The sequence below is a fragment of the Balaenoptera borealis genome, assembly GCF_965194805.1.
Source record: "Balaenoptera borealis genome assembly, chromosome: 9".
In the NCBI taxonomy this organism is placed as follows: Eukaryota; Metazoa; Chordata; class Mammalia; order Artiodactyla; family Balaenopteridae; genus Balaenoptera; species Balaenoptera borealis.
In genome coordinates this window covers 109419279-109491367 of record NC_138873.1, presented here as the reverse complement: position 1 = coordinate 109491367, position 72089 = coordinate 109419279, and the positions used below count along the sequence as shown (strand labels likewise).

General features: G+C 39.8%; 1 pseudogene across 1 annotated transcript; it reads right to left on the bottom strand.

The window, feature by feature from the left end:
* Positions 1 to 12123: 12123 nt before the first annotated feature.
* Positions 12124 to 66719, bottom strand: LOC309635180 (coiled-coil domain-containing protein 112 pseudogene; annotated as a pseudogene). Its single transcript has 3 exons — positions 66638 to 66719; positions 57668 to 57747; positions 12124 to 14724 (listed from the first exon to the last, which is right to left on the bottom strand). The product of its transcript is annotated as a coiled-coil domain-containing protein 112 pseudogene (transcript).
* Between the last annotated feature and the right edge of the window lie 5370 nt (positions 66720 to 72089).

Genomic DNA, 72089 nt, shown 5'->3' with positions numbered 1-72089 from the left:
GAGTTGGAAACTTGTGTCCACACCAACACCTCTCCTATCTGTATTCATAATCACCCCAAATAATTTCCAGCCCATGAACAGAAGAACAAGGCGTGGTACACCCACGTTCCGGAAACCTGCTCAGCAATTAAAAGGACTGAACTATTCACATTGGCAACAACACCAATGACTCTCACATATATGTGCCAAGTGAAAGTAACCAGACCCCAAAGGCCATACAGTATATGACTAATTAAGTAACTGGAAATAGCCCAAATAGAGAAAGAAAATAGAAGCATGGCTTCCAGGGACTGGAGTAGTTGTCTGCAAATAGGTAGCCCGAGGGGACTTTGCGGAAGAGAATTCCGCTGTCTCACGGCTGCGGTGGTGGGTACATGGATCGAACCATTTGCCAAAACCCAGAGAGTTCTACACCACAACAAGTGAATTTTACTCTAAACCAAAAGAGACCAGGATGTGGGAGGGCACCCCCAAATGGAATACAAACTCTAACAAATGCTGCTCACCTAACCTATGAATATGTCACATCACCACCTAACACAGGTGAGGAAGGAAAGACCCAACCCAATAACTTTGGAAAGCAGTATTTTGATTGATGGTATTAAGGCTAAAGACAAAAGCTGTTGTACAGATTTGCCGTACTCTAGTTAGTAAATGTGCTCCTCACAGAGATAGGAGTTAGCAATTCTGCACATACTTGTGTGAGCTAGAGTGAACAAAAAAGTAAATATGCTGTAAACCCTGAGATCCAGGTTTCCAAATGTCAGAGAAAGAATAAACCCGGTCGTATTGGTATTGGATTGAAATTGGATTGGAAAGGTAGAAAGATAGATAGATAGATAGACTGATATATTATATACAGGCCAATAAAGATATAAACATAAATGTGTTTATTTCCACATGCATAAATGTGTATCTTCATTATAAGTGTGCATGTGGGGTTAATATTATACATATTACGTATATACACATGTATATATGTACATACATATTATCTATTTTTTGTTGATTCAAATTCATGTGTCTCTTTAACTCCAGCTCAGTGCCACCTCCTCCATGAAGCTTCTCAGTTATAACTTTGTAGATTCCATGTCACTTTATAGCTCTTATAGCACTGATCAGATATGTCTTGTACTTTTGTTCATACCTTACATGTCCTTCCAGAGAGCAAACACTGAAAGGTCTTGCTGGACTTTTATCTTTCATGACACCCATGATCTCTTAAATGATACAGGTCCTCAGAAAATTTCCTGAATAGAATTCAACGCAGAGATGTCTATACGCCAATCTGAATGTCTAGGAATCAACGTGCCCTTGGGGTAATAGTTCTCTTTGAGCTAGACTGCCCAGGGCCTTAGAAAGTCCAAAGATATTCTCTAGGCTTCAGTCCTGGGCCCTCAATTCTTCCCATTCTCTTCAATACCATCTGGTGCCGATGGCCATGGAATGAAAAGGCAATCCTGATGACCCTGAATGTACACATGCAGCCTTAACTTCTCCCCATCCTCCTGTGCCCCCTCTCCACCCCTCGCTCCTCACCCACCTCCACTGCACCAGGAGGGCCTTGCCAGCTCTCTTCCAGTTCTCCCCAGTGACCCCCTCTTGTCCACCACTGCCAGAGTCTTTCCCTGAAACTTCTGAAGGCTTTGGGGCTGATCATCCTGTTTTACACTCTTTATTTCATTTCAACTCATTCTGCATGAAGCAGTTACAAGGATTATTTAAAATCTAAATCGTATGATGCATCGGTTGAAAATTCTTCAGTAGCTTCCCATCGTGCTTAGAACAAAATCCAGTCACTTTATTTACTTATTTGCTTATTTATTTATTTTTTGTCCTCAAGTTTCTGCACACAACTACATGCCCAGTCCTGAGCCTCCTGTCGGTTCTCAAACTCAGCTGCCTCTTCCCTTCTTTAGGGCTTCTGCATCCTCAGTACTTCTGCTAGAGCACAGCTTCTTAAATTGTCTGCAGTGAAAGATCAGATCTCTTCCCCCCCTCAGTCTATCACGGAATTATACTTTGTAAAATATGGTAAAAATCAAATACCAGAAAAAAATTTTAAAGACATGTTTTATTTTTAGGTTGAACAGACATCAAGGTAGTCTATCAAATTTCTATAAATGTTTTCGAATGGTTATTCTCAATTTCTGTACAGATCTCATTAGGGTTCAAGAACAGTTTGCTGACGTGGGCTACTGAGTCACTCTGTGTATGACTGGTCCCATCTGCTCTTTAAGGTCATGGCTTAAATGTCACTTCCTCCAAGAATCTGCCCTGACCATGCTGTCTAACTAGGTCCACCTCCCTCTATAACATTTTCTATTACTGCATCCTATTTGTTTCATTCATAACACTTATCTAAATTACACACACACACACACACACACACACACACACACACACACATTTCTCTGCTTACTTTGTCCCCTGCCTCTTCCTCGTAAACTCCATATGGCAGGGACTGTGGCCATTCTTTTTTCACTAATGCATACCAATTGCAAAGTCAAAAATGTCAAATTCTATTGGAGACTAATGAATTTCTCGGAGACTTTACTGTGCTAATATGAACTGTGCAATTCCAAGGGAGGGTTATAAAGTACAGAGTTTCCCAAACTCATTTGACCAATAGACCCTTTCTTAAGATGTATTCTGTAGAGTACATTGTACAAAACAATGACCTAAAGAAACACCCAGAAATGTTGTATATGCTGACACTACTTTCACCAGGTTATAAAGTTTAAGTTGCACTGATATTTAAACTTAATCTGCCATCATTATTTCATGGGTGGAGAAAGTAGAGAATTGCAATCATGCCACAGACTTGGGGGGATAGGGGTGTGTGACCCTCATTTGCCCATTTTGCTCTCAGCTTCCCTTCTACCTTTTCGTATTCTGGGGCTGAAACACTTACAATTAAATTTCCCTGACTTCTCAGCCAGATGACTTCTCTGGATGGGCTCTTCCAAAAAGAGGGGCTAGAAGGAGACTGGGAAAGCTGAAGGAAAAGGAAACTTCTTTTAATTCTGTTTCTGACAGCAGTGAGTGGCCTCGGGCTTCCCTTGCCTTGTGAATGATGGCTGGGGGCTGCAGCTCTGGTACCGTCCACAGGTCCAACAGCACAAATCAGCCGGCCAGCTGTGCCCTCCACAGCCTTCCACAGCCACAGCAGCTGCGGCAGCAGCAACAACGGGCTTTGCCGTGGCGTGGCTTCTGGCCTTCAGCAGTGTCCGCTGCGAGCATCCTGCCAGGTCTGGCAGCACTGCCCCCTCCCTTGTGTCCCCCCAGCCAGGGCCGGGAGTGACTTGTGTCGCCACTGACTCTTCATTAGCCTGCCTTCGGCCTCTGCTCCATCAGACCTTCCAACGCTGTTGACACCGATACCCTGTGTGAAATCCCCTCCATTTGAAACACCTAGAATGAGCTGTAACACTGATTGATACGGGGTCAGAATGGGAAAAGGTGATTCTATCTTCCAAACTGTTGGGAAGCAAATATATTGAATAATATCCCCCAAGTTTAGAAAGAACTTTAAGTCTGAAAATGAAGCAGGCAACCCCATAAAGTGCAATTATGAAGTTTATCATGGAGAACTACATAGGGGCAGGATCGGGCGGACGATGACCCAGAGGCATTTGCAGCTGCAGTCCCTGCACCTTCAAAAAGGGGTACAGGGGGACTTGGACCAAAGCTAAAATCAGAATCTGTCTACTATGGAGAAGTTCCCGTGTCTGCACCAACGGGAAGAGGGGCTTTTCCTCTTCCTGGGGGTTCTCATGATTATTAACTATCTGAGTCAGCAAAAGGCACTCTTCCAGTTTTCATATCAGATGAGGGCAGAGGTAAAGGTTGATGGGGAACTTACCTGGCTTTGGTTCATCCCTTGCGAGTTAGGCTAAAGCTCAGTCATGCAGAGGGGGCGCAGGTGTGACTGGGGGCTAAGATGGAGCTGACAAAATGCAGTCAGTGTGGCTCAGCCACACACAAACAGATGGCATGAGGGTAGAGGAGTGTCACCTGTTCTGCCTGATGTCAGTATGAGTCAGGAAGTAAACATTATGAGAAACTTCCAGAGCAAAACTGAACAATGAATCATGGGAACAAAACCGTAAGTGGAAACGGGAGCCCAGGATTCTAATCCCCATCAATCACAGAGTGACTTTTGCAGTCACTTCACCATTCTCCCTGCTTGTTCCAACACCAAGGGGTGCACAGAGGCCCATAGCCACCCGCCCACCATCTCTGTCAAGCCCCCCAGAGCCACCCCAGATAAGCGATCTAAGTAAGTGCCACGTGTTCACCCTGCCAATGCAGCTTCAGGACAGGGCTCCTAGTTCCCAACTCTCTCTCCAACTGGACTATCGCCCAAAAGCGCAAGTAGAAAAGCTGGAGTTGCCTCTACTCAACATCTATTAAGTCCTTCTTTTGTGAAGCACTGGGCAGGGATACAACAAGCTCACTTAATGATATGTGGGAGACAACGATGTGTACAAACAACAGGGAAGCTCTGAGTGAAACAAGACCTATCACTATCATAGAGGGAAGAATAAAGGCAACAAGGACTGGCAAGAGGGAGCAATGAATTCTGTGGGGATCCTTCCAAAGGCTTCACAGACAATTCATTGCTTGCAGTGGAGCACAGGGTTCACGGGCCAGAAGGGAGGAGGGGGAGTCCGACTGAGTGGGACCACCAGAGGCCAGACCCACAGTACTATCCTTTATGGCACTAGGAAGCTACGTGAGGCTTCTAAACTAAAAGGGAAAAGAAAAAAAAAAAAAAGACACTAAAAAGGGATGTGAAAGAGTTTTAAAACTTGAAATATATAAATATAGGAATAATGTTACTTAAAGAAGAAAACACTGAGCATTTAATGCGATTCTTATGCATCTGCTACACTTAAGAGTATATGTACGGTATCCCACCAGTAGGATGCCCGAGACATAATCAGCAAAAGGACTGTCCCATGACAATGACACAACCAGGTCAACTGAAATATTGTTGGAAAGAAATCATTATGCTGAAAGACTAAAAATGCAGTTGCAAGAATTTAATGTCTCTTTGAACAATCTAGAGTGAAAACAATATTTTTTAAGCTTCCAGATGTTACTGATTTCGAAGGACACTGAGAAATGATAATAGTTTATGGATATAAAGAAGCTGGAAATGTGATTCAATATTGCATAATAAGAAGTAAATTACAGAAATATATTCTGAACTGATTGAATTCCTGCATGTTCCATGATCAGGTAAGAAACGGTAATGGTACAGAGACTTAGAATGCCATTACATGGGAAATTAGTTATGAGCTTTCAAAGGGAAATGGTAGAAACACTGATAAAGTCAGCACTCTTCTGAGCTATATATAAATGAGGATGTAAATGAGGAACTCTAATCTAGGTGAGGAAATTCTAAACCCTCTCAAACAACCTTAGAATAAACTGCGCCCAAAATAACTCATTTACCTTTGATTAGCACTTTATCAAAAAGATGGAGACAAGCTGAATGGGGAACTAAGAAAAGCAGCTTAGTATTGAGGAAATTGATTTATGAAAAATATTATAGGAACAAAATAGGTGCAACTTTGCAAAGAGATGACTAAGGAATTATGACAGTCTATAAATATTTGAAAAGTATAAACATCTAGTAGGGGAGGGATTATTTAGCATGTTATAAAGAGCTATAATTACGGTTTATGGAATGAAATTAGACAACCAAGATTTAAAGCATTTGAAGCCAGTTTCCTTGGGATACTGGAGAAGTGTATTTGAAAAGGTAAATAGTGTGGCCTTTTGGGACATCTGAATGCTTTTGTCTGCTTCGGTTGTTTGTTTTTTTAAAAATATAATCAATGTCATTTAGAGAGATAGGCATAAATCTCTTCATAAGTATATTTCATTATTTTATTTATTTTGCACTCTCCCTTATTCTAAAAGAAGATCAGGTGGCTCACTCAATTGTTTGGCAATAGAATACAGAAGACATAAACAGAATCCATTAACTTCTTCCCCAATCAAATGTTAATCCTTTTCACTAGACCTACTTACTAGCAATGAACAATACTCACTAACTGGAATTTTGCCTAAACATTACTAAGGGATTGTAAAATCACTGATCTCGACTAATTGGAGTTATGTACCTAACTGAGGTAAAGACAAATGCCGGCTGCTTTACGTTGAAAAGAATGAAGACTTGATTCGTGCTTGACACTGATTACCGCCTCTTTCTTGAATTGTTCCCGTCCCTGTGAAAGACCTAAATATGCAGCCACAACGACTTTGCAGTGTCAGGTTCCATATCTTACCCTGGACGTCCTGCGGTCTCCTCCCACTCAACAGGCTCCAGATCAAATTCATTTGACAAACAAAATTAAGTGTGCTGCTCACTTTGTGTGTGCTGGCCCTGTGGTACCCAGCGAGAGATAAAACCATGACCGTGAAAGAATCCCTAGGGGAGGAGCCCTGGATCTTATTCCCCCCATCATGAGCCATTTCCCAATTTTAACCTACATCATTCTGTTATAAACACTATCTAAGGCTGGGTTCCCAAAAAGTACATGATTTGCTGAGACCGTGGTTCATGATTTATTGAGATAGCATCTTTGGATAAAAGGAGTAAGCGAGATATGGCGGATGAAGGAGCTATGCGATAAGGCTGTGGTACCAGGTGGAGCCCAGCTGCGGCCTGATCTGTAGGGAGCTCTGGAGCATTAATTGTACCAGTGAGTTGATCCCACCCTGAGGCCACAAGGACTGAGTTTTGGATGTGCACATCAGTTATCACTGACCATGGGCTGCTGTCTCCCCGAGAGCACAGCATGCCCCCTCTCAACGTTTATGCTCCCTTTCTTTTAGCAGATGGCAATCTTCTGGAGAAGAAGGCAACTGCGAGTAGTTATAGCCAGCTCTCAGAGCAACTGGGCACGGATGTATTGATATTATCTGATGTAGGGGACCTGACTGGCCACCAGCCATGCCCGCTATAAACATCACCACTGCCCAGCCACTTAGGGTCACAACTCCTATTCCTATCAAGCCATACTGGAGTAGTCACTGAATCTTGAAAAGTCTTCCTGTGCACTTTGTTTCCTGTGTTCTTCCCTTCTTGTTTTTTCCCAGCCACCACTCAAAGCCATCCGAGTTCTTATGGACTCACACTTAAGCTTCAATCACATTTTCCCAGTAGTCTCTAGATTTGCAGAGGCAAAAAGTTATCATTGGTGGGCAGAGCCATGAGGTGGGGATGAAGTGTCCTGGAAAGCACAAGCTCTCATGAAATCACAGCCATCAGTCAGATCCAGCCGTGGGAAACTGCACCCAGCACTGCAGATCTTCTGATATTTTAAGTCAGAAACCCAAAATTTTCGTGAAGTCTTCTAAATTTCATATGGGGTAAGTGATCTCAAGTTGTTTTGTTTTTACATTGTATGTGAGGTAAAAAAAGAAAAAACGTATCTGCAGGTCAAATGGACCCACCATAGCCATTTTGCAAATTCTGGCCAAAAGCCCAGGAGAAGAGATGACATTTAAATTGACAACTATACTTCAAAGTGAAGGGAGATAAACATTTCAAAGGAGACCCAGGTAAAGTACTGTAGAGGTTCAGGAGAAAGGAACCAGACCCTGAGCCTTCCTGAATAAGGATCTTGTCTTTATTAGGGTTTCCATCTCCGGTTTCCAGCACAGTGCATGGAAAAAATCCTAAACAAATGTTGAGATGAATAAATGAACGAAGGAGCACACAAGGGAACGTATACCTCTGTATGTCCTTGAGAGGGAAAGGAGCGATGCTACAGTCCACGACCAAGCGGCCATCCCAGCACCCGCCAGGCACCATGCTGACACTGTCACACAGTCCTCTGGCAGTTCTGTCATCCGGGGTCACTTAGAAGCCCCCCAAACTCTCCTCCTCCTCTCAGCCTCACTTCTAGTACAGAAAGCACGGGTCAGTGCAGTGTTGCTGGATGCTGCTCCGAGCCTGCCAGCAACAGCAGCAAACAAAGAAGACACTGGAATTCGTCTCCAATCGCAGACTTGGGTCAGGTCCATTTGTGGCGCACGGCAGAGGCACCCACCACTGCTCACCTCCGTCTCCACAGAAGTGCCCTGCATCTCCCAGCACACCCCAGCGTGGGGAGCCCTTGGTTTTCCTGCCTGAGAATCCTGACTCCAGACCTTCTTAGAGGACCTGAGTCAACAGCTGCTCTTGGAGCCACTGCAAACGGATGGTGACTTTGGACCGAAGTTCAGCATCACCTCTCCTCCTGAGTCAGCACCATCCTCCAAGTCCCCCAGATGCCTGTAGAAGGGACCTGAGCAGCCAAACGCCCTCCTAGAAAAGCTGAGCGGAGCTGAGGCCAGGAAAGCACCGTGCCCAGTTGGCCGCTTCCAGTAATCTCAAGCCCTTTTCCAGAACAATCCACGTTCTCATGCATCTTTCCCATCACAGTGGAGCAGTTCCACAGCAGTGTGCGGTCCAATGTTTCTCTGTCCGCATTGGCATCTATGCACGAGGCTTCTTCACCCAGTGGGCCCATCTCTCTGTTGTCTGGACCTACTTCCCTAGAATGCTTCTCTACTGCCTGCTAAGACTGAGTTTAAATAGGAGAGAATCCCTACATTCTGGAATCCTCAATTGCCCCAGCTTTAGAAGGGGGCATTCGGGGCTTTCCTCTAGCCCCGAGTGAGATGAATAAATCCTGAAGGATTATTCAAAATGCAGCTTACAACCCTCTTGCCTCTTGCTTTGCATTAAAAAAATAATAGGTTTAGTTCATTATATAATTGAAATTCTTTTCACTATTTACAGAAGTAGCTTTTGACGAATTAGTCTTCTACTAATTGGCCTGCCTCTGCCTTCCTCCCCTTGCGCTCCCAGAAAATACCTATTCACCTTTTGCACCACCTGGCAAAACCCCATCTTGGGGAAAAGAATTTGAAAAAGAATAGATACATGTATATGTATAACTGAATCACTTTGCTGTACACCTGAAACTAATACAACATTGTTAATCAATTATACTCCAATATAAAATAAAAATTAAAAAAAAAAACAACCCATCTTGGATGAAGCCAACCCTCCACCTGCGTGGCCTCTGCCCTGGATTGCTGAGCGCTGAAAAAAAAAGTCACGCAACGGAAACAAACCGAGTGCCAGAGCGCTTGCTTCTTCTCTTTCCAGAGACAGGGGCAGGCCTCTTCCTTCCTTCACAGGAATGAGAAGCCGTGGGTCAGGCACTTCCCCAAATTCCTGCCCCAACGCATCCAACCGTAAGTACATCACCTGCCCCCTGCCCCCTCCTTCGTCCTGCTGTGTCGGGGGAAGTGCCGTCTTCTGCGGAATCGCTCCCTGCTCTCTGGAGTCTTCCCTTCCACATCCTTCCTCTCCAACTGTTCCCTCGTCACGGCCACCTTCCCATCAGTCTTTGAAGACGAACACGTCCTCCTCGCTCTATACCTGAGCACCTGAGGGACCTTTGATCTGGTGTCACTGTTGGGTTGCTACCCACCTACTTTCCTCTCCTTCACCCCCAGCTTCGGCACCCCCCAAGCCTGCCGCCACTGTGCCCCACCTTCCTAGGCCACACGCCGCTCTCTGGCTCCAGCCCCCATCAACCTCTGTGTCACCGGACCCAGTGGGATCATCCATCCCCACCGGGCTTGCTTGACCTCTGCAGCATCGGATACAGCTGCTCTCATGCTGGCCCTGCGGCTTCCCGGTGACAGACGCCTTCCTCTTTTGCCCTCCCGTGCCCCTTTTTGCGCCTTCCTTTTAACTTTTGACTTGCCTTGGGATCCTATCCTGGTATCTCTCTTCACTTCTCACTGCACTTTATCTCAAAGTAACTTAATGAGTTCTTGTGATTTAATTTGCCATCTGTATGCTGATAGCTTTTGAAATACTTTTTTTTTTAATTTTATTTATTTATTTATTTATTTATGGCTGTGTTGGGTCTTTGTTTCTGTGCGAGGGCTTTCTCTAGTTGCGGCGAGCGGGGGCCACTCTTCATCGCGGTGCGCGGGCCTCTCACTATCGCGGCCTCTCTTGTTGCGGAGCACAGGCTCCAGACGCGCAGGCTCAGTAGTTGTGGCTCACGGGCCTAGTCGCTCCGCGGTATGTGGGATCTTCCCAGACCAGGGCTCGAACCCGTGTCCCCTGCATTGGCAGGCAGATTCTCAACCACTGCGCCACCAGGGAAGCCCCTGAAATACTTTTGTATTTATTTTTTCTAACAATGAGACATGCACAGGAAATCAAACAGTTCTGAAAGTTTAAGAAAATTATATGCCCTCTTTCATGACTCTCACCCAGAACCCCACAGATCAGAAGCACCCTCTTTATTTATGTTGGTTATCTCCATCACTCTAAATAGTATCACTTTATTCCTACGTCATGATTTATCACATTTAGACAAGTTCCCAATGTGAAAGGCGAAAATAAGGCTCACTGAACCCTCATTTCTTTCTCCTCTTCACTTCTGTATCCATCATTTTTAATCACTTTTTTCAATCGGTTATCCTTGTAGCTTTAAGTAATAAGAATTAAATCTCTAAATTTTTTCCATCAAACTTCAACAGTATTTCTTAACTCCCCATTCTGTAAGATAAGAAGATGAGTGGTCCTATCTTCCCTTCCCCTCCCCTTCCACCTCCCATCTTGCACCAACTACACTGGACTACACGTTTTAACCTTTCCACCATAACCAAATCTCTTGCTTCATTTATAGCTTCACGCTAAAGGATGGAGACCAAAAAACAAACATTATATTACCATTACTCTGTAAATATTGTTCACAGTGGAGCCAAATAGTGGGCTGGAATTTTACTTCCTTCTCCAATTTCATAACCCCTATGCCACTGCTGGACAATCCCAAACGTCAAGGTCAGATGGATTACTGACCCCAATTACTTAAAATTATGCAACATTAGGTGACTAGTCCTTTGGGGTGATCACTTTGTAGTGTATACTGATGTCGAATTAACATTGTACACCTGAAATTTATATAATATTACCTACCAATTTTACCTCAATTGAAAAAAGTATGCAACATTCTAATTTCCTTCATTTTTAAATAATGACTTTCCTATATATCTTTGCCTAAAATTTTGAATTGCTTTCTTGATTCCTTGCATCACTTGCCTTGATCGTCTCCTTCACATTTTCAGACTCGACCTCCTATTAGTCCAGGCACTCCGTTTGTCCCCAGACCTCCACTCTCCTGTTCAGATCTGGCCGGCTTTGTCTTTAGTCTCTTGCATACCTGTTATCCCAGAACTTCGCTTTCTTGTCCTCCCGTGAAATCAGTCTCCCGAGTCTGTCTTCCTTTTTCTTGGTTATGCCTTTGTTTTCCGGAAGTATACATTCTCAGGTAACTTCTTTCAAAAAGGTATGTATGGGGCAAATGATCTGATTCTCTCCGTGTCGGAATGTCTGGTTTGGTTTGCTTTGCTTTCGCCCTTGCCTGGGAGTGTGGCCGAGTGTCATCTTCGAAGGCATCCCTCCTCTGCCTTCTAGCCTCCGGGGCTGCGGATGTCAGACCGATTCTCGCTCCTTTCAAAATGAATTTTTCCCAAATGAAGCTCTTATAATCTTTCTTTATCTGGTGCTTCGAAGTTTCATGCTGATATGTCTAAAGAACCGTCTTCTTCGTTCATTTTCCAGCAGGTCCTGGAAGGCTCCTGGGGCTGCAGATGGCTCAGTTCACTCCCGGCGCTGGCCCGGTGGGCCAGAGCCATTCCCCCACACCAGTCTGATCCTCCTCCCAAGGGGCGCCGCCCCACTGTGATTCGGCAGAGGAGCGAGCCACGGCATCTGGGAGCACTGCGGTGTGCCTGATGGGGGGGTGTGACCACGCTCCTGACAGTGGTGCTGGAACCGGGAATCCCGCCGGCAGCACGTGTACTTCTCATTCTGGGCGCCACCTCGCCCCGCGATCCCGCGAGAACTCCCGCCATCCCGCGAGAACTCCCGCCATCCCGTGAGAACTCCCACGATCCCGCGAGATTTGGCTTCTCTCGGGGAGAGTGGTCCTGCTGACGCCACAGGGCTGACGCCAGTATCCTCTGAAGCCTACTGTCTTGGACTGGATTTTCCAGGACACGGCACCTGGGGAAAAGCTTACTGCTGAGGAGTGTTTTGCCACAGAAGCAGGGAAAGAAGACGGCGTGTGGCGAGCAAGTTGGGGGAGCATGACTGAGAAGGCCGCAGCCACTCGCAAAGCTGACGGCTGGGACCTACGGGACATCTGCACCGAAGAAGCGTGAAGCTGTGCATCTCCACAGGGTCCCTCTGGAGGGGGCGTGTATTGCCCAATCCCAGCTCCTCTTGGTCAAGGATGGTCCCATGGGGTAGCTCCTCCACCATGGCAGGTCACGTATTTATTGGTGCCGAGGAGTTCCTTGGCAACTACAAGGAATCCCTGGGGTCGGGGGCACGGTGCTGCCAGCTGTGCCCATGGGGGACCTGAGGGGCCTGGGTGACAGCGGGCCCTTTTTTGGAGTAGCAGCAGCAGCAGCGACCTGATTCCATAACCATGGGACAGCACCAGTCGCCCTGGGGGTGGTGCATAAGCCAGTTTCCGTGCAACTACTATTTTGGTAACTCTAGGATATTGTGGTCTGGTCCTTTTATTGTTTTGTTTTTCTCATTCAAATTTTTAACAGCTAAGAGCGCTTTCCTGGTCTCTGTTTATACTTTTCTCAGAGCATCCTTTTCTTGTTTTAAGGCAGTAATACTTTCTCAATATCCGTGAGAATATTCGTTAGATCTTTAAAGTTTTCTGCTCTGGGGAGCAGTCTGCATAGTGGTTAAGAGGATGGACTCTAGAACCAGACACACTGGGTTTGAATCTCAGCTCTGTTATGACTTTGTGGACTTGGGGAACTTTCTGTGTCTTAGGTTTTTTTCTTTTTCCTTTTATTTCTTTTTCTTTTTTTTTCTCTTCAAACAAATATATAATGCTTGTTATACAAAAGTTCACTAATTGCTAAGCTACCAGTTTGTTAAACTTAGAAAAAGGGTTAACTTATTTTATAACTCTAAAAAGAGAACTTTACATTTCTATGACTCAAGCTAACTGACATCCGGGTTCTAAAAGTTGTGAATCGGGGGTTTAAAAAACGTCACTCTAACATTGTCCCAATTAATTTTGATATGCCATAAAAAAATCTTCTAAATGTGTTGTACATTAAGTGAAATAATGTTTCTAACATAAACTTATTTAAATAGCTTTGACATCAGTAATAGTCCAACCTGTAAACTAACTGCCCTCTTACTATAAACAGGAAATACGGCAGTGTCAGTGTGGAATGTAATATCTGTCAATTCACATGCAATGTAATGAATAATCAATCAATTAGGCTAGTGATATTTAAAGAACATAGTTGTCACTGTGTTTCCCAGAATAACTGAATATTAACATTCTCATCAACTATATGCCAAGTTCATTATCTCATATTCTTCTCTAGTCTCTTTGTCTGCAGATTGGAATAGCCCCATGTGGAATATGAAGCAGTGGCCCAGAACTTGATGATCCTACATCTTTGGGCCATTCTTTCCAAACTTTGGTAAGTTTTGTAAAGCCTAGAAGGATCTACTAACATTTTTTCACTCTTTTCTTGCTTTTCTTGTAATTTTTCCAGTCTTTTTTGTTCTACCTTTACATTTTCCTTTGCCTGTCTATCTAGAATTTTCAATTCAAGTTTATGTAAATCTCTTTCTTGAAACCTGAAAATTTCATCGGCAGCAGTTTTCCTTTTTCTGCCTTGTCTAACTTTTCATGTATTTCTTTTTCAAGCCTCACAAGTTCTTCCTCTTTTTAATTCTTCTTCTCAATGTAACATAATAATAGTAATCTTAGTCTAAACTGGCATTGGTGCTCTTCTGCTACTTTTGCTTTTCCTTTTCTTCTTCTTTTAACTTCTTTTAAATATGAGAAACATATCTCATTGACATTTAGATACTTTTCTATTCTTCCCAACCTTCAACTGACAATTTATGATTCTTCTTTGTTCCTGTTTTTCCTTTCATCATCTTCTTGTTTATTGTGAAAAAACATAGTTAGTTATATTCTCTGTCTTTAACTTGACCATTTCCTCTTTTTTATTGCTGCTTTTAGTGTTCCAATTCTGAATAGATTTTTTCTTTTTTCTACAGTCAGAAATTTTTGTATAATTTCTCATGTTGTTGCACTTAATCCTGTGTTCTTTCAGGATAAGGTTCTAGAATTTCTCCCATAAATATTGTCTTCTCTTTATGTTTGTTTCTCACTTTTACAAAGGTCTGATGATCAAAGTCATCCAGTGCCCTTGTTGCCCTCCTGTTTGCTGAAAGAATTTTTCAAAATCTACCATTTCTGCTAGAAGAGTATGTGATGGTACTTTGTCTACATGAACCTTACTTGACATTGTTCTGAAAGCTCTCTGCATTTCTGAGTGACCCAAAGTCCACATGTCAATTTTTCTGGATATGGCAGTCAACTCAGTTTTAGTTGTTTTCTTTAATAAGCTCTTCATATATCAGTCTCTGCTCTTACCGAAAGGTGCTTATTGCATTTTCCATTTTTTCTATTATTTCTCTGAGCTTTCAGCAAAATCAGGTCTAAGTGTCACTTGTTTTAACTGATGCTGAAGTCTCTTTACATCATTATGTATTTTGGCCAGTTGTTGCTGGATTCTTGCTTTTTCAATTTTTCCTGTTGATAATTTATTTAAAATTCTTCCACCACACTATGCTCAATAATGAAGTCTTTTTTTTTTTTTTGGTGGTAGAAATAACCGTTTACCTTTTTCTATTAATAACTTGATCTTTTAAATTTTCTGCTGCATGTATGGTTTTTGCTTTTTAGTCCAACTAGATTGCTGCTTTCAGATTTGAAGCTGAAAAGGTTGAATTCCATCCAAAGTACTAAAACATCCATCATTCTGTGTCATGACTACCGTGAGTGTGGCCATCTTTCTGGTAGAGTAACTGGGGCCCCACAGGGCCCACAGCCTAGGGTGTCATACAAGGGGCAGTACAGAACCAGCAAATAGTTCCCTGCATGCAGACGTGGGACTGCGGATGTGCCAGAGGGAGAGGCAGAGCTGTGCCTTAGTTTCTTCATCCATAAAGAGGAGCAGGAAGACACTGAGCCCACCTCCTCCCACAGGCACAGAAAAACTGCAATGACATACAGAGCAACTGTTGATGAGAATGACCTGAAGACTTTCCATGACTAAAGGTTTAAAGAAGGCACCCCAGCGAGATGGCTAAGAGAGGCGGAGACACTATATATGGTCAAGACCCACACTCCCAGGTAGGTGATTCACAAATGAGGGGATAACCACAATTTCAGAGGTTCTCCCCAAGGAGCAAGGGGTACAGACCCCACCACAGGCTCCCCAGGACGTCTGGCTTTGAAGACCAGAAGGACTTGTATATGGGAGAGCCAGAGGGCTGTGAGAAACTGACTCCTCTCTCAAAGGGCGCACACAAAATCTCACATGCTTTCAGGGAAGACGCAGTAATTTTAAATTAAGTAGGTGGCCTGGGTCAGACCCACTTGCTGTTTTTGGAAAGCGTCACAGAGAAGCAGGAGACAACTGTGACCCCCCCTGGGGATATAGACATGGCCGCAGCCATATTTGGGAGCTTATTCTACCATGAGGAAGCTGGTACTGCCAAGTAACATTTGGAGTCCTCTCTTAGCCTATTAACGCTAGGGACTTGCCCACCCACCAGTAGGTGACAATAGCTCTGGCATGCCCCAGGCCACACAGCCCACGGCACCAGGACCTGGCACCACCAACCAGCAAGCTGGCATCAACCCTGGGGGCGATACACCAGGACCTGGTTGTACCTACCAGTGGGCTGTCACCAGCCCTGGGGCCCCCTGATCCTTGCAGCCAGCTTCTCCAGGACCTGGCCCTGCCTATCAGTGGCTTGGAAGCCACTGCACAAGGCAGAACCTGGTAGCAAACTGGGCAAGAGGCCAGCCGTGCATTACCAGCACATCCAAAATAGTTGGCTCCACTGCAACCGAAGGGCCCACACAGCCCACAAAGGGGCACCCTAGAGCACATAGCTCTGGTGACCAGAGGGAAGTGTGCTGCCAGGTATCATAAGATGACTCACACCTAAGGACATTTCTCAAGGATTGGAAACATAACCAATATATGTAATACACAGAAATAAACAGAGAATTAGGCAAAATGACAGGACAAAGGAATATGTTCCAAACAAAGGAACAAGACAGAATCTGAGAAAAAGAACTAAATGAAGTTGAGATAAGCAATCTACCAATAAAGAGTTCAAGGTAAGAATCATAAAGATGCTCAATGAACCTGGGACACAGAAGTTTAACAAAGGGTTGGATACATAAAGAACCAAATAGAGCTGAAGAATATAATAACTGAAATAAAAACTACACTGCAAGGAATCAACAGTAGATTAGATGATACAAAAGAACAGATAAGCAGTCTGGAACACAGAGTAGTGGAAATCTACCAGGCAGAACAGAAAAAAGAATTTAAAAAAATGAAGATGGTTTAAGGAACCTCTGGGATAACATCAAGCATACAAACATTTGCATATAGGAGTTCCAGAAGGAAAACCGAGATAGAAGAGCAGAGAAATTATTTCAAGACATAGTAGGTGAAAACTTCCCTAACCTGGGAAAGGAAACAGACATCCAGGTCCAGGACGCACAGAGAGTCCCAAACAAAATGAATTCAAAGACATCCACACCAAGACATACTATAATTAAAATGGCAAAAATTAAAGGTACAGAATCGTAAAAGAAGCAAAAGAAAAGCAACTAGTCACTTGAAAGGCGAATCCCATAATACAGTCAGCTGACATTTCAGCAGAAACTCTGTAGGCCAGAAGGAGTAGCACAATAATTTTAAGGTGATGAAAGGAAAAAAAATAATAGAACCAAGAATATTCTACCTGGCAAGCTGTTATTCAGATTTGAAGGGACAGATAAAGAGTTCTATAGACAAGGAAAAGCTAAGAGTTCAGCACCACTAAACTGACTTTATAAGAAATATTAAAGGGACTTCTCTAAGTGGAAAAGAAAAGACTACAACTAGAAATACTAAAATTACAAAAGGAAAATCTCATTGGTAAAGGTGAACATACAGCAAAGGAGTAGTACAACCACTTGTAAAGCTAGTAGGAAGGTTAAAAGACCTTTATAGGTGAAATAGTGAATAGTGAAATGATCTGAATTTGTATCCCAAATAAATAGTTAAGGGATAATACAAAACAAAAAGACATAAAATATGATATAAAATACATTAAACATGGCTGGAGGGGGCAGGGAGTAAACGTGCAGGGTTGTTAGAATATGTTTGAAGTTAAGAGCTCATCAATTGAAAATAATCATTCATATTTATACAGTAAGTCCCCTACATATGAGTTGCGAACTTTCAAAGATGCAAACCTGTGTTCACAAATCCAATCACATAAGCTAGTTGACATGTCTGGTGTACGTTGTCACGTGTGTGCATCCTGTACAAGTGGTTGTGCTTTTGTGTACTTTATAGTACTGTACAGAGTACAGTAGTACAGTATCTTTATTTCAAGCCCAGGATGTCTGGAAGCAAGTGTAAAAGCAGCAGAGATGTCACTGGTACTGAACATCAGTCATGAGTGAAAGTGCAGCTTGCCCTCCATCTGCTATTGCTGACGATCCTTCAGCTCTACCATCTCCCACCTCCTCTCCCTCCTCCAGTCAGTAACTCTTCTTGCCTGTTCACTTGATGCCAGCCCCTGTATGCCAGCTGTTGTACTGTACTACTGTAGTTTTCAAGGTACTCTAAGATTAAAAATATTTTCTTTATTTTTTGTGTTTGTTTTTTATGTATTATTTGTGTGAAAAGTATTATAAATCTATTACAGTACAGTACTACATAGCAGATTGTGTTAGTTGGGTACCTAGGCTAACCTTTTTGGACTTATGAACAAATTGGACTTACGAATGTAGTCTTAGAGCAGAAATCATTCGTATGTAGGGGGCTTATTGTATATGAACCTCATGGTAATCACAAATCAAAAACCTATAATCAATACAAACAAAACAAAGAGAAAGGACTCCAAACATAACACTAAAGATACTCATCAAGTCAGGAGGAAAGAGCAAAAGAAGGAACAAAACACTACCCAAACAACCAAAAACAATTAACATTTTGGCAATAAGTACATACCTATCAGTGATTACTTTAAATACAAATGGGCTAAATGCTCTGATCAAAAGACATACAGTGGCTGAATGGATACAAAAACAAGACCCATATATATGCTGCCTATAAGAGACTCACTTCACATCTAAAGGCATACACAGACTGAAAATGTGGGGATGGGAAAAGGTATTCCAGGCAAATGGAAATGAGAAGAAAGCTGGAATAGCAACACTTATATTTGATAAGTTAAACTTTAAAACAAAGACTGTAATAAGAGACAAGGATATTACATAATAAAGGGATCAATCCAACAAAACATAACAATTGTAAATATGTATGCACCCAACATTGGATCACCTATGTAGATAAAGCAAATATTAACAGACGTGAAGGGAGAAATTGACAGTAACAAAATATTAGGAGGCTTTAACACTCTATTTACATCAATGGACAGATATCTGGAAAATCAAAAAGGAAACACTGGCCTTAAATGACACATTAGACCACATTGAATTAATATATATAGAACATTTCACCCCAAAACAGAATAATACATTCTTTTAAAGTGCACATGGAACATTCTCCAGGATAAATCACATGCTAGGCCACAAAACAAGCTTCAGTAAATTTAAGAAAATTGAAATTATATAGGCGTCTTTTCCAACCACAACTCTAAGAGACTAGAAATCAACTACAAGAAAAAAACTGCAAAGAACACAAACGTGGAGGCTAAACAATATGCTACTACAATGGGTCACTGAGGAAATTTTTTTAAATACCTGGAGACAAATGAAAACACAATGATCCAAAATCTGGGACAGAGTAAAAGGAGTTCTAAGAAGTTTACAGTGATAAAAACCTACCTCAGGAAACAAGAAAAATCTCAAATAAACAACCTAACCTTACATTTGAAGGAACTAGAAAAATAAAACCCAAAGTTAGTAGAAGGAAAGAAATAAAGATTAGAGCAGAAATAAATGAAAGAGACTAAAAAGACAATAGAAAAAATGAAAGTATGAGCTGATTCTTTGAAAAGATAAAGTATTGATCATTGATAAAACTTTAGCCAGGTTCATGAAGAAAAGAAATGAGAGGACTCAAATAAATAAATTCAGGAATGAAAGAGAAGGCATTACAACTGACACCACAGAAATACAAAGGATTATAAGAGATTACCATAAAAAATGGTATACCAGTAAAATGGACACTCTAGAAGAAATGGACAAATTCCTAGAAGTGTACAAACTCCTAAGACTGAATCAGGAACAATTAGAAAATATGAGCAGACCGATTTCTAGTGATGAAATTGAATCAGTAATGAAAAACAAAAAACAAAAAAAAACTTCCAACAAACAAAAGTCCAGGACCAGATAGCTTCACAGGTAAATTCTACCAAACATTTAAAGTATTCCAAATTATTAAAGTGAAAGGAACACTTTCAAACTCATCCTACAAGGCCAGCATTACCCTGGTACCAAAACCAGACAAAGACACCACAAAAAAAGAAAATTATAGGTCAATATCCCTGATGAACATAGATGCAAAAATTCTCAACAAAATATTAGCAAGCTAATTTCAATAATACATTAAAAGGATCATACTCCATGATCAAGTGAAATTTATCTCAGGGATGCAAGGATTTTTCATATCCACAAGTCAATGAGATACATCACATTAACAAATTGAAGAATAAAAATCATATGATCATCTCAATAGATGCAGAAAAAGCTTTTCACAAAATTCAACATCCATTTATGTTTAATAACAAACCTACAGCCAACATCGTACTCAGTGGCGAAAAGCTGAAAGCATTTCCTCTAAGATCAGGAACAAGAGAAAGATGCCTACTTTCACCACTTTTATTCAACACAGTATTGGAAGTCCTAGCCACAGAAATTAGTCAAGAAAAAGAAAAGGAATCCAAATTGAAAAGGAAGAAATAAAACTGTCACTGTTTGCAGAGTGACATGATATTATATATAGAAAATTCCTAAAATGCCACCAAAAAACTATTAGAACTATTAATAAATCAATTCAGTAAAGTTGCTTTATACAAAATTAATATACTTAAATCTGTTGCAATTCTTTACAGTAACAATGAATCAGAAAGAGAAATTTTTAAAATTCCCACTTAAAATTGTATCAGAAAGAATAAAATACCTGGGAATATACCTAACCAAAGCAGTAAAAGACTTGTACTTGGAAAACTGTGAGACTCTGATGAAAGAAATTGAAGACAGCACAAATAAATGGAAAGATATACCGTGTTCATGGACTGGGAGAATTAATATTGTTAAAATGACCATACTACCCAAGGCAATCTACATTCAATGCAATCCCTATCAAAGTACCAATGGCATTTTTCATAGAACTAGAACAAATAATTCTAAAATTTGTATAGAAACACAAAAGACTCCAAATAGGCAAAACAATCTTAAGAAAGGACAGAGCTGGAGGTATCATACTCCCTAATTTCAAACTATACTACAAAGCTACAGTAATCAAAAATGAATGGTACTGGCACAAAAACAGACACATAGGTCAATGGAACAGAATAGAGATCCCAGAAATAAACTCATGCTGATATGGGCAATTAATCTATGACAAAGGAGGCAAGAATATACAGTGGAGAACAGACAGTCTCTTCAATAAGTGGTGTTGGGAAAACTGGAGAGCTATATGCAAAAGAATTAAACTACACTACTTTCTCACACCATATACAAATATAAACTCAAAATGGATTAAAGATTTTAAATGTAAGACCTGAAACCATAAAACTCCTAGAAGAAAATATAGGCAGTACGCTCTTTGACATCAGCCTTAGCAGTATATTTTTTGGATATGTCTCTTCAGGCAGGGGAAACAAAAGCAAAAATTAACAGATGGTACTACATTAAATCTAAAAGCTTTTGTACAGCAAAGAAAACTATCAACAAAACAAAAAAGCAGCCTGTGAATGGGAGAAGATATTTGTAAATGATATATCCAGTAAGGGGTTAGTATCCAAAATATACAAAGAACTCATACAATTCAACATCAAAAAAAACCCCCAAACAACCCATCAAGAAAAACAACAACAAAATGGGCAGAGGACCTGAATAGACTTTTTTCCAAAGGAGACATATAGATGGTGAACAGACATATAAATAGATGCTCATCATCACTAATCATTAACGAAATGCAAATCAAAACCACAATGAGATATCAGCTCACACCTGCCAGAATGGCTATCATCAAAAAGACCACAAATAATAAGCATTGGCAAGAATGAAAGAGAACCCTCATGCACTATTGGGATTGTTAATTGGTGCAGCTGATATGAAAAACAGTATGGAGTCTCCTCTAAGTATTAAAAATACAACTGCCATATGATTCATCAATTTCACTTCTGGATATTTATGGAAAGAAAACAAAACACTAATCTGAAAAGATATATACACTCCAGTATTCATAGCAGCACTGTTTACAGTAGCCAAGATACGGAAGCAACCTAGGTGTTCACTAATAGACAAATGGATAAAGAAGATGTGGTATATATAGCCAAAAAAAAAAAAAAAAAATTCCTGCCATTTGTGACAACATATGGACCTAGAGTCTATTATGCTAAGTGAAATATTTCAAACAGAAAAAGACAAATACTGTTTTATTTCACTTATATGTGAAACCTAAAAACATACAAACAAAACAAAATGAAAACAGTCATAGAGACAGAGAACAAACAGGTGGTTGCCAGAGGGGAGGAACTTGGGGGAGGGAGAAATAGGTGAAGGGGATTAAGAGGTACAAACCTCCAGTTACATGACAAATAAGGGGGATGTAATATACAGAATAAGGAATATGGTCAGTAATATTGTAATAACTTTATATGGGGACAGGTGACTGTTAGGCTTATCATGCTGTTAATTTCATAATGTATGCAAATATCGAATCATTATGTAGTGCACCTGAAACTAACATAATATAGTGCGTCAATTACAGCTCGATAAAAATAAATAAAAATAAAATTTAAAAATAAAATACAACAAAATCGGGGCAATACAGTGCCTACCTCATAAGCTGTATAATGATTGGACTTGTACGTAAACTTAGAATAGTTGATTCCAAGTGTATATTTCTAGTTATTATTATCTGTAGCTCCTCATGTCAGTTTTTCTGCATATTCGCCTTGCTTATTCTTTTTAATGCTGCTGGTATTTCTCACATGCCTCCTCATCCTTGGATGTCTACTCACTAGAGTTTCTTCTGCTGTTGTATGAATGGGATGAGAAGAGTTCTGACCCAGACCTCCATGCACATAAGTGACAGGGCACATCCACTATGAGCCTTCACTTTAGGGGCTGGTGAACAGGAGAGGAATGTCAGGCTGTGGATCCCTAAATACGATTGACTTTCATACACATCATATCCCTTTCATAGATTTTCAATTAATATGGCATTAAAGGGGCATGGTAATAATATCCTAAAGTGGTGGATATTGTGAGCAGAAAGTACAAAATACAAATAAAATCTTTACAGAAGTCCTGCACTTAGGTAAAAGAGAAGAATCAATGGCTTAACTACACGTGAAGTGTTTTTTTATCACTTCGAAATAATGTCCTAAGATTTTTGGAAAGTGACTTGCAATTTGACTCTCTAGAATGCAGGGTAATTATAGAATCACTGTGATTTTTTCTAGAATTCTAAGATCACTTGTGATTTATTGTAGATTGTGTAATTTTGTTGTTTCAAAAACAGGACAATAGCTTTTTAAATTTTTTTCCCTAAGGTAATGGTATGTGTCTGGGCCACTTGCAAACTGTGGAAGCCAGGAGAGGAGGATGAGGAAAAATAGAGGAAATATTCCTCAGTAAACAAGCCTTGTGACCCAAATGTGGAGTAAGAAGTTTGTGTCGCAGTCTTAGGATGTGGTCAGTAGCTTTGCATATTTCTGTACTGAGTTAGATTTCACAACTTCCTGAGATGTCATTTGTTTTCTCTCCCCAGCTTGAATTAGGACTTCCCTTCCAGGCTCTGCCAAGCCAGTTTCCTTTAGACCAATTTGTAATCAAGTATTTCTACTAAAGGTTCGTGAAAAGAGCACTGAATTCAAAACCAGGATAGGTTTCTAAGTCCAACTTTCCTTCTTACTGTCTGACCTTAGAAACCAGTGTTCACACCAAGCCCTTATTTCCTGAACAATTCATATTCTTGGAAGGGAGAAAGAGCTTTCTTACAAGTAATGAGTTTCCTGTCACTGAAAGTGTCCAGAAGATGCTCAAAAAACCACTTCTTAAACTCTTGTGAATGTTTATGTAATAAGAAGATTGGACTTAATTGTCCTGAAAAATCCTCTGAACCCTTCTGAAACTCAGTGATTTTCTGCTCCAGTTCTAGGGAAAGAAAGGAGGTGGGGAGGGAATGAGGAAGGGAAGTAGCGTATTTATCCACATCTCGTGGATTTCAGCCTTGGCGTCTGGAGTCGCTCCAGGCTGCCCGTTCTGACTTGGATGCACACTTCCTTGATGTCTGTTCGTTCTCTCCCAGCAAGTCCCTGGAAGAATGTGTAAGTCAAGGCAGGCCGATGTATACCATCCGTTAGAGGGGTGGCCACATCAATGCAAACATAAGATTTCTTTGCATTCTTATTCTTCATTTTAAAAAATCTATGGAAATTTAAAACTATACTTTATCATATATCTGTTTCTGTTTTAATATAAAATAGTATTTTAAATCATCAGTCACTGGGAATGGGGGGGAGGGTAAAGAACTTGACCCTCCACCTAGGAACACGTTCTTCAGTTTCTTCGTATACAACTGCACTCCTGGTTAGGAAGCTCGGGTCAACACACTGGACCCGCTGTCTGGATTCAGGTTGTTATCCATGATCTTCCCATAGCCCTGGGCACCTACCCCCTCCAACACACCAGGAGAGCCCAAGTGTGATTTCAGCAGGCCCTCTCAGTTCATTCATGCTTCTCTTTTCACCTGACTCTGTTTACAATGACATATTTTAGTAGAATTATTTCAGAACCTGCCTTGACTCAACCTGAATGTTCCTCACTGACTGATAAAACCCTTGCCCCTGAAAAAGGGTATTACATTTTGCTACAATTCATGATACATCTTTGGAGAAGAATTGTGCATTTTATACAATTTGTCAAGGACAGTTTCAAAATGTGTAACATCATCAGTCTCACTGACAGCATCTCTAATGGTTTCACTCTGTAGTCAGAGTTTTGCCAAATGCAAGCCAACATGCAGACCATCACACACCTGCTCCCTACCTATGGTTTCAGATGTGTTATCTGTTGGAAACACAACCAAGTTTAGGGAAAGAATTCATCCTTGAAGCATTTCTTTCCTAATTAAGACAACAGATGTTGCTTGAAGTCTCTACCTGGGGAATTTATGACTTTGGTTTTAAAAAGTAAGAGGAATTCACAGATCTGCATTCATAATAATAGGTTTTTTTAAATCAATTTAGCCATCCTGGTGGTGACTTATAATAGTCAAGAATTGGTGATGGTTGTCATTTTCAACAATTTAATGGCATTTTCTAAAAGTGCTTTTACTTGAGTTATTATTTAGACTTCATCGCTCCCCAGCTGGGTGTCTGATCTCCCTCTTGTGGCAGGAGGCTGGACAGATCTGGCCTGGCTCAAAGAAGCTCGAGGAACCAGGGCAGCTGGAGGAATGGCTCTTATGGCCTCTGTGGTTACATGGAGGCAAAGAGCAAACAGCAGAGTGAAAGGTCACAGTCAGAAATGCGTGGCTAAAGCAATCGACAAGGCAAGAAGAGCCTGAGGTGGGCAACAGGCTCGCCTCAGGTGGGTTAACTGGTGCAGCCTGTAGGTCAGAGTCAGTGACAGTGAGAACCAGGACCCGCCACTAGGAAGAGGCGAGCAAGACCATAACCCTGGTAAACAGCCGAGTCATGAGCTGGTGCCCTCCTGTGAAGCATAAGGCCAGGCCACAGGGCACCCAGGGACCCACTGAGGCTTCACTTTCTTTACCTGTGTACTACTCTCCCTGCTTATAAGGATGTGGCAAAGATTAACTCAGTCCTGTATGTGAAGTCTGTCATTATTAGTTGTTAAAATTATATGATATGTGATATAATTGAGAAATATATGGACAGATAACCTAAAAAAACTCAAAAAAACCCCAAAACAAAACAGCTGCATGGTGAGAATATTTTCTTTTTCGGGGCAGAACAAATTAGAACAGAGCACTTTGGGGTGTTATTTTCTTTAAATTTAGTCTGCTGTTGTGAGTTTTTAACCAAAGTGTTTAATTAGCATCTGATTGCCAAACATTTGTGATAGTTATAATCTGTGAACAAATTATTGATTCTTACTGTGGCAAGTTCGGGTAAACTCACATATCAAAATTTATATACAAGGAAAAATCCCAACATGAAAGAATTCGATTTTTTTAAACACCAGGTCTCAAATTATCCAGCTACTTTGACAGTTTTAGTGCCTTGACTAAATATTTTATGATGATACTACTTTTAAGATAAAACGTAAAAGCTAATTTATAGTGACATCTCTTTATGTAAAAGGTTCCCAAGCTGATTTATTACCAGGTTGAAGCATGTCAGTGAATACAACCATCCCTTAAAGTAAAGAGACTTCACAATTTTCTCCCACACTCCTAAGTCAAACAATTTATATGAAAAACAGGGTCTTTAATTTTACGACTCCACTTTATTTTCCTATAATATCTCCTTTAGTTTCATTCTTCAATTCAATTTAGTACCTGCTATGTTCTGTACTAAGTAATAAGTTTGGAACACTGTGCCTAATTATAATTCACTTTAATATCTGCACATTTGAGGAAACTTAATGCTGAAGATTCAGACTTAGTTCTTCTCAGACTTGATTATTCACTTATCATCCTCTACTCACCAGAAAAGTAGTTCATCACCTGCCAAATTGACATTATGTTTTTCAGTTTTCTAATTGCCTCTCACCATCCCGATTTTGTCTTCTTCTAAATTTATTACATTACATCATCCTGAAAGGACTTTGGGGGAAATACACACATATATAATTACTTAACCATATTTTTGGTTGGGGTGGAGGAGTTTAAGGGACTACTTCTAATGCTTTATTTACAGTTACATACCACTCTTCACCAATACAATTAATAAAATAAAGCATACAGTGATGATCTATAAATTCAGAACATTTGTGTAGTGATAGTTGAGTATTATTTCTGAGGCTTAAGAGGATTTTTATAAGTAAATGGATTTCAAGGATTATTAAAGGGGAAACAAATAACATGGGATTTTATATTGGGAGTAGTTTTTGTTACAGGAATATTGGAGGTGTTTTAAAATAAAGAAGTTGAAGAGGATGCTATAAACAGGACAAAGAAGAGACAGCAGAGCTGGGCAGCAACTGGAGGAGCCCTTGCTCGTGGCGCATCGCAAGGTCCCGCGGGGCAGCGCGTGATGCAGGAGGCGGCAGCAGCAGCGGTACCACAGGAAAGAAAGACGTCTTTGGCGACAGCGTTTTGGTGGGAGGGAAAATATTAAGGACAGAGAGACCAGATGGTGATAGCATGGATCCCCAAACCAAACTGTCATGGACTCAAATCTGAGCCGTAAAGACCTAGTAGAATGGAAAAATAATAACACAAATAGAAAAAAAAAAAAAAAGGATTTGTCTACATCCATTTAATGTACTTACATTTTATTTCATGCAGAAGGTATTTGAGATGAATTATCCAAAAAGAGAAGGAGGAGATATTTACAATAAGATTCATAAAACAACCAAAAGAGGAAGGGAGAAGCATATGCCAACCATTAGGGTCAACAGAGTGGCCGCGTTTGAGCAGAAAACCTGGAGCTTCCTCCCAGCCATGATGAAGAGGGAGACTGTATACATTACAAAATCTTAATTAACTACTGTCATCTGAAATAATCGCCTTCAAATATTTGGGGGATAAAATTAAAAATGGTTAGAGACATGGCTCCTGGGTGACAATAGAATAAGATATAATCAATAATAACCTCAGTATTGGCTTCACACCAAATAGATAAATTTGCCTGACTAGTTTTGAGAGCAGCCTAAGATAAAAACGCATGGCCAGCAACTGAGAGACAGTTCTACAGAAGCAGTGACAAAAATGGCATGGTCCAAATGGGTAGCCTTCTTGCGATATGGTTGATCCAAGGACATTGGTTCATACTTAACGCTGGGTCCTGGGACACATCTGTGAACAAAATAGCCATAGTCCCTGCCTTCAAGAAGCTTACATTTTGGCGGGGGAGTCAGGAAATAAAGTTAAAAAGATATAAAAATAAAATAATTACGAACTGTGAGAGATGCTAACAAGAAAATGAACACCGCTGTCAAGAGTTAAAGGGGTGGAGGGGTGTCCTCTTGTTTCACTCTAGTATCAGGGAAGAGCTTTCTGCAGAAATGACATGAGAAGGAGACTTTGGGGTACACGGAGCAGTGAATGATGCGTAACCCAAGACAGTCTTTCCCCACTGCCTCTCTCCCAGACTTTCAGTGTGCATCATCTAAGCAGGGTGTTTACGACTATGCACTCTAGACAGTTGACCTGCAGTGCAGACATTCTGTACGGCTAATTAAGGAGATTTCAACGAGCTGGTGATTAGGTTAATATCCTATTATAAAAATTAATAAGCTTAACCAATGTTTTAGCTCAAGTAAAGTTTAGAGACGTGCTATGTACTGAATTGTATCTCCCACCCCATTTCATATTTGAAGCCCGAACCCCCAAGGTGACGATATTTGGATATGTGCCTTTTGGTAGGTAATTAGGTGTAGATGAGGTCATGAGAGTCAGGACACAGTGAGAAGGTAGCCATGCGCAAACCAGGAGAAGGGCCCTCACCACGGAATGAGGGAATGGAGTCAGCCAGCACCTGGCACCTTGATCCTCGACTTCCCAGCCTCCAGGACCGTGAGAAACGCATTCCTGTGGTTTAAGCGGCCCAGTCTGTGATACTTTGTTATGGCAGCCAGAGCTGACTCACACAAAGATGGGGCTGAAGAAACAGTAGGATTTAGAGAGGAGAGTCATAAGATAGGAAAGAAATCCAGAAATGTGCTCCAGATCCTTGTTCTAAAGCCTGATTATGCTGCAGACAAAAGTGGAGTGAGTCCAGGTCCCCCTCTCACACTCCAAGGGATTCTCTGGGTCTCAGAAGGGACTCCAAGCTGCCCTGCACCGAGCAGCCTAATTCTCACAAGCCCCCAGACTGCACAAAGGGTCCTGTCGCCCCATATTGAAGGGTCATCTCACCCCCCCACACATACGAGGAGCCAACAGTTCTCGTTAGTTCGTAATGCAATATGGTAGTATTTTAATTGGTTCCTTCTTATTGAAAAGAATTTTTTTGCATAAAAAATTAAGTGAAAACCAATGTACAGTGTTAAGTAATTCTTCTGCCAATCCCAGTCCCAAAGTCTCCAACCTCCTTCTCCAAAGGCTACCAATGGTGAATGGTTTTTTATGTATAATTCAAGATATACTTAAGGCACACACAAATACCAATATTTGTATTATATTTACACACACATTTAAATCCAAATGGCAGAACTGTACAAATAATATCCTATGCCACCTTCTCTTCCAATCAGCATGTATCTTGGAGGTCATAGAGTGCATTTTATCTTAATTTATTTAACCTGTTCCCCCATCGATATTTGTGTTCCCAATCTTTGCTATTATTAACAATGATGAAATGAACATCCTGTGTAAATACTCTTGTGCACATGTGTGAGTGTATCTTGAGGATAAATTCCTAAATCAAAACAGCTGGGTCAAAATAGATATGCATTTTAGATTTTGAAATTCAGAATTTTTAATTTTTCCATACATTTCTCAATTCTATCACTAATTCTAACAATTATAATAATATTGGTATATCAGACTTCACATTTAAGCAATTGCCAAATTGCCTTCCAAAGAGGGAACATTCACTTATACTCTCACCAATGACATGAAATGCCTATGTGTCCAACTATGCTGTGAATGTGTTGCTTAAATAACTCATAACAACCTTAGGAGGAGGTATGAGAATTATTCCCAATTTAAAACTGAGTTAATTGAGGCACAAGGTGAAGCAACTCGACAAAAGTCACACAGAATTAAGTGACTAAAGTGAAAGCTGTGTTCCCCCGACCCCTGTCTTACCCGTTATGCTCTATGGCCTTCCAGAGTTTCAGCCCTAGCTCACACTTGAAGGTGATGACCTCGGCCAAGTTAGTTACCTCCCATCCATGATTTCTGTATATGTAAAAGGAAGATAAAATTGATACGAGATAAAATAAGACAGTGTAAGGAAAATTCCATGAGCAAGGGGCTTTAACATAAGTTCTCCTCCTCCCTGTTGAGATAATGTATGCATCAGGGGGAAGAGTAAACCATGGCTAGTAAACCCTAGCTAATCCTGTTCAATGACATGGAAATTAAAGAAGCAACTGTGACCCTTTTCAATGTTAATGGTACAGCAACAAAGCCCATGGAAATGAGGGTTTGTGGCATACCTCCCTCCATCCCTGTCTTTCTTATTCAGTATTTAATTCTGACTGGTTAGTCTTGGCCCAGCTTATGCACAGCGTTACATAAGATTTCTAGCCCCTAGAAACCGGGCATTCGAACCTCCTAGAACTGGTTTTTCCACCTATTCAGGGTATTTCTCAAAGTTCTGTTTGCTAGCAACAGTCTTTGGCTAATGATAAACTGAGAGCAGTGTAACCTGTGAAGAGGAATGAAAGGGAATGCATTTCTGTTCAGCTACAGAGTAAGCTGTGGCTTGGAGCCTACAATTCAGAATTCAGAGGAAACTTTGTACTGCTGAGTGAACCTGCTGATCAAGATATTGTCACACCCCCTATTGTTAAATTTTGGGTTTTTTAATATGATAAGGCAATTGAGTCAGTATTGAGTGAGCAGCTCTTGGGAGTGAGTCTTAAGAATAAGCAATCCAAAGAAAGGTCCTTGTTTCCCACAGGCCAGTTTAGAAAGCGTGGCACCCCTGCTCTCACGCACAGGGGCTGAGATGGGAGCAGAGCGTAGGCTGGGCTGCAGTGACTCGGCCATAGTCATTCTGTCTGGTTGATTCCCTAAGATCCAGCCTTATTTCCTTGTTTCTCCTCTAGGGGCTTGGGTGGGAGAAGGATTGGTAAAGCTGAATTGCCGGAAACTGCTAACGACCCAATCCAAGACAGCCCTGAATGGACCTTCTCTTTAGGACGCACAGTCCAGAGACCACACTCATGGGGATGACTCATGCACTCTTTCCTCCAAGCCAGTTCCTTGTACACCATGCAGGATGTCCACATATAACCTCACGCTGTGGTCTGTCTCTCCTCACCTCTGAGTGACAAGCAGAGCTCAGTAAAGTAGGCTCAAAATGGGAAGCAGGATGTTTAGACATGGCTGAGTTGACATAATGGTTTTAATGTGACTCAGGAAACTCACCACCACATAAAAATGTCAAAATCAAAAAAAAATCACTGTTTTTTACAACCAGGTTATAAAACAACAAACACCCTGACAATTACACTAACTCTATCCTTCACTTCACTCCTCACTCTCACCTGATCCATTACCCTATGTCTGAGCCCCAAGGCTGTTCTGTCCTTACCCCGTCCCACCCCCAGCATGCTCCCTGACCCTTTCCCTCTGCTCCAGCGGTGCCAACCAGCAATGGGTGAGGCTCAGACACTTATCCAGATATTTTGGCCACAAATATTTGCTAAGAGCCAGGCACTATTCAAAGCACTGCAGTGAATGTACTCTTTCTTCTTTCTTTCTTCCTCACTTTCTTTTTTCTTTCTTTTTTTGGGGGGTGGAGGGAGGTTGTGTTTGGTTTTTTTGCACGTTACAAAAGTTTTTTGTGTGGAAAAATTAATCTTTTGTCTTTTTTAACTGAGTGAAATATGTCTAATTTCAAAATAGCCAAGTCACAATATCATATAACAACAAAAAGTGCTTCAGCTCAGGAAAAGATTTCTATAAGATGTAATTTAGGAAAAATAAATAATTGCAGATAGGCAAAAAATATTTTAAATGACCATATGGACAAAAGTATCTGTTCTTCTCATTAGTACCACCACTATTGTACATTTTAAAAAATGTTTCAGGGACTTGTACCAAAAAAAATCTGTCTCTGAATGTCCTACAAAATTTGGTAAATCCGGATATTTTACAATCACCTGTTTTAGCTTAAGAAAAAATACAATTTACTTATTCACTTATAAATTTTATGTACTCTGGTCAAAATAGAACAGTTAGTTCATGCTTTAATATGCCTCCCCTGATCCAATACATAGCAAAATTATAAAAATATAAAAGGAAAAACCCAAAACACATGTCTGGGTTCAAAGCCTATTTAGCATCCCTGTGCACCAGGAACAGAGGAGAAATGCAGAGCTGAGCAGAACTGAGGCTGCAGCCGTGCTGGGCTCCAGTCCTGAAGACGGCAGAGGCAGCTGGAATTCAAGGGAAGGAAAACTGAGGGTGTCCCGTGGAAATCGGAGGACTGTGGCCAGCTTGCAAACAGGGGCTAGGTGGGGCTCCTTCTGGTGAAAGGAGGTTGAAAATCCACAACTACCTACTGCTGGGGCCATGACATTGTAGATGCTTCACAAGCAACAGGACAAACCACACCTTGCACCTGAGGAGCTGCACCAAATGCCCCTCGCCTGGGACCTGATGTCATATCTCTGCTCAGACAGTGAGCAGGTGCTCTGCAATACCATAAAATATCTGGGTTCAGGAAGTTGAGAGAATGAAGCTGCAAATCCACTAGACAGAGAAGTGTGAAGAAAAAGAAAGAAGGGGAAATTTTTCATTCAAAATGAGGCTGCAAAACAAAATTTCAAAATGCACGGAGAATTCTAATGCTGTGAAAGTGATCCAGCCAAAAATCAACAATTGCAACCTAATTTCATTACAGGTGAAATTTTAGGAAACTGTCTAGCCAAAATTTTAGAATAAGGATGATTTGAATGCTTAAGGATAAAAATGAAAAAAATTACATAAAATTTTTTAGAAAACAAAAAATATGAAAAACAAAAATGAAACAAATCAAGTAAATCAAAAGCAGAATGACTAGATAAACTAGAAATTAAAAATCTATTGATTGAAATAAAACATTCAAAAGATGGAGTAAATTTTGGAACAGAGAAAATAGTAAATTGGAAAATATTACTGAGGTTTTCACCAGGTTCACAGCATAGGGAATAAATTATGAGAGAATGTTAGGTAGAGAGATCATACACCCCAGCATATCTGGGAGAGTTCCATTTTACATCTGTGTCCTGATTTCATTATTAGTGACACTCCTTTTAACTTCCAAATATGTCCCAGTTTTAGGACAGACGGAAAGACAAATAAGACTGTCAGAATGAAAAAATAGAGAGAATCACAGAGAAGTAATATTTGAAGAAAAAAGAGTTGTGAATTTTCCAAAATTGAATGAAGACGTGTGTCCTCAAATTGAAAGTGAACTGTAAGAGCCAAGAAGGCTCTATTAAAATATATTCACATCTAGACTCATCACAGTGAAACTGGAAGACATCAAGGATTAAGAGACACTCTTACCAGCTACTCTTACTAGGAAAAAGGGAGATTGCCAACAAAAATGGTAATTAAACATTAAACCAAGCAGGATTCTCACAAACAACAATAGATGCCATAAAACAATAGGGAAATATATTCAACATAATGAGGGGAACTGTCAATTTAGAATATCATACCCATTTAACTAGGCAACAAAAACAAGACTCTGGAAAATAGATATTCAACCTATAATTGATATTCTTAGTTTCTTCAGTTTGAGAGGAGGATAATTCTAGATAACTTCAGATATTTTTAGAAAAAAATTATAGTTTACTTATAATTAATTAATTTTACCCATTAATTTATAGCTTGTATGTTGAAAACTTTAAGCTATTTTATGGAATTTAACAAATAGGATCTAATTTATCTATACATGGAAATGTAAAGGACAAAGACCAGCCAAGATAATTTTAAAGAATAAAGAATTAAAGAACTTGCTCTGAGAGTTATCAAGATGTATTGGCAAAGCTACAATACATAAGACGGTGTGGTATGAGCACAAGAATAGACAAATAGACACATGGAACAGAATAGAAACACATATGACCATTTGTTTGATGATAAAGTATAAGACAAATGAGAAAAGAACTGTTTTTTTTTTTAATAATGATGCTGGGTCAATTGGTTATATGGGAAAAATAATCTTGATATCCTACTTCACATAACACACAAAAATCAGTTCCAGAGCAGAAGGTAGATATATGTCCACGTGAAAGGTAATAATAAAACATCAGAAAGATAACAGAGAATACCTTGACTTCAGGATAGGCAAATAATTTTTAAATGTTAATAAATGAGACATAATTAAAATTAAGAACGTCTGTTTCTCAAAAGACCCCAGTAAAAGAGTGAAAGAGAAAGCCAAAAACTGGAGAAGATACCTTCAGTATTTTATCTGACAAAAGATTATTATCCAAAATATGTAAAATGTTCCTGTGAAGTAATATAAAATAGCCTATAGAAAAATGGGCAAAAATTTGAACACTGAACAGCTAACTCATGAAAGAGATTAGATAAATGGATAATAAGCATATGAAATACTCAACATTGTTGTTCATCAGGGGATTGAAGATTGTGCACATATTCAGGCACTATGTATGGGACTATAAATTGGTACAACCACTTCAGAAAACTCTTGGGTGGTAGCTACTAAAGCTGAACATATGTGTAGCCTATAACCCAGCAATTCCAGTAATTCACTCCTACAGGTTTACCCAACATAAATGTGAATGAAAGACAGAGACAAGCGCATTCAAAACAGCATTATTCATAATCCCCAAACACTGGAAACAGTGTAAATAGCCAGCACTTGTAGGATGGATACCTAAACTGTGGTGTGTTCATACAGTGGGATGCTCCACAACAGTGAGGTGAGTTGGTGGTACATCCAACAGTATAGATGAGCCGAGCAACATGGCATTGAGCAATAGGCGTTGGACACAGAGTTCATATTTTACTGTTCCATTTATATAAAGTTCAAAACAGGCAAAGCTAATCTATGGTAAGGAAGACAGAGCAGTGATTAACCTTAGGAAGGGGAGGGGAGAGACTGGGAGGGAACATGAGGGGGGCCTTTGGTGCTGGTAATGTTCTACTTCTTGATCTGTGTTGTTACACAAGTGTATTTACTTTGTGAAAACTCATTAACATACACTTATGCATATAAATATGCTCATTTCTGTATGTTTGCTATACATAAAAGAGGGGAAAGGCAAACCCCAGGTAACCAATATAGAAATAGAAATCATCTTGATACCTTCCAGACCACTAGATGAATCCAAAGGAGGACAAAATAAAAGGATTTGGAGGAGGAGGAGGAGCAGGAGGAAGAAGAGGAGGGGAGAAAAAAAGAAGAAAAAGAAAAATACCAAACCCCTTATCAATGCAACAGAAGGTAGGATAGCAGGGGGAAAAGAGAAAATGGATGGTAAGCAGAAAACACAAGGAGGTGGGAGAAATAGCCCAAAGAGTGAATGTACTGATAAATAAATAAAATTCACCTATTAAAAGACAGAGATTATCAGACAGAATAACAATAATATAAATTCAGCTATAAAAGGCATACTTAACAGCAAGCCAAAAAGAAAATTTGAATATTAGGTTTTGAAAAACTAACTAGCTTTTATAGTAAGATGCATTACAAAAAATAGACAATAATCCCCAAGACAGTAAAGCAATTTTGCACCTAATATAACATTACATTAGACAGAGCAAGCTGACAGGATTACAAAGTACAATTGACAAATCCAGAACTATCATTGGAAGTGCCAAACCCTTCAATAAGAAACATATAGCTCAAGTAGAAAAAGCTATTAAGAACATAGAATATTTTAACAACTAGGCTGTACCCAGGCTCAGCTTAGCTCGCTCCCTACCCCTACCCATTTCCCAAACCTTCAGGCCACTGAGAAGTGGGTAGAATTCTATAACCAGCTCTCAAACTATATCTTGTAAGGAAAGATTCTCAGATTCAGAGAGTGTGAGAAGGTACTTAAGGAGAATTAACCCAGAAAAACAAAAACAAAGTCTAGATATAGGACTCATTGGGAACATGATCTTGGTGAGAAATAACAACATGAAAATTATGCAACCAGAACAAAAAATAAGTATGAAAGAAATTCTATAGCAACCAGAGTCTAAAGAATGCAGGAAAACATCTTACCAGTGTTTCATACTATAGAAAAGCTTATGAAGAACATGAATTGAATAAATAAGAGCTTAAATGTAAGATTATAACAACAGAATGAAATAAAAATGGAAATTGAAAATATAAGGAAATTGAAATTCAAATAACACCATTACAGAACTAATAAACAAGTTACATACAGAAAGGAGTCGAAAGGATATGGCTGAAAATACGCAGAAGAAAGGCTTGAGATAAGCACAGTAAAATCAAAGGAAAAAGATTAATGGAAATAGAAGATAACGGAGGAGTGACAAAGATGACATTACACAGGATGATAAGGGTGTGTGAACTGAAGAACTCAATGGATGAATCAGAACAATAGAAAATAGAAAAATAATCCTGAAATACAGGAACAGGAATACTGAAAACTTCATATCACATTCCAAGACAAATACATTCAACACTATCAATTCTAAATCATATTCTTGTTGTTATTAAATTTTGAGGATGAGAAAAAAATCCGTCAGACATTCAGACACAAATATTGTCTCTTATAATTGAGAACAAAAACAGACTGGCCTCAGTCTTCTCCAGAGTAGGACTCCAGAATGGAGGCATTGGGAGCAACGCCTACCAAACTCTAAAGGAAAAAATGTGATAAAAAATACTGTGTCCAACCAAGATTCCATTCAAGTATAAAGAACACAAACAGATATTCTAAATAGGAAATAATATTTGGGTTACAGCATACACCAGCTTTCTGGAGGAGGAGAAAAGGACTAGGTGATAGAATCTAACTAATCAAGAGCTGACAAGAGACCCATGGTAAGAGGTGTTCCACCATGTTGATTTCTACAGCATCCTGGAGCAAGTAAGTGTGACCCACGTGTTCTGTAAGCTGCCAAGTGGTTCTTCAGGTAGAAAGGCAATAGACACATGTCTGCTCTAGCATGAAAGGACCCAGGGAATACTGTTATAGTATTTTTTAAAATAAACTCCTTGAAATAAAATCCATCCAGTAAGAGGAGAATCAAAATGTGGAGCTTGGGAATGAAGATGTAGGGGGAAAGAATGGTGAGATTTATGGTTACAAAGCATAAGCATAATATGTCATAAAACTTTAAAACGTTTAACTTCAGTGTCTTAATATCAAGTAAAGTGAAGTTAATTATTTTTTCATTAAAAGCAGAATGTATATTCTGGTGCTGGTTCAAGATGACAGGCTGAGCACCTGTATGGGTCAACTGTCTCTCCCAAAACTGGATTAAAGTGGATTCTCATTCCTGGACATATATCTGGAGAAAACCATAATTTGAAAAGATACATGCACCCCAATGTTCCTAGCAGCACTATTTACAATAGCCAGGACATGGAAGCAACTTAAATGTCTGCGGACAGAGGAATGGATAAAGAAGATGTGGTACATATATACAATGGAATATTATTCAGCCCCCAAAAAGAATGAAATAATGCCATTTCAGCAACACAGATGGACCTAGAGATTATCATACTAAGTGAAGTACGTCAGAAAGAGAAAGACAAATACCATATGATAACACTTACATGTGGAATCCAAATATGACACAAATGAACTTATCTACAAAACAGAAACAGACTCACAGACATAGAGAACAGACTTGTGGTTGCCAAGGCGGGGGGGTTGGGGGAGGGCTGGATTAGGAGTTTGGGGTGAGCAGATGCAAACTATTATATATAGGATGGATAAACAACAAGGTCCTACTGTATAGCACAAGGAACTATATTCAATATCCTGTAATAAACCATAAAGGAAAAGTATATGAAAAAGAAAAAAATAAATGTGTGTGTGTGCGTGTGTAAAACTGAATCACTTTGCTGCACAGCAGAAATTAACACAACATGGTAAGTCAACTATGTAAAGATAGATAGCTACCTCATATTCCTCCCTACTCTCAGCCCCCAAAACAAATCAAAACTAAACAAGACAATTCTTTTCCAAAAAAATTAAATAGTCTGGGAAACCCAAAGTGAGATGTCCACACTTTGGATAAAACCTATTCTATCTCTCAGTTATGAATTCCTCAGCTTGAATGCCAGATCACCACCCATTCCTCTTTTAAGGAAACAACTTAAACATAATTTCCAGTCCAGTTTTCCATTATTCTAAAGCAATGAACAACTACGAATTATCTGACGTGTGAGGGAAAATGGTTAAAGAATAAGACCAAGATAAATGTGATAAACTACCTCAGAGAAACAAACATAATTTAAGAAATGGAAAAGAACTTTTAAAATATTCTAATCAATATACTAGAAATATAAGAGAAGATTTTGCATGCATTTAGGAAGAATAGAATCTAGGAAAAAGGAACAGTGAAACAGCAAAAAAGAACACTTAGAAAATTAATATATGGCTATTGAAAACAGTGAGACCAGGGAGAAGAAAAATATCAAAACTGTAATGGACAGGAACGCCCCACAGCTGAGGTGTTCAGATCGACAGGACCAAGGTGTTCAGATCGACAGGACCAAGGAAACGTCCAGCACAAGTGAAATAAACATCCATTCCTAAATATAATATTGAGAGATTTGAGAACTAGATTCAAGAAAAGATCCTAGGAGTTTTCAGAGAGAAAAGATACCAACACTGACCACAATCATGCAAGGAGCACTGCCTACAACATTCCAATGAAAGCCAATGTTGAACTTAAAAGTTCTGAGCTACCCAAATTATTAACCGAGTATGATGACAGAATAAAAGTATTTTCAAATATCTAAGAACTCAAAACATTTATCTCCCATGCATCCTTTTTCACAAGGTTCCTTAGGCTGGGTCAGAAAATGAGAAAATCAAGAAGAACGAGAAAAGATGCAGGAAACAATGATTCTAACCTGGGACAGGATTGAGGGGAAGCCCTCAGATGATCAGTGGGCAGCAGCATTGGTCCCCAAGGGGGCTCTAGAAATAGGGATGCAGTTAAAAAAAGAAAAAGAAGGGGGGAATGTTCTATGGACTTGACAGTAGCCTTCAAACTGGAAGAACAAACCTAAAGACTGCATAAAGAAAAAAGAAGAAAGGAAATTAGAAATTACATGTTATCATGTAATCACTGCTGGTAACAAACCCCACTGACATAGTTATGATCATGTGAAGCAATACTTGTCAAGTTTTCAACTTTTAAAATCTAAACAAAGGCAAAGCATGGAAAACTTCACTGTAGTTATAGAACAGAAGGCAATTTTTTCAGTCTTGCCAATATAAAAGTAGAAACAAAGCTTGCAAAAGTCAGGGTCTGGAAGGGGGGAGGGATGGAGGACCCCACCTCACAGGATAAGGAGTCAGGATAGAGTCTCTATCACTAATGGAACAGACAGAAAGGGAAAGTATATAGTATTGGAGGTACCAACGTGATTAAAAGAGAAACTAAGAGTAGTGAAATAATTACTATGTCAGGAGGGAGTGAGGAAAGTGTAAGTGAGCTAAATCCTCATTTGCCATGGCCAGAAGTCAGTGGACAATGTTTAAAATAGATAATCCAAAAAAATCATGACTAATCATTTAGTATTTTAAACACCCAAAAATAAAAATATATGATCCTACTAAACAATATCTCTTTTTATAAAATAATTTCTGCTGTCTTTTAACCTATCTAAAGAAATGTATCAAGAGATATTTACAATAATGTTCATCTAATATTTCCAAATAGTGGGACTTGAGGAGAGTTTTTACATTGCTATTGGTATCTTTCTGTATTCCATGGATACTTTGTACCTTTATATCACTTTTATAACAGTGACATCATTATTTTATACTCTGGATGCTGGGAGGGTAATTGGTTATAAAAGGATAAAAGTGGAAGCAGGGAACCCACCTGAGAAAATGTAGTGGTGTAGACTAGGTGCTTACATTGGGAACAAAGAGAAAGCGGCCTGATTCCTGATGCAGTTTTAGAGGGAGAATAAACAGGCCTCACTGGCTCGAACATTGATGGTAGGCAGATGGGGAATCAAGGGTGATGCTGAGGTTCCTCTCTCTAGCTCCTGAGAGCTTGGAGGCCACAGAGAGATGGAAATGGAGTGTTCTGTGTCAGCGTTGAGAGGGGTGGAGAGGAGACCAGAGTTCGGCTTTATAGGACCTAACCTTGAATATCTGAGAAACATACAAGCAGTAATCATGCAGTTGGATTCTTACATAAATTGAAGCTCAGATAAATCCATGCTGGGCATATAAATTTGGGATTTGTCAGCAAATAGGTGGGATGTAAAGCTACGAGTATGTATGAAATCTCCTAGATACAGGGATTGAAAAAAATAGAATAAGACCTTGGACCAAGCCCCGAAGGCTCCCAAAAATGACAGGTCGAAGGGAGAAGGGAACCCTGGAAAGGAATTGAGAGGAGAAAGAGAACAATTTTTAGATTACATTCCAGGAGAGTGTGGCTTCAGGGATGCTGAGGGAAGAGGCTATAAGCCTTGAAGTCCTTGAGAATGTGAGTAAGATGGGGCTACAAACCCAAGTAAAGAGGGTTGCTTGTCACCAGAGAAGGGACACCGTGTACACTGTAACAAGAGGAAAGAAGAAGAAAAGGGTGCAGGTATCTTTTGCAGTTTCAGCAGTGAGAGGATGGGGTCTGATGGGGCTCTCTCTCTCTCTCTCTCTCTCACACACACACACACACACACACACTCACACACACACGCTCCCTGCATTTAAAAAAAAATCAGAAAGGGCTTATCAGACTCTACTGATTTCAAGTAAAATCCTGGTCTTTGTCAGTTTCTTTGGGCTGTAATATGAGAATATATTGCAATATTGCATGTGCTGTGCTTCAGGAGACTTGGGTAATTTGTAAATGCATGGGTAAAGAAGAAAACTATATTGAATGTATTGTGAAAGATAAGACTCTTTTCATTGTCTATATTACTGAACGATTCATCTTTTTTTATGTTGGCAATTATGATCTTAGATACATAGTTTATCGTCCCCCCTAATTCCAATACCTTTGTAAATTTCTGCACAGAAAAATTTCCAAGAGGAGGGGAAAATTGTTCCCCACTTGTATTTTTGTCAGTTGATTAATTTTTTCAGGTTGCATCCAAATGATTCTACTTGTTTTTCACACTCCAACGGACAGCCACCTGCCACCTCCTTCATACAGAAAATATCCCATCAGATTTTTGACTCTGCATAAATTACTTCTGTCCTAGGAGGAGGGGATATGCACAGAGTGTTATTTACCCTTATTTTTTACAAATATTTCTCTTGGACTTCGTAGTGTTGTGCTAACATAGTTCTGCCTTTGTCATCATATTTAATCTCTCCCATTTTTCTTTGAGATCATAATGAATCCCTTCTACTTAATTTTATGTTGGATAGTAAATTTTATTGTTTTTGAAAATGTTCTTTGAAATGTTTTTCTGTACAACTATAAAGCACCCAAGTGATTCTGTAATTAAAATTTTCTGAACAATGTTCTGTTAGGCCCTATAACCACTATGTACCCGCCAAAGCTTGCTCATTTCATTCATCCCTACCTCTGCAAGTGGGCCAACTTAAGGAAAGATACAGTAACAGAATAGCAAAAGCATCTTTTCCTCTTACTCTTACGGAACTGTGCATGGCGTGGGGTGGCTAGAGAGGGCCACAAAGCATGGTTCCTGTATCCCTGGCTGCTCAGCAGATCTTACTGAAGACTTGGGAAAGGACCGTTTTGTATTGCAATGACAGCCAGAGATGGGTTTACCATGAAAATAATGAAGGCTGACCCCTAGTAATGTGTCCACGTGGTGATATGATTTAGAAAAATTTGCAAACGTAAGCTATTTGTGTTATAATCAGTTAAGACTATTGTCATTTTCTACCTCAGTGTCCCCTGCATCATACACTCCCTCCTGGCAGGAGGTCCTAGAGCCGCTGTGGAAAGTGTCCTGCTCAGGGGATAGACTTCCGTGGCTCACGATCAACTCCATGCCCAGTCACCACCAGCTACCCTGCCGAGGACTTGCTTCCAGAAAAGCTCCTACCATTTCCTGTAACAATTCACAAAGGTGCCCACAACTCCTAGTCCAGAACTGGGTGGGTAGTGAAGGAGAAATGAGGTTTGAGACATCTGGAAACACAAATTAGTCTGAGGAAGATTCTTCCAATAATAAGATGCAATAAAACTATGAGTGAGGGGTTGGCTTTTATTAACGCTCAGTCAAAACACAAGTTCTCTCCTATCCAAAGTGTACTCAATAATGATCTAATATCTTACAAGTCATACATAAGAGAAACTTGGTAGAGATGTTTCCAAGCTTGACAGCAATCTTAAAAATTAAGGACATTACCAATAACAAGTTGTGGAAGCAGAACATTTTTGAGAAATTGAATTATATGAATTTAGATCAGCAGTGCTTAAGGAAAGACTGAATTCAACTTTCTATTGTCTTTGTAGAAAATATTCCAAAATTGATGTTCCCTGAAAAGATGATTAAAAGATTACAGCCAAAGAAATTCACATTATGCAGTTGACTAATAAAAATATTATTTTCAGGATTTTTCCTATTGTTGGTACTAGTTAGTTCTTTTATTTTAATTTTCCATTTCTTTTTTATATAAATTTATTTATTTATTTATTTATTTTTGGCTGTGTTGGGTCTTTGTTGCTGCGCACGGGCTTTCTCTAGTTGCGGCGAGGGGGAGCTACTCTTTGTTGCAGTGCGCAGGCTTCTCATTGCAGTGGCTTCTCTTGTTGCGGAGCACGGGCTCTAGGCACAGGCTTCAGTAGTTGTGGCACATGGGCTTCAGTAGTTGTGGTTTGCGGGCTCTAGAGCACAGGCTCAGTAGTCGTGGTGCACAGGGTTAATTGCTCCGCGGCATGTGGGATCTTCCTGGACCAGGGCTTGAACCCGTGTCCCCTTACTAGTTAGCTCTTAAAAGTTATACTTAGATGTGACTTCTTTCCCATCCTAAATAAACATGCATATTTGTACCTAATTTTCTATTCATAATTTTTTATTACTTTTCTAAAAATGAATCATAAAACAAAAATTGTATAAACTTCAGGCTCCAGAAAACCTTGATCCTGTTGGTGACAACACAGCTCCACTAGCCCAGATGGACATTCAACTTTGAGTTAGGCACAGTCCTGGACAAAAAGACAAAAATTAAAAGAGAGACTAGAAGAGACTTCCTCCCCACCCCTCACCATGCTTTGGGACTGTATGCTACAGTAAGTCCCCTACATACGAACCTTCATGTTGCGAACTTTCAAAGATGCGAACGTGCCCCTGTATGCTAGCTGATTTACTATACTCCTGTACTTTTCAAGGTACTGTACTGTAAGATTAAATAGGCTTTATTTTTTGTGTTTGTTTTTTATGTATTATTTGCGTGTAAAGTATTATAAACCTACTATAGTACAGTACTATACAGCCGACTGTGTTAGTTGGGTACCTAGACTAACCTTGTTGGACTTACGAAAGCGCTCTCGGAACGGAACTTGTTCATGTGTAGAGAACTTACTATATTTACAAAAAGGGAAACTCTGATATTCAGTAGAATAAAAACATTGTCTCAAAGTTTTTAACGATGTTTTGCATTTTAACAATGTTTTGCATTTTATCTGATTTCTCACAAGGAAGATGATCAGAATTGATTCTCAGAAGATTGGTAAAGGGAAAACAATTGAAGGGTAGTCTACCTGCTGGTTCATCTCACTGGTGAGGCTAGTGGTCACTAGTTACAAAAGGACAGCTCACTTCTCCCACACACATGAATTTGGCCCTGGTCATGAGTTACATGGGCTTCATATCATACACTTTGCCATTTGGAGAAGTGATGAGTAAATTTAAGGAAAAACCCTAAAGAAATAAGGTTAGGGAAACCAGCCATCCAGAGACCATATATTGTCATGGAATAGCTCATGATTTTCTAAAGTGCAAACTACTAATCTAATCAACTTTAACTGCCCCTACGGGGTAAGAAATATGAGTCAAAGAGACAAGGATACTTAAATCAACGTAAAAGTCTTCCAATATGGGTGTTTTGTTTAAAGGCACAGTGAGAAGTGCTGGACCCGCTCAAAAATGTGTTCCCAATCTAAGAGTCATTTGTTATCTTTTCCACAGTCTCCTTGAAGATGTAAAACCTTTTCAGAGGCATGACAAGAAATGAAGGTTCTTCATTTTAGGGAAATTCTATCACATAGCTTCCCTCCTTAACTAGAACTGGGCATTAGGGATTGAAGAGGGCCTTGCTGTCTATGAAGGCAGAGGTGAGGGACTGAGGAAAGGAAGCAGAAACATGAGAATATAAATTTCCACTCTTGTAATTTGGGATGGGGCCAATCTGAACGCAGTCTCTAAGGAAAAGTTGCTACATACTTCTTGAATGTAAATGATGTGAAATTGTCTTGGGATGCTCAACAGAAAAGAAACATGCTCAGAAAAAAAAAAAAAATTATTTTTTCAGTGTGATTTGTTTTTCCTCGATTTTTTATTTTAAAAAAGTCAAACCAAGAAAAAAATGTTAAAAGCAGAGAACAATGAATGTCCATATACCCTTCACTTAGATTCACCAACTTTTAACATTTTGCCAAGTTCGCTGTTTCATTTTTTCTTCCTATGTATTTCTTCCCCCTGCCCCCCTCCACCTCAGCCTCCTGGAAACATCTGAGAATAAGTTGCAGTTCTCCACTTGTGTTAGTACTTCAGCACTGAGTACTTGCCATGTGTCACCTAAAAACAGGCATTTTACTTCATAAGCACAATATCTTCCCAACAACAATACTGATACCGACCAGGGTTCTCAGCCTTCAGCAATCAATAGAAATTGACTAGAGGCCAGACAAGAAATTCAGGCAAGGCTTTACTGGGGCCCTGGCTGCAGCAGGGGGGAGTGAGAACAAACAACAGTTTCCCTTGCTTGCTCGCTCCCTGAGGGGGGGCGAGCTTTTTCCTTGTATGGGGTGAGGGTAGGAGTGTGTCCAGGGGTCAGGCCAGAGGGGTGGCTTAGGTGGTGTGCCCACTGCTTTGGTGGTGTTGTGGGCAGGGGGCATGTGCAGTACCCCGCTTTTGCTCCAGGCTCTTCAAAAGCGGCAGTTGGGTTTTTTGGTCTCTTTGTATCTTTTGTCCAGGATTTGTCCTAACTGTGCATGCACACCATTGTCTTTAGTCCCATATAGTTTCTGTGTATTTTGTTGCCTGAGGAGAGGTGTGTCCAGGTGCAAGCACTGCAGCAAAGGGTCCCAGGTCCCAGCCTGTGTCAATACCATGAGACTGTCACTCACAAGGAAATTCACACTGATACAGTAACACCATCAAATTTGAAATCTATATTCAAATGTCCTCAATTATTCTAAAATGTCTCCTATATCAGTTTTATTTTCCAAGATCTAATCAAGAACCACTCATTGCAGTAGTGTTCCTTTCTCCTGAGCCTCCTTCAGTACAGGAAATTCCTCCTCGCCATTCATTCATTTATTCATTCATTCGTCTTTCATGACATTTGTTTCTTTTTTCTTCAACATTTCAGGCCAATTGTCTTATACAGTGTCCCAAATTTCAGTTTGATTGTTTCTTTATGATTTAATTCATGTTAAACATTTTTGACAAGGATACTTCTCACTGCTTCACGTCAGGAAGTATAGAATGTCGATTTGTCCCATTATTGGAAATACTAACATTAATTACTTAGTTATGGTGGTGTTCCTCAGATCTCCACATTGTAAAAGAATCTTTTACACTTTTAAATTAATATATAATCTGTGGGATAATGTGTCGGGGAGTCCCTGTAAGTATTCTATGCCCAAGAATATTCACTCAATTTTTTTTACCATTCATTCATGATTTTTGCATGAATAAATGATTATACTGGTGTTTGAAAAATGAAAAATATCTAATTCTTTCATTATTTCAACATAAATTAGATGGCATTCTCTTGGAAAGAAGTACTTTTCATACACTTCTGCCTTATTATCAGTATTGCAATAGATTCATGGCTTCTTCTTTTGTTCACTACATTGTAATCCATTACCTACCTTATTCTTTTTGATACTCTGATTGTCCAAAAAGTGGCAAGTAGAATTCTATTAAAACATCTCTTGAGTCCTTCTGACATGTCCTCATACTTCTGGTGAAATATGTCCCAGACTCACCTTGAACCTTCCTGATCCTTCTCTGAACCAGGCATTTCTGCAAGGAGCAGCCCTGATTCCTTTTAGTGGGGAATGTACTTAGAAACTGAGATCAGGATGCTGGGTGTGTGGATGGCTAGTGAATGTCCTTCTTCTAAACCAATTCAGTGGATAGAGGTAAAATATGAATATATATATTGATATATATATATCATATATATATGATATATATGTATATCAGGAGTTCATACTGATAGCTACAATCCCATCCCAACACCTGCACTCATTCCAAACTAGTACCTCCTCTCTTAAGGAAAACATGGGTCCCCAAAAAACATTGTTAGTAAATATTTTCTCCCTTTCTGTAGGTTGTTTTTTTTTTGTTTTGTTTTGTTTATGGTTTTCTTTGCTGCGCAGAAGCTTTTAAATTTAATTAGGTCCCATTTGTTTACTTTTGTTTCCATTTTCATTGCTCTAGGAGGTGGATCAAAAAAGCTATTGCTGAGCTCAAGATGGCAGAGTAGAAGGACATGGGCTCACACCTTCTTACGGAAACACCAACATCACAACTGACTGCTGAACAACCATCAACAATAAAGTGCTGGAACCTACAGAAAAAGATACCTTACAGCCAAAGACAAAGAAGAAGCCACAACGAGACAGTAGGAGGGGCTCAAAAGCAATAGGACCAAATCCCATACCCACTGGATGGGCAACCCATGGACTAGAGAGTAATTATACCATGGAGGCCCTCCCACAGGAGTGAAAGTCCTCAGCCCCATGTCAGGCTTCCCAGCCTGGAGGAAAGGCAACAGGAGGACGAATTCCCAGAGAATCTGGCTTTGAAGGCCAGCTGGGTTTGATCACAGGAATTCCACAGGATGAGGGAAACAGAAACTCCACTCTTAGAGGGCACACCTGTGCACACCAGGACCCAGAGAAAACAGCAGTGACCTCATAAGAGAATGAACCAGACTTTCCTGCTAGTATTAGAGGGTCTCCTGCAGAGGTGGTAGGCAGCTGTGGCTTACCATGGGGACAAAGACACTGGCAGCAGCAGTTCTGGGAAGTGCTCACTGGCAGGAGCCCTCCTGGAGGCCACCATTTTCTCCCCAAGACCTGGCCCCACCCAACAGCCTGTAGGCTCCAGCGCTGGGTCACCTCAGGCCAAACAACCAACAGGACAGGAACACAGCCCCACCCATCAGGAAGCCTGCACAAGGCTCTTAGATAGCCTCATCCACCAGAGGGCAGACAGCAGAAGCAAGAAGAACTGCAATCCTACAGCCTGTGGAATGGAAACCACAGTCACAGGAAGTTAGACAAAATGAAACAGCAGAGGAATATGTTCCAAAAGTAGGAACAAGATAAAACCCCAGAAGAACAACTAAGTGAAATGGAGATAGGCAACCTGCCATAAAAAGAATTCAGAATAATGACTTATGATCAGTTAATCTGTGACAAAGGAGGCAAGACTATACAATGGAAAAAAGACAGCCTCTTTGGACTTCCCTGGTGGCGCAGTGGTTGAGAATCTGCCTGCTAATGCAGGGGACACGGGTTCGAGCCCTAGTCTGGGAAGATCCCACATGCCGCGGAGCAACTAGGCCCGTGAGACACAACTACTGAGCCTGCGTGTCTGGAGGTTGTGCTCCGCAGCAAGAGAGGCCGCGATAGTGAGAGGCCCGCACACCGCGATGGAGAGTGGCCCCCATTTGCCACAACTAGAGAAAGCCCTCGCACAGAAATGAAGACCCAACACAGCCAAAAATAAATAAATTAATTAATTAATTAAAAAAAAAAGACAGCCTCTTCAATAAGTGGTGCTGGGAAAACTGTACAGCTATGTGTAAAAGAATGAAATTAGAACACTTTCTAACACCATGTACAAAAATAAACTCAAAACGGATTAAAGACCTAAATGTAAGGCCAGACATTATAAAACTCTTGGAGGAAAACATAGGCAGAACACTCTATGACATAAATCACAGCTAGATCCTTTTCGACCCATCTCCTAGAGAAATGGAAATAAAAACAAAAATAAACAAATGGGACCTAATGAAACTCAAAAGCTTTTGCACAGCAAAGGAAATCACAAGCAAAACAAAAAGACAACCCACAGAATGGGAGAAAATATTCTCAAACAATGTGACCAACAAGGGATTAGTCTCCAAAATTTACAGACATTTCATGGAGCTCAATATCAAAAAAAACACAACCCAATCGAAAAATGGGCAGAAAACCCAAATAGACATTTCTCCAAAGAAGACATACAGATGGCCAAGAGGCACATGAAAAGATGCTCCACATCTCTAATTATCAGAGAAATGCAAATCAACACTACAATGAGGTATCACCTCACACCAGTCAGAATGGTCATCATCAAAAACTCTACAAACAATAAATGCTGGAGAGGGTGTGGAGAAAAGGGTACCCTTTTGCGCTGTTGGTGGGAATGTAAATTGGTACAGCCACTGTGGAGAACAGTATGGAGGTTCCTTAGAAAACTAAAAATAGAGCTACCATATGATCCAACAATCCCACTCCTGGGCATGTATCCAGAGAAGAACATGGCTCGAAAGGATACATGCACCCCAATGTTCATTGCAGCACTGTTTACAATAGCCAAGACATGGAAGCATCCTAAATGTCCATCAACAGAGGAATGGATAAAGAAGAGGTGGTACATATATACAATGGAATATTACTCAGCCATAAAAAAGAATGAAATAATGCCATTTACAGCAACATGGATGGACCTAGAGATGATCATACTAAGTGAAGTAAGTCAGACAGAGAAAGACAAATATCATATGATATCACTCATATGTGGAATCTAATTTTTAAAAAATGATACAAATGAACTTATTTACAAAACAGAAACAGACTTACAGATATTGAAAACAAACCTATTGTTACCAAAGGGGAAATGTAGGGGGAGGGATAAATCAGGAACTTGGAATTAACATATACACACTACTATATATAAGATGGATAACAAGCAGGGACCTACTGTATAGCACAGGGACCTCTACTCAGTATTCTGTGATAACCTATGTGAGAAAAGAATCTGAAAAAGAACGCATATATGTATACGTATAACTGAATCACTTTGCTGTACACTTGAAACTAACACAACATTGTAAATCGACTATAATCCAATAAAATTTTTTTAATTCAGCATTTTCTCAAATGTCTTACTCTTACAGTAATTACATTAATGATGTAATTTACAGTAACAGTGAAAATGTAAAGAGGAGTGATCCAGACTCTTTCAATGTATATAGAAGTCAGTGAAATAGTTGCATTGTTTTAAAAAATGCACATAAGAGGAAAAAAAAATAGCTCCTTTTTCTGATTAACCTTAAGGCTTTGGAACAAGAGCCCCTTTCTGATTGGTTATATAGCAAGATATATGTATATGTGTATGTCTGTGTGTGTGTAGAATGTACATATGATTTTCAACTTCAGATAAAACTTTAAATAAAACAAATTCTCACTTGGGAAATAAATAAAGTAAAATGTACTTTTGTGCTTTCCAAGTATATTTTAAAGCTTTTCTTGTATAGATTTTGCGCATTTCTTTTTAAGTTTATACCTAAGTATTTTCTATTTTTCATTGTTGCAAATGGAATTTTTCATCTATTATGTCTTTTAGCTGGTTATTGTTTATTTATATGAGGTTATTGTTTTTGTAGGTTAGAATTGAGTTCTGTTATGTCACAGAACTTATGTTGTGTTAACTTATTGGTCTCTCGGGTTTTCCAAGAATATCATTGATTGCAAATGAGGCTAGTTTTACTTCTTTATTCTTCCTAATTCTCATACCTCTTCTGCTTTCGTCACATCTGAATGCAATGTTTAACACTCCCAATTTGACATGAAATAATAGTGGAAATGGGTGCATCCTTCTTGGGGCAGTTTTTGAGGCAGATAAATGTAGCGATGCTCTATTCCCCATAGTATAGTGAGTGAAATCTGCTAGAGCAATAAGCAGGTGTCCCCAGGCAGGAAACCTGCTGTATTTGTGACACTACAGAAGATGTGTTTCTGTGGAGTTAAATTTAAGATCCAATTTTCTTTCGAGATGGAAATAAAGGGAACTTTCTGATATTACCTCAAAGAAGTCTTGGAGAAATCCTTTTGAATTACATGCACCAAATTGCTGTCTTCCTCTCTCTGTGTTGATGAGGTGGTCAAGTCAAAGCCTTAGAGGTCTTGGCAATAGGAATAGGATATGCCTCTGTGAGAGCAAGTCTCAGGACTAGAGGCAGATTCCCATTACAGTAGGATAATAGAAAACTAAATTCATCTGGGCTTTTATGATTTTAAGGTATTTGATCCACGCTCTTCTTAAATGTGTATGTGAATGGAGATTATTTGGTGTCGGCAACACTGAAAAAAATTTTTTAGTCACAGGGCAGCAGAGAGTGTACCTTTTATAATATGTTCCGGCCAAACTCATGTAATACCAAGGCTGTCACCTCAATTTCAAGTCGCTATTGCAAACAAGTGAACATAAATAAGAACATATTGGGATCTTTTTAATCACAGGGACTCCAGTATAAGTATTGTACTTAATAGATTTTCTGAAAATTTTATTTAGTAAGGTTTAATCCTTGGGAGTAGTTTGAAAAAAGTTATGTCACACCAAGGTAGCACATTATGCAAAGTAATAATCAAATTCATAGTAAAAAATATATGCTATAATGAGATATCAATACTAATACATATAAAGTAACTCGGAGAAGTTCTTATGGTGTATCAGCTCAAGGAAAACACTGGTTTAAAAATACTAGTGTTTTTCTTACTGCTATACTTATAAAGAAAAAGTTTTTTCCAGGCAATTGGTTAATAATGAAAAAAATTCTGTATGAATGAAATATAGAAAAAAAAGTCCTTGAATGAAAACATTTTTATCAAAACTTTCTTGAAGTCTCTGTTAAATTTACATACTTATTTTGATGGCATATAAAAGAAGTTCCATGCACAGGGGAAAGTCCATACTTTAACAAAGAAAACTCCAAAAAAAGAATAGGATAAAATAAGACAGTTTTCTTATTTTTGTTACAAATTTAAAACTTTTAGTGTTTTAGTGGTATCATTGGGTTTATATTTGTTATGTTAAAATAAAATTCTGCCCAATAATATTCTAATTTTTGAGGCAAATGACTTTGTATCTTGCTTCCACTTTAACCTTGTGGTATCTACATAGCTGCCTCAGTATTTCTCTTTTCAAGTGTCAACACAGCTTTCCAACATTTATCATGTACCACGATGCTGGATAGATACAAAGTGGTCCTTGTTTTTAAGGAGCTCACACACTACTGGCAGGGACAGAAAAGTAAGCTAATAACTGCAATTCGGAGGCTAAAAAGGAAAGCCCGGTGACCTGAGAGGCAGGATCAACACTGAGGGGGAACATCAGGGAAAACTCTGTAGTCATGGAGACGTGCGTGGTAGAAGATGGATCACAGGAGAGCAGGCAAGGCCAAGAGAAAGCAGGAATCCACTAAAAACCATGTGTTTGAGAATGGCAAGTCATCCAGAGTGGTGGTAACTAGTTGTTCCATGTCCATCCTTCCAGATAGGTTTCAAGATCCGTAAGGCCGAGAACAATGTCTTTCTTGTTCAGCATGATGTTCCTTTCCAGTGTCTAGCAATGCCTGGCATTTTAAGAAACTCAATGAAAATCTCTATTTTTCTAAATGTTTTTATTAATATTTTATTATTACGAAGTTGTTGGTTTTACAACTTTTTAAATTAATTTTTAATACTTAATAAGAGTTATATAAAAATTCTATATGTAATAAATACCCATGCATACAGCAACCAGATTAAGAAAGAAAATATCACCGATCCATTTATAGCCTGTCCTGAACATGCCACCTTGCCCCTGAACCGTAACTACTCATTCTGGATTTTATAGTTAGCATTCTAGGGTGCTTCTTTGTAATTCTACTGTACATATTTACTTTTTAAAAATTTATTTTATTGGGGTATAGTTGATTTACAACATTGTGTTAATTTCTACTGTACAGCAAAGTGATTCAGTTATACATACATATATATTCTTTTTCATATTCTTTTCCATTATGGTTTATCACAGGATATCGAATATAGTTCCCTGTGCTATACACTAGGACCTTGTTGTTGATTCATCCTATGTACAATAGTTTGCATCTGCTAACCCCAAACTCCCGTTCTGTTATATATATTTATGGAAGCATTAAACCTTATATAAATATTATTGTGATGTTTATTTAATCTGTTATTTGGTTTTTTTCACCAACATTATGTTTCTGAGAGTCACCCATGTTGATATTTGTGACTATAGTTAATTAATTTTGATTTCCTGATAGTAGTCTATTGTGCGGTTGTACACAAGTTTTCTTTGTCAGTTTTGCTTATGATGGACATGTGCTTCCAATACTTTGTTCTTATAAATAAAGATGCTATAAACGTTGCTGTGTGTTCTCCTGTGTAATGTGAGGGACTTTCTGTACATAGGCTTACAGCAAGAAATATATGTGCTGGTCAATGTCGCTCAGCCTCCTCACTGATACGCGGGATTGCAGCCCTTTTAAATTTCTGTTGATCCGATATGTGTGAATAGTATCCCATCAAGTTATGTTGAAATCGCTGAATTATTCTTGAGGTTTTTGTCGTTCTTTCTTTCTTTACTGACCATTTAGTTTTGTCTTCTATGAGTTGCTGATTCACCTAGTACTATTTGCACTTATATGTAATTAGTCTTTTTTTAATTGATCGAGTTGTATGTTTTATTGATTCAGTTATCAGTTTTATGTGTTGTAAATATGATCTCTTTTTACTTTGATAAAAGATATAATTGTCAAATATAATCAATCTTTCTCCTTTTTGGTTTGTGCCTTTTAGGTCTTGTGTAAGAAATACTTTCCTACTCAGAATTCATAATTATATATTACCTTATGGTTATGTTATATTTATTCCAAGGTCTTCAGTCCACTTAGAACTTATTTTTTATATGGTATGAAATAGGGATCTGAAATCTGATTTTGTTTCATTTTTTAAAAATGATAATTCCCTAAATAGCCGTCCTTTACGGAGTACCCCATCACTTCCTGCCCAGACTACAATGGTGTCCTGACCACACACTATATGAGACACATGGCTCTGCCCTGCACTCTATTCTGTCTCTGTTTGCTTTCCTGTCCCTGTGCTGGTCCCATGCCAGGTCAACAATTTGCGTTCGTAAAGTCTGCATAACTCGTAGAGAACTACCCTCTTTCTCCTCCTCTTCTTTTTCAAATTGCCTTATGTCTTTGGGCTCTATATGCTCGCATACAAATTTTAAAACTGGCTTTTAATGATTAATAAGTTTGAAATTTTCTACCTTATTTTGTGCTTCTTGTTTCCCTGAATTTTCTATATTTTTCCTTCTTTCTGCCTTGTTTATAACTGAGGCTTTTTAAAAATTGGTTACAAGTTACACAGGAACCTCTGTGCTAATAAATACAATAATTAACTTTTTGATCTCCTTATCACCCAGTGAAGTAGGGATTGTTATTTTTTCATTTAACTTTTTTATCACAGAATTTTCAAACATATATAGAAATAGAGAGAATAATATAATTAACCCAATGTAACCTGGCTTCAATAATTATCAATACATGGCCAGTTATTCTCTATCTAGACTTTTACTTGTCCCCCCAAACACTCCATCTCCAGATTATTTTAAACTGCTCTTCCTTTAACAAAACCACAACACCATTATCACACTTTTAAAAGTTAAAATTGAATCTTTAATATCATAAAATATCCAGCCAATGTTCCTATTTCCCTGATGATTTTATACATTTTTTTTCTTAAAAAAATAAATATCAAAAAAGGGTCTACACTTCTTGGTTGGTATGTCTCCTAAATCTCTTTTAATTTGTGTGTTCTCCTTCCTTTAATTTAATTTAATTTAATTTAATTTGATGTGTTGAATAAGCTAGTCGTCTGTCCTCTGGTTTCCTATGGTGTGGTTTTGTTATTGCATCACGTGGTGCATTCAACACATCCTTCCATCCCTTTGTGTTTCCTCAAATTGTTCTCTAGAGCTAGAGCCTTCCCCAGATTTCGGTTTAATTTCCCCACTTTGGCAAGGCCACCTCATAGGTGGTGGATTACACTTCTACGGTCACATGTGACATTTGGGTTCTCTCTTTTCTATGGTCTTGTCTACCATTGATGATCATTACCTACATGCATTTATTCATCAGGAGTTTTTTAAATGGTGGCATTAAAATTGTTTTAACTTCTACATTTATTTTCTAGAATAAGTTTATAAAGAACAACAAATTTTCATAGTCTGAAGACTCAGAAAATCTTTTAGGAAATACTTTTAGGATTAATTCTTGATTTTTTTTTTCTTTCTTTTATTAGTTTCCATAATAATGAGAATGTTCTCTAGCACCCTCCAAAGGTGACCAATGAATTTATTTATTTCTTTCTATAAATCAAAAATAGGGCTTCCCTGGTGGCACAGTGGTTGAGAATCTGCCTGCCAATGCAGGGGACGCGGGTTCGAGCCCTGGTCTGGGAAGATCCCACATGCGGCGGAGCAACTAGGCCCATGAGCCACAACTACTGAGCCTGTGTGTCTGGAGCCTGCGCTCCACAACAAGAGAGGCCGCGATAATGAGAGGCCCGCGCACCACGATGAAGAGTGGCCCCCACTTGCCACAACTAGAGAAAGCCCTCGCACAGAAACGAAGACCCAAGACAGCCAAAAAAATAAATAAATAAAAATAAAAAATAGTAAAAAAAAAAGAGTATCATTTTGAACCTCTGAATTTAAATAATTTGATGTGCTTCAATCCATCACAGTTGTTATCTTTGTTGACACTTAAGTTTTCCCATCTTTGGGCAGTGAAGCCTAATCAGATTAGTTCACAAGTCCTTTTGTCTTTGAGTTTCCTTGCTTTCTGGCGTGAAGATACTCCAGGATCATCTTGTACGTTTTCTGTCCCAGACGTAGAATCAGCCATATTTCCAATGGGAATACTTTTTAAAAATTTCATTTATTCTCTTGCTGTGGAAGATATATATTATATTTCCATTTTTAGTGACTTCCAAGAAAAAATTTAACCTACATAGTTTGCTTAAAAATATATAGTCCTGGGCTTCCCTGGTGGTGCAGTGGTTGAGAATCCGCCTGCCAGTGCAGGGGACACGGGCTTGAGCCCTGGTCTGGGAGGATCCCACATGCCGCGGAGCAACTGGACCCGTGAGCCACAACTACTGAGCCTGTGCTCCGCAACAAGAGAGGCCGCGATAGTGAGAGGCCTGCGCACCGCGATGAAGAGTGGCCCCCGCTCGCCGCAACTAGAGAAAGCCCTCGCACAGAAACGAAGACCCAACACAGCCAAAAATAAATAAATAAATTAATTAATTAAAAAATAATTGTGAGTACACGTTTTAAAAATATATATATATATAGTCCTATCTTTGTAAATAATATAAAGATTTTAGAACTCTCATCACATTGGAAATTTGACTCTGAACACTTCTGTATTCATTTGCAAGGGCTGCTGTAACAAAGTTCCGCAAACCAGGCGACTCAAACAACAAAATTGTATTGTCTTTCAGTTCTGGTGCTAGAAGTTGTAGATCAAGGTGTCAGCAGGGTTGGTTCCCTCCGAGGGCTGTGAGGGAGAGTCTGTGCCATGCCTCTCATGCTTCTGGCGGTTTGCTGCTAATCTCGTGCTCCTCAGCTTGTGGAAGCATACTGTGATCTCTATACATGAAGAGCATACATTCATCTTCACATGGTTCTCTTCCTGTGGGCTGCCTGTGTCTGAATTTCTTCTTTTTGTGAGAACACAAGTCCTACGGGATTAGGCCCATCCTAAGGACCTCACTTTAACTTGATTATCTTTGTAAAGACCCTATCTCCAAATAAAATGACATTCTGAGGTCCTGTGGGTTAGGACTCCAACAGATCTTTTTTGGGGGGATACAATTCAACATGTAACTTCCCTCCCATCTTAAAAGTTATTATTATGAGATTTTTATACCTTTACCCTCAAATAAAAGTTATTTCAATTTTTATCCAGTCCATCTTTATATTTACCCTCATGTTTAGCAATTTTTTGTGTACCATTCTTTCTTGAATGTTAGACCTTCCATCTGGGATCATATTACTCCTGCCTTAAGTACATCCTTTTAGAATTCCTTTAGTGAAGTCTATTGTGGTTAACTCTTATAATTAGTGTTTGTCTGAAAAATGTCTTTATTTTGTCCTCATTCTTGAAAGATAACTAACTGGCCAGTTTTAGATTAACTTTTATTTTGTCTCAGCACATTGAAGATATGTTTCTATTCTCTCCAACTTCCATTGTTGCTGCTGTGACATCAATCTAATTTTTATTTGAATGTAGGTTGCCTGTTTTAACAAGTTGCTTTTAATCTTCTCTTGTCATTAATGGTTTCACTTTGACTACAATATGACAGGGTTAAGACTAGTTTTTATTTATTCTGCTTGGGATTTATTGTTTTCCTAAATCTAAGAACTTGGGTCTTTCTCAATTGTGGAGAAGTCTCATTTTTTAAAATATTAATATTTTAAAAATATACTTTCTCTTCCTCTTCTCACCCCTCTTCTACTCTGGAACTCTAAGTAAGCATGTGTTCGACCTTCTTATCCTGTCTTTCATGCCTCATAACCTGTCCTCTGTATTTTCTTATTCTCTCTCTGTTAAATTCTGCAGAATTCTACCGATCTCTTCTCCATTTTATTAATTTCTCTTCAGCTTTATCTGAAGCTCTACCTAATGTTTAACCCATCCCCAGAGTTTTAATTTAAATGAATACATTTTCTTTCTATAAATTCTCTCCAGTTCCTTTCCAAACGTATATAATTGTAAAAACTGTTCTCTCAATCTTAGTCTTTGGTCATATTTACAATATTCTTTTTTTATTTACAGAAACATTTTAAGCATACTTATTTTACATTCTGCATTAGGTAATCTCCACATCTTATGTGCTCTGTCAGGTCCTAAGTCAGGTCTCTAATTCACCGTTTGCTAGTTTGTTGACTCTGCTCACTGTGGCTTGTTTCCTCCTATTTTGCTGACCTTAATTTGAAGAAAACAAGTTAAGAATGCCTTTCTCCAAATGAATATATATTTGTTTCTGGTTGCTGCTCTACCACACTGGTACACTACCTACCTGGAAGTACTTTGAATTAGATTGTTAGCATGGTGATTCTCGAACTGTACATGTGTTGTAAATTATCATGTATAGATAGGCTGGTAATTAATTTTCAGGTGAGACATTTTCCCCCCTGAAGCCAAGGAGTAAGAATTTATTTATTATTTTTGTTGTTGTTGTTGCAACCTTATAATTTCTTCTTTAATGGCAGTCGAGTTTTAAAAAATGTATAGTTCAACTTATCCATACTAATCCTTTATAAAAGGCAGATTCCAGGTAAGCTTCTAAATGCATGCATAATGTAGAGGCTAATATTTTCTGGCAGTCCTTGGTTCCTGAAAGTTGAACTTCATCAGATGTGTCTTAAATGTCTGTGAAAATAGTCATGAAGGATATGTTATTTTTGCATAATGAGGTAATATCTCAGGGGCAGGCCCTCATCCTCTTAAGACAGTGTAAACCCACCTGTCTAAACATTCATCAGACTGTGGACTCTGCAAAATGCCACCCAAGGTTTTGGGTCAGTGAATATTTTGCTGAAGGAATAACACTTACATTTAACTGAGCACTTTTCTGTAATAAGTACCAAAGTCAGTTTTTGTAGCTGTAAACTGTGTACACAGATAACTATGGGCTATTGTGGCCTGTCATGGAGATGAAAGTTTCACCTGGAAAACAGAACCTACCTCTTTGCTAACATTGCATTTTCAGTAACACAATGGAGAATATTGTTAGGAATAGAGAAGCAATTCTATGCCCTTCAAGAACTAAGAATTTAAAAATTTCCTTTTGAATCCCTTCACCAAGATATGGATATTTTTCCACCTCAGCCTTTCACTGAGAGTCTAGCCCTTTGAGCATGCTAGCTTTATGCATGAGTCTTAGTTATTTGCTCATCTTGCTAGACAAAGGTTCTTGCCCCCTATTTCTTTATGAGGCTATCAAAACCCTGGTCTATGTTTCTGGTATTGTAGACACTGCCAGGGAAATCAGAGTTTCTATACTAGCTTACCACTCTAATGTCCATTTTCTCTTTGAAGATATCCACCTCGTAACTTCCAGATGCCATTAGTGGGAGAATTTTCACAATATCTAGCCCAAAAGAAGTGGGAGTTTCTCTACATCTCTTTAAATTACAAAATTTCTCAACTCCATTCTAGCAAGACTATCTCAATAAATGAGAAAAATTTAGAAGACTAAAACTATATTCTACATGTAAAGATTTTAAATCTTTAGAATGAAATCTGAATTATTGTAGAGTTCATATCAAGAAAGTAAAGTTAAGGAATGTCAGGATTATTAAGACTAGTAGCAACATTTTATTGAATAAAGTGTCCTTCCTCCTAGCCAGCATTTTCACAGTGTTAGACAAATTTTGAATTATGATGCAAATTTTGAACTGATCAGCCCAACCTGTGATATTAATCATATAGAACTCATTCAGTGGAAGAAAAAATAATAATAACCTATTTATACAACTTCATTTAACTTTCATTTCTTCTCTCTTAACTTCAATGTGTAAAATGTTCTGAAAGATAAAGCATCTATTAACACTGCTATAGATTAGGCACAGATATACATTTAAATAAAGAGCCTTTTAGAATTGAGCTGAAAAGAGTATTTAGATATAGCTTAACTGGTTAACCATTCATCAACAAAATTTTCCAAAAAACCATATTATTGTTAGAGATCTCTACAATTTCTCTCATAACCTGCTCTAATACAGAAGAAAAATTTTCTGTATCAAAATCTCTCTTTTTATTTAAGCTAATTTAATCATTTTCAGGTTCACAGTATATCATAAATATTCTTTATTCTAGGAATGCTATCCTCATGTTTAGTTAATTTCACATACTTTAAGCTGGTAATAATCACCAAGGGGTATGCAATCTCTAATAACTAAAGAGTCTCCTGAAGCTTTTTCCTGTTGGCATTAGCACAGTGTTTACTTTGGTGATAAAGAAAGAGCAAAACGAGAAACCAAAGGACATAAAACACCAGGTAGCGTTTTTAATATCCCTGGCAAAAATTCCTGGCAGTAGCAGCATATAAGCTAGCATTCAGAAAAGTGCATTAGCTCTGGTTTTATACAGACTCCTACAAGGAGAGGGGGAAAGGCGAATGTGCAGTTGGCAATTTAAGAACTGCTGAGGTATGGGTCAAATTTTGCCCCATTGAGTAAACAATAAAACTTCATCAAACTCGGCATACTGTTGCATGGTCAGTAATGACCTACCTTATTTGGAGTGGTTACAATGGATTCGTACAGACTGATAAAGAATTTTCATTTTAGATTATCAATCAGAATTTCCAGCACCCCTGCTTATAACCCTTGAGGCAATTGTGTAGCTTTCAGCATAAAATCCAAATTTCTTATCAAGGCCCATAAGACCTTACAAGGTTTGGCACCTGTGTTTCTCTCCAACAACACGATACAACATCTTCTCCTCTCTTGCTCTATTCAGGCCACACTGACCTCCTTTCTATCTGTGGAATATGCCGAGTCCTTTCTCAAGCCAAGGTAATTCCACAGGGAAAAAATAGTCTTTAAATTATGCTAGAAAAACTGGATATCTTTATTTTAAAAATTAGCCACAATCCAGACATTACACAAATAAAAATTAACTCAAAAGTGAGTAATAGACCAAAACATTGGAAGCAAAACTATAAAACGTTTAGAAGAAAACAGAAAATCTCTGTGGCCTGGGTCAAAGTTTTCTTAAATAGGACACTATAAGCATGACCTATGAAAGAAAAAACTGACAAAATAGATTTCATCAGAATTTAATACTTTATTCTTAGGAAGACATAATTGAGGAAACAAAAAGGCAAGTCTAGACTAGGAAAAAAAATTTTCCAAAATACATCTGATGAAGGCTTGTATCCAAAGTATAAAAAGAACTCTTTCAACTCAGTAATAAGAAGACAAACAACCCAATAATAGGAAGACAAAAAACGATTTGAACAGGCACTTCACAAAGAAGATAAATGACGAATAAGAACATGACATCACAAGTTATCAGGGAAATGAAACTAAAACCATGATGAGATAACACGACACACCACTAGAATAGCTTGAATTAAAAATACTGACAACTCCACGTGTAGATGACGCAATGACAGCTCTCATCCATTGCTGGTGGAATGCAGAGTGGCACAGCCATTCTGAGTTGATATCGCAGTATCTTACAGAGTTAAACACAAGTTCCAGCAATCCTACTTTTAGACATTTATCAAAAAGAAATAAAATTGTGCGTCCACATGAAGACTTGTACCAAACATTCACAGCAGCAATATGCACAATTGTCAAAAACTGGGAACAGGGCTTCCTTATGGCATAGTGGTTAAGAATCCACCTGCCAATACAGGGGACATGGGTTCGAGTCCTGGTCCGGGAAGGTCCCACATGCTGTGGAGCAACTAAGCCCGTGCGCCACAACTCCTGAGCCTGCACTCTAGAGCCCACGAGCCACAACTACTGAGCCCATGTGCCACAACTACTGAAGCCCACACTCTGCAACAAGAGAAGCCACCGCAATGAGAAGCCCGTGCACCACAACGAAGAGTAGCCCCCGCTCACCACAACTAGAGAAAGCCTGCACACAACAACAAAGACCCAACGCAGCCCCCAAAATTAATTAATTAATTAATTAATTAAATTAATTTTTTAAAAAAACTGGAAACAACCCAAACATTCACCTACATGTGAATGGATAAACTAATTGTAAGATATCCATATCATGGAACACTGCTTAGCAATAAAAAAGAATAAAATCCTAATACACACAATAAGATGGATGGACCTCAAAACCATGTTAAGTGAAAGGAAACAAACACAGAAGACTACATACCACTTGATTCCATTCTATGAAATTCTAGGAAAGGTAAAAAGCATCCTGAGAGAAAGCAGGTCAGTGGTTGCCGGAGACAGGACGTCGGAGCACAGGCTCCAGTGCAAAGGGGCACAAGGAAACTGTTCGGAGTGATGGAACTCTTCTATATCTTGAGTACAGTTACCAGAATTCATCAAACTGTGTGCAAGTACCAACAGTCATTACACGTACACTTGAAGTAGGTGACTTTTACAGTATGTCAATTAAATCTCCATAAAGCTAAAAACAATTAATAGCAACCACAATTATTTAGAACCAGAGCAATTTAATGTTTGAGGGCAGAAGAGTGTTTTTATTACCGCCATTGTTTGGAACTGCTATCGCATGGCAACAAGAAAAAGCAGATCAAGTTTTGGTCTCCCCCAGAGGAGACTGGAAAGAGAGGTAGGAATGGAAACAGGGTTTAGTGGAATCTCCTGTGTGAGAAGCAGGTCACCACTCCTTCTCCCACACCGCTTGTAAAATACTAGCAGTCCTCGTGTCCCCCAGACAATGGAGGGGTTCTTTACTATCAAAGTAAAATAACCCCAGAGAAAATGTCTTCGGATACCAACATGGGAGTTTACCCAGAGAAACGGGTCACATTCCACCCCCTAGAGAAAAGCCCTACAAAGGGCGGCACCAGCCATGCATACAGCTTCGGTCCTCTCACAGAAGCATGCGGATGGCCCAGAATCATCAAGGAGATATGATGAGACCTGCCATGTCGGGGGGAGGCCAAGTAAAAACACACAGAGGACACAGAAGTGACGTATGAAACAGGAGGAACCTCCAGAATGAGTTCATTAATTCATTCAACAAACATTGGGGAGACTCTTATTGCAGTGTTACACCGTGCTAAGCTTTGTATTCTTAGTTAAATTAGATGGAATTAACTTAGTGGAAAAGTACAGGCATAGGTGGCACAAAATCACTAATAGTGTGCTTTTGGGCAAATCGTTTATCCAGTGTGGACCTCAATTTGCTGATTCCTCAACTGGGCACAGAGATATCTGACCCTGGGTGTGGGCCATGACTTGAAGAGGCCATGACTTGAAGAGGCCCGAGGTATCTCCTGGAGTCCGGGTGAGGTTTTGTTTCCCTTCTGGGGAGGATGTGTTTCCTGTATTCTTATGACTTGTGCACCTTTTTGTACGTGTGTTATATATCAATGAGAAGGTTACTGAAAGGACGAATTTCAAGGCCTCTTCCAACCTGAGTGAAACGCTCTGATTCCATGACTGCTTTAAGTAAACCATTATGGTAGAGAAGAGAAATCTGAGCAAGACATTCTAAAATGTAATCCTAGACCCTTTTAACCAACTAGCTGTAACCATAAACATTTTCTCATCTACACATGGAGAGGTGGAATCAATTTAGGTTTTCTGTGATGTCCCCCACTCTCTAAAATCTATGATTCCTGTTATAAACTTTTAACTCCAACTGACGACTCTCCCAAGTGTGGCCAAGTAGCATTGCTCCCAGCCCTTCTGTTGTCAACACAGAAGCACCGAGTGAGACATTTTTGGTTTGCAAACTGTGCTGTTAATGATAAGCATGACTTCTTCTCCTAATTAACTTCTGGGTCCTACCTGGAATAGTCTTTATGCTATTAATCTGCTTAGGGAACCGTTCTCTAAGTAACACAAAGTCAGGATTCAGTGGTTTTATCATCCGCCATAAATATGTTCTCAGGAGCTCTCCGAAAAATATGGTTATTCTCCCCATATGGCTTTTATCTCCCCCTTCCCACTTTTCTCTTTTTTTCTCTGCAGAGAAAGAGCCTGACCCTCTAGTTTTACTTCTCTGCTTGAAAAGCTCATAAAATTTTTTAATTTAAAAATCATTACTCTTTGGATCTGCGTATGAATCTTTATTTGAAACGGAGAAATAACGGGAGTTATTTGGGGGTTTTGACAAAGATTGTAAATTCTTTAATTCCTTTCTCTGTAAACCATTTCATTTATAGGCCTAGTTCAGGGGTTAATGGATCATCTAACATGAGCTGTTTCTTGCCTCCGGGTAAGTGGACTTTTCCCCAAAACTTTAGAAGTACTTCTTAAAGCCTTAATGTTATTATCACCGTTAAGAAAGATGAATTTTTCTGCAAAAGTGTTAGAGGCATCTCTCACTAAGGAAGCCTCTTTGGAGACCCCCGAAGGCTATTATTTGGGTCAGTTATTTATATGCTTTCTTTGAACTCTATTTCTTTGAACACTACTTTTGTACTTTCTCTTGGAGGAAGGTGGACAGTCTGACGTTGGCAATTTCTTTCTGGACCCCTGAGCATGCAGACAATGGTCACTTCAATCTGGAGATTATCTGTCTCTGAGAGATATTTGTCTCTTGGTTCTTCATTATCCGCCCCTCTCTAGAGATAACATTTGGGGTAACATCTCTAGGAGTTCGCGCTTAAGACAACCAACCTCATGGGAAACTACCTGACATGCTTCACAAATTAGTTACTAATGGGTTCTCATGACATCTTGCTTCCATATTTCACTCTTCTTCCTCATTTCTTAGAATTCTCCCTACTAAAAATTTAAAAAGTGCAAGAATCCACTGTAAAAGATAGCTTGTCGCGTTGTTCTTGAAGTGGATATACATTTCTATTTTCCCTCACAAAGTTTATAGACTCAGCGAAGAAACTGAAGAGACCTTGAAATGAAATGCCCCTAAGTCATCTCAGAAAGGTAATTCCCTCGCAGTATCCAGAAGCCAACCCAGCTTCTGTTGCTAACAGGCTGGGATACCTCTAACCCCGGAGCGGACATAAAACTCTTGCCCTGCTCTCTCTACCGTCACATTTTTCTTTCTTTGCTTTCTCCCCACTTTGCCAAACAATATCCCTTTTGTAATTTTAGGTCCAGTTTTTTTAGTTCTCTCCTTCCCAGAGAAGATGGACCATAGAAAAACAAGCATGTGTTTCTTAGTGTATCTAGAGAATTCTTGTCCTAAGGACAAATATTCAGGTAGGAGAAGTCTTGTCCCAGACTGTGTTTCCTCAGGACCCTCCCACCGAGATCTGGAACAGAAGCCTCTAGGTCCCTAGATCAGAATTTGCAAACTCTAAGGGAAGAGCAAGGCTTACCCCCAAAAGGATGCCTGGTCATCCTTCAGATGAGCCAGGCTCGAGTTACATGATGACACCACCTTCACGGTGCACCCTGCCCGCCCCTCCCCAACCCTGGCCTCTCCATCCAGGCCCCAGGCCAGGCCCTGTGAATACCGCCAGGCCTGGGAGGGTCTGTATTTCAACAAAACCATCTTGTTTGCCTTATGCCCATCAGCCCTTTTAAGCTCAGAAGGATCTTTCACAGATGTTACCAGGTATGACCTTTACAACGACCTTCTGTGGAGGGCAGGGCAGGAAAATACATTTCCCCCTGTTTTATAGAAGAAAGAGACCTTACAGTGTGAGAGCACCAATGTCAGTTGCTTTTCAACTCAGAACCCAAAGAAGCTTTTCTTTAAACCATTGTCATGTGTCAGGTTAATTGTGTTAAATTCCTTTCTGCAAGAAAGTCCATATGACCTTATTGAACTTACTGATGACACTTGTGGCAGCCTTCATCCTCTTACTGGTCACCGGGAAGTAAAGTCAAGGTGTATGGTTTGAGGAAAATGATCAATTAAATGGCCAGATCTGAAACATCCTAGTGAGGATGGGGCTCTGCCACCACAAGTGAGGCAGGATTCGAAACCCTGGGAGTCAGTCCTTAGCTCCCAGCAAGCTGAGTTCTAGAGCCGTCATTTTCCCTGAGCTGACGGGAAAGCAGAGTTTTAGCGTGAGCACCGTGACTTCTCACCCCTGCATCTAAGAACACCATTAACAAGGAACACTGTCCCAGGACAGCTGCCACCGGCAGAATCAATCCCTGGGGTGGCTAGTAAGTGTTCTGTCGGCCTTGGCGTGTGTCCTTGCACACTCAGCAAGGGAAATGCACTCCAGGGTGAGCAAACTCATCAGCGTTTGTGGGATGGTTGTGTTTGACTTTGAGACTAAAGGAGATCTCAATAAGAGTAAGCATTTCTTATGTACCTGGTATATGCAGTGCATGGGGCCGGGCTTGGAAGATACAAGGTGGCACCAGACACAGGTTTTTACCTAAAGGAGCTGACGATATAGCTGCAGATGTGAGACGTGGCTTTAAAAAATGGAAACTACAGTTGCCAGATGGGACCTTTAAATCTAAAATGAGTGGTTTGGAGAATAAGCGTTATGGGAGCTCAAGGGTATAGAGCAGCTTGGAGGGCTGAGATGGGCAAGGGAGCCCAGAAACCCTGGGTGTGAAACTTACAGGTTACACTTCCTGCTAATTCAGTCCTCATCATGACCAAACGAGACAAAATACAGTGATTGCCTCATTTCTCCCCCATTTCACAGATGGGAAAATTGAGGCTTGGAGTTAAGTAACTTGCCTAAGTCACACAGCTGGTGTCGAGGCTCTTAATGGTGATCCCAGATGCGGGTCTTGGACTTGAAGGTGATGGGGAAATGGTCACAGTTCTGGGAGAAAGACCAGTGTAGCCAGTGGAGTTTACGATGAAACACTACAGAGGCAGTGGTTGGCTTTGCCAATCCAACGCCAGGAGGCGAGGGTGACCCCACAAGAGTCACAGCCGGAGCCCCGAGGTGGCAAGACCACTAAATCAAGCAGGCAGCACCTTCCAGGACACACATCAGAGAGCAGACTGGAATTCAGGGCGAGAACCCTGGATGGAGCGAAGCATCATCTTAACAGACACTGATGTACCAAGGTACCAAGAGAATGACTCCCAGGACTTCCCTGGTGGCACAGTGGTTAATAATCCACCTGCCAATGCAGGGGACACGGGTTTGAGACCTGGTCCGGGAAGATACCACATGCCGTGGAGCAACTAAGCCCGTGCACCACAACTACTGAGCCTGTGCTCTAGACCCCGTGAGCCACAACTACTGAAGCCCGTGAGCCTAGAGCTCCGTGCTCCGCAACAAAGACAAGCCACCACAATGAGAAGCCCGCACACTGCAAGGAAGAGTAGCCCCCGCTCGCCGCAACTAGAGAAAGCCTGCACGCAGCAATGGAGACCTAATGCAGCCAAAAATAAATAAATCAATTTATTTAAAAAAGAGAGAGAGAGAGAGAATGACTCCCACACAGAACATTCCAGGGAGGAGTGGAGACCTAGAGTCACCCACCCCCAGGGTAGGACAGGCGCTGCGGGGACAGAGTCTGTGACAGACGCCAGAAGAAAGGTCAGTCTGGCAAGCAGAACTTGACAGCCAGGGGTACAGCATGACCTTTTTAGCATAAAGTTAAACAAGATACACCAAACTGCCACCTGGTGGGGAAGGGCACTAGATTCATCATCAGAGTCACTGAGTGGGAAACCAGAGTCCAGAGATAAGGCCCGAGGACAGAGCCTGAGTAGCAGCAGAACGAACTTGATGGCAAGTTATACCTGCTTCTGGCAAGAGGCCTAATGACTCTTCCATCTGGGCGAGAATTGAGCAGAGTCGAAGATGGGATTGAGCCCACAGGCAAGGATCAAGGACCCTAGTTATGGATGAATAAGGCTCCAAAAGATGGGAACCAAACAGCACCGATAATCCTTTGGACCCATTTCTAAGCAAATATTTGGTGAGTGCCTACTATGCGCTGAGCACTGTTCCAAGGGGAAGACAGACAGGCCTATGCTCCCGGGGCATCACATCCCAGGGGAGCATTGGCACATCGTTAAGAGGAGGCAAAAGAGGGCCCCAGGGAAAAGGAACGGCTTTGCAAAGGGGCAGAGGCAGAAAATGCCAGGGGTTGCGTGAAAGAGAAACGATTCGTTTGGTTGCAGCAGAAGGTTTCCGGACGGAATCTAGGGAATTCCATCACGGACTGTACCCGGAATCACCAAAGTGCCGGATGTTTGGGCCAGAAGATCCTGTGGACCACCTGCAACGAGACCACCCAGCCCAGGGACTTGGAGTGAGAGGACGCGCAAGACACACAAGTCCTGGAGTGGACGAGCCCTGTGGCAGTTACCGCGACAGGAGCTCTCTGAATCGTGTCCACCAGACCTGGAGTGGCCTAAAGAAATGCAAATGGCCCAGGATCCAGTCAGCGAAGCTCTCTCACCCTTATCCCCAACCTTGAACAAGCCCCAGAGCTTCGCAGGGTCGAGGCTGATTCTCTCGAAGGCCCCTTCCAATTCTGACATCCTTGAATGTCTCAGAGGATACTCTCCTGGTCGCCAGCAATGAGCCTTCAGGGACATCAGAGGGGCGGGGATGGAGGGGGCACAGGCAGCCAGCAGGCAGGCAACAGGATCCAGGTTCTGTCCTGATCTGGGCTCTGCTGTGGCCTTGAACACGCTGCATAACCCTCACTGTCCTCATTACAGAGCGCGGGGTCTCAGCTCTCCTGTTCACAGAGCCGAGCATCTCAACTTGCTTTGACGGTGAAAAAGACAAACACACAGCTGAGGTACCGTTTTGTTTTGTTTTGTTACTTTTTTTTCCAACTTTACTGAGATCTAATTGACACATAACATTGTATAATTCTTTACTTTTTTAACATCTTTATTGGAGTATAATTGCCTTACAATGGTGTGTTAGTTTCTGCTGTATAACAAAGTGAATCAGCTATACGTATACATATGTCCCCATATCCCCTCCCTCTCGCGTCTCCCTCCCACCCTCCCTATCCCACCCCTCTAGGTGGTCACAAAGCACTGAGCTGATCTCCCTGTGCTATGCGGCTTCTTCCCACTAGCTATCTATTTTACATTTGGTAGTGTATATATGTCCATGCCACTCTCTCACTTCGTCCCAGCTTACCCTTCCCCCTCCCCGTGTCCTCAAGTCCATTCTCTACGTGTCTGCAGTCTGCATCTTTATTCCTGTCCTGCCCCTAGGTTCTTCAGAGCCTTTTTTTTTTTTTTTTTTTTTTTAGATTCCATATATACGTGTTAGCATACGGTATTTGTTTTTCTCTTTCTGACTCACTTCACTCTGTATGACAGACTCTAGGTCCATCCACCTCACTACAAATAGCTAATCATTAGAGAAATGCAAATCAAAACTACAATGAAGTATCACTTCACACCGGTCAGAATGACCATCATCAAAAAATCTACAAACAATAACTGCTGGAGAGGGTGTGGAGAAAAGGGAACCCTCTTGCACTGTTGGTGGGAATGTAAATTGATATAGCCACTATGGGAACAGTATGGAGGTTCCTTAAAAAACTAAAAATAGAATTACCATATGACCCAGTGATCCCACACTGGGCATATACCCTGAGAAAACCATAATTCAAAAAGAGACATGTACCACAATGTTCATTGCAGCTCTGTTTACAATAGTCAGGACATGGAATCAACCTAAGTGTCCATCGACAGATGAATGATAAAGAAGATGTGACACATATATACAATGGAATATTACTGAGCCATAAAAAGGAAGGAAATTGAGTTATTTGTAGTGATGTACCGCTTTTTTTAAAAAAATACCAGCTCTCAATGAAAACATCTTAAAAGAAACGGTGTTAATTGCCTGCCCCTTACACCTCACCTTCCCCACTGGGGCTCGTAATCTTGCAGAGTCCGTGGCGTGAGGCTTGAGTTCCAGTGCTTACCTTCAGTGCTCCTGCAGCATTTAAGTAAACGCTTTTTCAAGTACAATGCAAAAGAGCGAGTCCAGAAAGAAGACAAAGTCAACAAATTATTAAATTTATTTTTCATGAATTAAACTCATTGCACCACATACATGGGATTCTAATGCAACCAGGACCCCCGGGCGTTTTCCCACTTGGCTCTGTACGTGCCGTCAGCCAGCTCAGCAAGCTTTAGAGCCCATAATGAATGTACCTATGCAAACAGTACCATCAGCTGTTCCTGAACCAAAGGCTGTCAAAGACTTTCCTTTTTGTTTATTCTAGGTAGAAAAAATACCCGACTCTCAGGGAAACTTGTAATCAGAGGAAAAAGTGACAGAATGTTGGCTAACTTGCCTCCCTAAGGCCGCTTGCAAGTCCTCACCTGTGGTCTGACTGTTTTATTCTCCCAGTTTTTCTAATCACAGCTAAAACCATGGTGAGAATTCAAGTTACATCTTACAGCTATAAAGATATATTTTGTTTATTTCAGAAAAAAAGGACCCAAGTGTGCAAACAGATTCAGAAAATGTGCGCATTTCTATACGCATCAGTGGCCAGCATTTCTTAGCCTGGCGCTGAAATTGCTGCTCTGTAGCCTCTGAAGAGCAGAGATGATTGTAGCTAGCATGTATTGGGTGCTGCCTCTGTGCCGGGCACTGTGCTGAGTGATCTACCTGTCATGTCTCATCCCAGCCTCCCAACAACCAAACCTGTGTGGCAATAAAAGTGTTATCCCCTCAAAGCCAGCTTCTGCCTTCTGGTTTTGCTATTTTGGTAAGTGGTACCATCCCTCCACCTGCTACCTAGGCCTGAGACCTGAGGTGTTCTTCCCAGGTGCACGGCCTTACATCAGAAGAGATCCAGGGACTGGCCCTCTTGGATAACGTCTGTCACTCACTTATGTTTTCCAGTCCCTTCCCTGCTCACACTGTTCCCACCTTCTCCACTGACCTCCTCTCCTCCTTATCAAAATGCTTTGGTGCATGAAGGGTCAGCCCAACGCCTCTAAAAACTAAAGACAGAGAAAACACTTTGAAAGCCACCAGAGGAAACTCACATCCTACCTATAGGGGAGAAACAATTAGACCAACAACAGGTTTTTCATCAGAAATCACAGAGGCCAAAAGAAAGTAGTATAGGCATTTTTCAGGAGCTGAAAGGGAAGAGCTGCAACCCAGAATCCTATACGCAGCAAAAATATCCTGCAGTGATGAAGAAGAAATCAAGACATTTTTGAATGAAGGAAATGAAGGAAAACTAAGAGGATTTGTCACCAGCAGATCTACCCTATAAGAAAAGCTAAAGGAAATTCTCTAAACAGAAAGGAAATGATAAAAGAAGGAACCTTGAAATATTCAGAAGGAAGAAAGAATACAATAAACAAACAAAAATGGACAAAGCAACAAGCTTTCCTTCTCCTCTTAAGTTTTTAAATTATGTTTGACAGTTGAAGCAAAAATTATAACACTGTCTGGTGTGGGTCTAAATGTATCTACAGAAAATATGTAAGACAATCTTATTATAAATAGGGAAGGGTGTAGGGATGTAAAGGGAAGTTAGATTTCTATATTTCACTTGAACTAGTAAAATGGTGACACCAGTAGACAATGACAATTCTGTATATAAACTGTAATACCTAGAGCATCTACAAAAAGACTGTACAAAGAGATACACTCAAAAACACTGTAGATATATCAAAATGGAATTCTACATTAAGTTCAAATAATCCACAGGAAGTAGGGGGAAAAAAACAGAGAAATTAGAGAGAAAACAAAATAATAAAAGGACAAATTCTAACATATCAAAATTACATTAAATATAAAGGGTCTAATTACATCAATTAAAAGACAGAAACAATAAATGCTGGAGAGGGTGTGGAGAAAAGGGAACGCTCTTGCACTGTTGGTGGGAATGTAAATTGATACAGCCACTATGGAGAACAGTATGGAAGTTCCTTAAAAAACTAAAAATAGAACTACCATAAGACCCAGCAATCCCACTAGTGGGCATATATCCCTAGAAAACCATAATTCGAAAAGAGTCATGTATCACAATGTTCATTGCAGCTCTATTTACAATAGCCAGGACATGGAAGCAACCTAAGTGTCCATCAACAGATGAATGGATAAAGAAGATGTGGCACATATATACAATGGAATATTACTCAGCCATAAAAAGAAATTAAATTGAGTTATTTGTAGTGAGGTGGATGGACCTAGAGTCTGTCATACAGAATGAAGTAAGTCAGAAAGAGAAAAACAAATACCGTATGCCAATGCATACATATGGAATCTAAAAATATATATATATATATATATCGTTCTGAAGAACCTAGGGGCAGGACAGGAATAAAGATGAAGACGTAGAGAATAGACTTGAGGACATGGGGAGGAGGAAGGGTAAGCTAGGACGAAGTGAGAGAGTGGCATGGACTTACATACACTACCAAATGTAAAATAGATAGCTAGTGGGAAGCAACCGCATAGCACAGGGAGATCAGCTCGGTGCTTTTTGACCACTTAGAGGGCTGGGATAGGGAGGGTGGGAGGGAGATGGAAGAGGGAGGAGATATGGGGATATATGTATATGTATAGCTGATTCACTTTGTTATACAGCAGAAACTAACACACCATTGTAAAGCAACTATACTCCAATAAAGATGTTTAAAAAAAAAAAACAGAAATTGGCAGAGTGGATTTAAAAACATGTCTCAACTATGTGCTGTCTACATGAAACTTACTTCAAATATAACAATATAGACAGGTTGAATGTTTAAAAAATGAGAAAATACATATCATACAAGCATTAATCAAGGAAAGCATAAGTGACTTTATTACTATCAGATAAAATAGACATCAGAGCAAAGAAAGTTATGAGAGACAGAGAAAGGCATGATATAATGATAAAAGAGTTAAATTCACCAAGAATATATAAAAATCTCAAACATGTATGCACCAAATTAAAAAATTGGAAAATATGTAAAGCAACAACTAATAGAACTAAAAGAGAAATATATCATCTGTAGTTGTTAGGAGACTTTAACACTTCCTCTCAACAGTTAATAGAACAACCACACAGAAAATCAGCAGGATATAGAAGAACTCAACATCATCACAATCTAATCAACATTTATAGAACACTCCACCCAACAACAGCAGAAAATACATTATTTTCAAGTGCCCACAGAACGTATGTTAATATAGACTATATCCCAAGCCATAAAAATATCCCAACAAATTTAAAATAATTGAAATCATACAAAGTGTGTTCTCCAAGTAGAATCACTCTAGAAATCAAAAATAGAGTAAGAAATTTTTCAAACACTTGGAAACTAAACAACACATTTCTAAATAACCCATGGGTAAAAGAGGAAGTCTCAAGAAAATATTTTTAATACATTGACTGAAAATACAATATATCAAAATTTGTGGGACATAACTAAAGCAGTACTGAAAGGGAAATTGATAGCACTAAGTCAAGATATTATAAAGAATAAAAGTCTCAAATCAATCATTTAAGCTCCCATTTCGAGAACCCAGGAAAAAAAAAAAGGAAAGCAAAATAAACTGAAAGCAAGTAGAAGGAAGGAAATAATAAAGGTAAAATCAGAAATCACTGAAATTGGGGCTTCCCTGGTGGCGCAGTGGTTGAGAATCTGCCTGCCAATGCAGGGGACACGGGTTCGAGCCCTGGTCTGGGAAAATCCCATATGCCACGGAGCAACTAGGCCCGTGAGCCACAATTACTGAGCCTGCGCGTCTGGAGCCTGTGCTCCGCAACAAGAGAGGCTGCGATAATGAGAGGCCCGCGCACCGCGATGAAGAGTGGCCCCCGCTCACCGCAACTAGAGAAAGCCCTCGCACAGAAACGAAGACCCAACACAGCCATAAATAAATAAATAAATAAATAAAATTAAACTTTAAAAAAAAAA